Source organism: Coffea arabica, chromosome 11e (assembly GCF_036785885.1).
Source record: "Coffea arabica cultivar ET-39 chromosome 11e, Coffea Arabica ET-39 HiFi, whole genome shotgun sequence".
Taxonomy (NCBI): Eukaryota; Viridiplantae; Streptophyta; class Magnoliopsida; order Gentianales; family Rubiaceae; genus Coffea; species Coffea arabica.
The window spans coordinates 17,024,684-17,096,772 of record NC_092331.1 but is presented as its reverse complement, the minus strand read 5'-3'; the positions used below and the strand labels follow the sequence as shown (position 1 = coordinate 17,096,772).

The following is a 72,089-nucleotide window of genomic DNA, read 5'->3' as shown; positions in this document are numbered from 1 at the left end:
ATAGCTCATAACCTGCTCAACTTAAACTAGAGCAAATAATACATGAATCCAGAAAATCAACTCGCTAAAAACTTGAACTGTGAGAACCCGAAAATTTTCTTATTTTTATAGAATATTACTGGAATATTTAAATGATTATTCACTCATTTTCTTCGAATTATTTATTTCGACCATTTTAAATCCATTTATATGGAATGACGCCTCCTTATATTTTTAAAGCGTTTTGTTGAAAAATTCGCTTTTCGAAAATTTGTTTAGTCCGGAACGACGGGTGCACGTTTTTCTAGGTCATACTTGAATCGGGAGTGTATTATTTATTGGAGAATTAAGAACGATCAATAATAGATTAAGAAAGGTTAATGGAGGAATTAATACTCAATTCACGTGAGGACTCGTAAAATTATTATTTTAAAATCCCTAATTTCGGCTAAATTAATTATTTATTTAGATTTTTGCCACGAATAATATTTTCTAGCCTTATTAGACCTAAGTACATGGTTTTACAGTTTCGTTATATTTTTAAAGTGTGTCGTTTCAAAAATTATTTTCTTATAAGCTTGTTTAGTGAAAAGGTGAAAACGTGTCCAAACACTTTAGCCAATTGGGAATAAAATAAGTTCAAAAATTTGAGACATATACAATGGTCCTAAAATAGACAATTTTAGGTTTAAGCACACAAGTGATAGCTAGTGGTACGATCGTTATAAGAATTTCTCGAAGGTTTCATTTTATTGAGCCTAAATTGGAAATACGTGTTTTCACGTGCGCGCTTAATTGAGGGACTTTGGACAATTATTTTGGGACAATTAAGAATGAATAATATTTATATGAATGTAAGTGCCCTAGAGGTTTAGTGCACTAGTGCAACAAACTTAAGGAAAATTGAACACAAAACGCGCGAGTAGGGCACTAGTTGCAATTAAATTTTTCGTACTTAAAATATTAGACGGTCGGCGTTCTTTGTACGCAAAAAGAAATCAGACTAACATTCATATCTGCAAGCTTCATGGACAGCTAGCAACTGCAGCAAAGAGCAACCGAAAACTTCCACCATTTCCTCTACAAACTCCACCAAATTCAACCAAAACTTCACACACACTTAGCTCTTCACTTGGACAATCACTTGGACAAAGAAGGAGCTGCACATTCACGGTTTTTCTTGGGGCTTTTGGACACCAAAATCTGACCTTTTAGCACACAAGTAAGGTAACCATGATCCACTCTTCAAATCTTGTTCATTGAAGGCCAACTCACACTTAAGAGCTTGATTATGCTTATGGGTAGCTTATTATTGTTAGAAATTGTTAAATGTGGGCTCTATGAACTCCCACTTTGAGTTGATGGCTGTGATGATGTTTGATGATGGTTTTATTGTTGAATTAGTGTTTAAGGGAGTAGATTAAAGGTGCATTATCGCCAGAAACTTCATTGAGCTCTTGAAGCAAAAAGTTCCCATTTTACCCCTGCTCTGTTCGGTCACTTTAATGCAAAAATTTGAGGATTTAATGGCTTGATTGTGTTTTTTATATGTTGTAGTAGTTGTGTAAAAATTTTCATTGAAAAATACTGAGTTTTGGTTGGTCAAACGAATTTATTCCCAAAGCTAGTAATCTGGAAAACGGTTTCGTCGTAATCCAGACCAGTGTTCGTATTTCGTCCATAACTCCGTACTCCGATGTCGAAATCAAGTGCTGTTAGCGGCATTTGAAACTAGACAATCCCATATGTCCAACGGTATATAATGCACATTCTGGTTCCATGTGTGTGAACCGCACCACTCATCTGAATTCAGCTGCCCTGTTTCGCCGTTCTGCCGAAATGATTTGATGATGCTGCAAAATTAGGCTTAATTTCGAGCTAGTTGCATGCTGAAACATAAAACGATTTCTACTGTGAAATTATAGTCCTATGCATTTATTTTCTAACACTATCAACCATGCTCAAATCCGAGTTAAATTGAGTGAGTTATGATCAAAATACGGTGACTGTTTTGTTCTTGAAAGCCTTGGATTTGGACAGATTTGACGTGACATTTGTGGTAGTCTTACTAAATGAATTTCTTGATACTAAACACCTACCAAATGTACCATGAATGTTTCTTAAACTTTCCTTTCACATATGAACCATGATTGGAGGATTTTCTTAGCCAAACGATTGGATTTGGGAAGAAAAGGATTAAGGGCAGATTGCCTTGAGAATTTTTCCAAACTTTGGTTGATTGGTTAACCACCTTCCCGAAGGTATTTTTCCACGAACATTGATAGAGAAATACCCTTCATATAGGAGTACCATACTACAAAATTTGGTGTCAATTCAAGTCCGTTTCGACACTTAACAAAAGGTCCAAAGTCGGAACCAAATCTGGAAATTTGGTAACAGTCTTGAATTTTTTCCAACTTTGAGCTACCATATCTTGGTGCTCGAAACTCCGATTCTTGATCCGTTTGTTCCGTCCTAAACCTTACTTACACCTCTAATTGAGCTATAAATTTCAAGGGCTGGTTTGCAACGAGTGAATTCTGCCGAATTTCCAAAGTTAGCGAAAAACCAACCCCGGCTCAATCCTGGGTGATCTGGGACAGCAACTTTAAACTCATTTTTGAATACCTTCCATTTAGATTCGTGGAACAGTGTATTCTAAGAACTTTTAGTAATTTCCAAGAGGTTTCCAACGGTATAAATTTTTCCAATTTTAGACTTGTATCGAGTGAGATACGATTTTTCAAAGATCCATATCAAAACTGAAATTTTTCAACTTTCAAGGAAATAGAGATTTCCAAGAACTTTTTATTCTTTCGACATTATGGAAACATTTTAACCTCGATTTCCAAGATAAAAACCCAAATGCTCCTGTACTTTAAGAAACTCTAATTGAACCTCGCTTTACGAGTAATTGAGGTTCGATTTCGTGGAATTTCCTTAGATTGTACTAGTGTACAATCTTCCTTGATAATTGGGATATATGAATGATAATACGTTATTGTTTGCCCACGCGCACACGAGGACCTTCAAGAGGATCCTACCGTGCACACTTGAACTTCCAGAAAACATTTCTTCATGATTTGCTCGGTGAGTGTCAAGTGTATGACTACTTGAACTCTATGGACTTGATTCATGCTTGGCTTACCTGATTACATGCTTAGCCTACTTGGTTTTGAAAAATGGAGTCGAGTGTGTACTTTATCGCACTCGTTCTCATTTGAAACAAATGACTCATGCTTAACATGGTTTGCCTGATTTACATGACCTGAAATACATGCTTAGACCTGTCAAATGCTTGAATACATGATATGGTATGCTATGGCTGCATACGTCGTTGGAGTGAATCTCTCGACACTTACATGACACATGGGGGACGCCCAAACTCATAGGCCGACCTTGGAACTCGAGCCGGCATGGGCTTGGTCGGGAACCTCGGTGAGCCATGAGATTCACATGATAAGCTTGATCTATTGGAGAGATCTTGCTTGGCATACTCGTGGAGTATCGCCTCATAAATGTCGTGCGGGCCCGAAGCGGTGTATGGTGGACGGATGAGAAGTAAGTGGTGATCTACGGTTTGGAAATATCAACCCGGTTGACGGAGAGTCATCACGGGAAGATATACGAATGAACTGGCAAAGCAAGTGGAACTTAGCTCTTGAGAGCTACCATATCCTTGAATCGTTTCTGTTTACATTTTGTTGGCATTGTTAATTACTTGCAAGTTATCACTTGAACTGTTACTTGGGCTTGTTACCTGAACTATGTGCCTGCATGTGTGTTCTTGGCCTCACGAGCGTTTTGCTCACCCTATAGATTTGTTTTCCTTAACAGATTTGAACTCGGAGGCGTACTGAAAAAAAAAACCCTCCTGATGAGCTTTTGTTTAGGATTTCTATTATATTTTGGCTATGCCCTTGGTTTTGGGTTGTACTTTTGGAATTGAAATGTAACTTTTGGGGCGTGATGTATATTTGGGAATTATGATGTACTTTGAACACCCGACGTGCGGGATGGATAATGGATGACTATTGTTAAGCTTGAACGCTTTCGCATTTTCTGTATTTAAGTTATTTACGTGTGTTGGGTAGAGCGATAATATGCTTGAATGGAATTGCTTGAGTCCTGGCGAGAGTTAGGCAGGCGTCCCGCGGATACCCTTTGGTTCGCCTTAGGGAGAAGTGGGGGCGTCACAGTTGGTATCAGAGCATAGGCTTTAGATCTTGTAGTGTATCCTAGGCTTAAAGTTTAGGATGCCTGACTGTGGGATTAATTTGAATATTATGTGAACTAGAGGGTCTATTGTATCCTACGGGTTAAAGAAATTGGTTACTTGAGAGTTTCTTACTTGGGACTTGCAGAAATAAAGTTTGAGGAATTAGCTGATGTTATATTGAAGGAAAATATGGGATGAGAGATTAGTAGTGAAAGATTGGACGAATTTGAATTATTGTTATACTTGTAAGTGTGGAAAGAAGTGAGACAATTATTAGTGCTGGCTAAAGCAGATAAGAGACCGAGATTTGATGGTCAAACTCCATGTATCGTGATTGTGAACCCAGATGAAAGAGTTTCAAAGGTATAAAATGCATTTTCCTGCTCATTTACCTCCTAGAGAAATTATGCTTTGAAATTCTAAAGGAAAAATGGGGATGTACTAGTTTTATTTTCAAACGATAATTGGAAATAATATATATGTGCTTTAAGTATGTGTAATTCTTCGATTTTGGTAAATATGTGAATTTTACTTGAATTTCAATTTAAAAATTTGTGAATAACTGATGAGTTTGTTGAAATTTTGTATGTGATGGGCTGATACAAGGTTAAAATTTTCTAAACTAGATTTTCCCCCTTGATTGTATACTGGTGTATTCTCACACTTGAATTCATCTATGCTTTACAAAAAAAATAAAATAATAATAATAATAATAAAAATATCTTGAATTTTCGGAAGAACGGCGAACTTATGTTTTTATAATGAAAATCTTGAACTTGATAAGATTTTTGTTACTTTAAATACTCTCCTTATCTTTTAAAATTCTTGGTTTTCAAGAAGGGTGAGCCTAATCTTTAGGTGTACGGATTGCGGGAACTTTGAGATATAGAGTAACTGCATTCAAGAACACGCAGTTAGTGTGAATTGACTTGGTTTCCATTTGACACGTAAGTTAGCAAGTTGTACTTATTTCTTGGGTTTGAACTTGGAGCTTGAGACTTTAACTATAAAACCCTAAGACTAGTTATTCTTGGAGATGATGGTGCTCTGGTTGGTGGCTTACTTATTAAAGATTTTGAATTTCGAATGGATAACCTTTGGTTTCCGCTTGTGTTATGGTTTGATTGGATCTAATTTCGTAAAGGCATGTGATCTGATTGGAATTAGTGATATTCGGACCCATTGGTTTAATTAAGGACTTAGGAAGGGTGGTGCACGCCGTGAGACCTTTTGTATCCCGCTTGCATATACTTCTACATTTTGTGACCCTTAATTGCCTATATACAGTATTTGACATATTGGGCTTGTTTTGTGACTTCTTAACTCGTACTATAACCTTCGATACATGTCTTGATTCTAAATATTTTTGCAACTTGTATATGCATTAAGTTCTTTTATGTTTAATTATTCCTTTTCTTGCGCTTATAGACTCCTATTAAGTATGGTAGCAGGAATAGGAAAAAGGGGTCGTGGCCGAGGACTTAGACAACCATGTACTCGTGAGAAAAATTGATGGATAGTCTTATATAATTTAATGAGATTCTAGTACTGAATATGAATCGAAAAAAAAAACCAGAAGATTAGATCTACCAGTGTATAATGGATTAACCTAGTTGGGAACTTAGTGAGATTTTCCTGTGTGAAATTTTAATAACTGCTTTATACGTATATTATGATTGGTCCTGTGGCCGTATTTCAACTTTTGTGAAAGTTTGAACTCCAAAAGTATTTCGTGGGTTTGGTGAGATGACCTGAATTCATTACCAATTTGTTCTACTTGAACAAAAGCGCTTTCAATTTTACTTGACTAATACTATACCCAGATTCACTTGTTTTACTTTTCACAAAATTTATATATATATATATATATATATATATATATATATGTTGAGACTCGAAATCAGATAGAGTTCAAGTTCGAATCTTTCTTAGGAACATGAATGCCTATTTGTTATGAATCAGATATTAGCAATGATCGGGTTTTATGTACCAGTAGAGTTAACTCTTGGTTGGATAAAAGGGTGGTAAAGGTATTAGATCACAGGTTATGCGAATATGAACCTACATGTTTACCTATCTTTCTTAAAGGTATTTTCTAAAATATACGCCTTACTCGAACATACATTTAACTCGAAACTTTGAGGAAAAGTGTTGGAACACCCTCCATGTATATGTTATGATTATTATGTATATGTTTTAAAAATCATGCATTAAGTTGCATGATTAATATTCTTAAATCTATTTGAGAGATTTTAAATATATATTGATAATTGTGGTTAAACATTATTTGAAATCTCTTACTAAGAAAATTTAGTTTTGGGTCGTGAAGAAAAATTTGTATCTTTAACTCTAATTTTGAAAATTTTGAATCGCATTTTGCCACAGATACATTCAAAATACATCAAAAGTCTTGACCTTATCTTGTAAGTCATGATTGGTTTGATTTAGACAAAATTTTGAGGAAAGGGATTTTGGTCCTGCTAGTGCGTAACAGTTTTTTTTAGGATTTGGAACTTGTTTCATATGGCGTGTAATTTATGGTTTCACTACACACGGGAGTAAGACCTTAGAATGGAAGTACATATCATTATATCAAGAGGTATTACTTTAGTCGTGTGTGTGGATTTTCTTAAGTATCATTCGGGGAGAGGGAAGAGTAAATATACCTGGATGACTTAGATGCGTGAGAATTTACAGGTTGTGGATAGTTGAGTTTCAAATTCTGATTTGCTACTTATTTAGATACTTGAGCTGTTGATAGGCTAACAGTCAGGATTAAGAAAATGGATGAATGAAAAGTTTGGAAGAGATGCGTATAGAAATAGAAATTCTTCACAAGGAGTTGGAATTCCAAACTAAATTGGCTGAATTCTGGGAAGAAAAAAAAAAAAAAGTCGAGAACTTAGGGTTGAAGATGGGATCCAATGTTTAATCGCCAATTTGAGATATTAAAAGTTGTGAGATTTGGATGAGTGAAAGGAAATATTTGATGGCTTGAATGAGCCTAACGATTAGGGACCGGATGTTATATTTGGAATGGACGCTTGAGGCTATATATACATAGATTATTGAGAGTTGAACTATGAGACTATTAAGAACAAATGCTCCATAGCCTCACATAAACGAGAATTATAATCAAGGGTCAGGAGCAGCGAATAAGGGATTTAAAGTAGAGTTACTACCAACCGGAAATCCTAGAAACTGATGTGCTTAAAACCACTTCCAATTCAAGATGGGGATGCTTGAATTTTCAGTTATGCCAATTGGGTTGACTAATGTATTAGCAGCAATTATTGCATTAATGCATCAAGGTTTTAAATCGTAATAGGATTAATCTGTGATGGCATTTATTGATGATGTATTGATATACCCTAAAGTTTGAGAAGATCATGAAAAAAAAATAATACCTGATGGTAGTTTTACAAACCCCGAGAGAACGCTAACTTTTGTTAAGTTCAATAAATGTGAGTTCGATGGGAAGAAATAGCCTTTCTAAGTTATATAATATCTAAGGAAGAAATTGTTGTTAACTCAGCTTAAGTGGAAGCTGTTTAAGAGGAAATGACCAGAAAATCCTACCGAAATTTGGAGTTCTTAGAGGTAGTCGAATATTACCTTGGTTTGATCAGGGACTTCTAAGGATACGAGACTTGGCAAGTTATTTGAGATTTTAAATGTGAGGAAGAATTTGAAGGTGAAAATCATTTAACCAGTGCACTTGTGTTGGCTTTACCGTGCGGATAAGGTGATTTTGTGATTTATACAGATGGTTCAAAGGATGGTTTAGAATGTATATTAATAATATATGATGAGGTGATTGTATATGCCTTCTGAAAGTTAAAATCTTCCGGAAGAAAGTAATCAACTCATGATTTGGAGTGAGTTGGAAAACGTAAGTCAATGATTGATCTGATAGGCTTAACCATGAAGGGAATGATATTGTTCTAAGTATAAATTTCGAGGACGAAATTCCTTTCAAGGAGGGGAGGATGTGAGAACCCGAAAATTTTCTTATTTTTATAGAATATTACTGGAATATTTAAATGATTATTCACTCATTTTCTTCGAATTATTTATTTCGACCATTTTAAATCCATTTATATGGAATGACGCCTCCTTATATTTTTAAAGCGTTTTGTTGAAAAATTCGCTTTTCGAAAATTTGTTTAGTCCGGAACGACGGGTGCACGTTTTTCTAGGCCATACTTGAATCGGGAGTGTATTATTTATTGGAGAATTAAGAACGATCAATAATAGATTAAGAAAGGTTAATGGAGGAATTAATACTCAATTCACGTGAGGACTCGTAAAATTATTATTTTAAAATCCCTAATTTTGGCTAAATTAATTATTTATTTTGATTTTTGCCACGAATAATATTTTCTAGCCTTATTAGACCTAAGTACATGGTTTTATAGTTTCGTTATATTTTTAAAGTGTCTCGTTTCAAAAATTATTTTCTTATAAGCTTGTTTAGTGAAAAGGTGAAAACGTGTCCAAACACTTTAGCCAATTGGGAATAAAATAAGTTCAAAAATTTGAGACATATACAATGGTCCTAAAATAGACAATTTTAGGTTTAAGCACACAAGTGATAGCTAGTGGTACGATCGTTATAAGAATTTCTCGAAGGCTTCATTTTATTGCGCCTAAATTGGAAATACGTGTTTTCACGTGCGCGCTTAATTGAGGGACTTTGGACAATTATTTTGGGACAATTAAGAATGAATAATATTTATATGAATGTAAGTGCCCTAGAGTTTTAGTGCACTAGTGCAACAAAGTTAAGGGAAATTGAACACAAAACGCGCGAGTAGGGCACTAGTTGCAATTAAATTTTTCGTACTTAAAATATTAGACGGTCGGCGTTCTTTGTACGCAAAAAGAAATCAGACTAACATTCATATCTGCAAGCTTCATGGACGGCTAGCAACTGCAGCAAAGAGCAACCGAAAACTTCCACCATTTCCTCTACAAACTCCACCAAATTCAACCAAAACTTCACACACACTTAGCTCTTCACTTGGACAATCACTTGGACAAAGAAGGAGCTGCACATTCACGGTTTTTCTTGGGGCTTTTGGACACCAAAATCTGACCTTTTAGCACACAAGTAAGGTAACCATGATCCACTCTTCAAATCTTGTTCATTGAAGGCCAACTCACACTTAAGAGCTTGATTATGCTTATGGGTAGCTTATTATTGTTAGAAATTGTTAAATGTGGGCTCTATGAACTCCCACTTTGAGTTGATGGCTGTGATGATGTTTGATGATGGTTTTATTGTTGAATTAGTGTTTAAGGGAGTAGATTAAAGGTGCATTATCGCCAGAAACTTCATTGAGCTCTTGAAGCAAAAAGTTCCCATTTTACCCCTGCTCTGTTCGGTCACTTTAATGCAAAAATTTGAGGATTTAATGGCTTGATTGTGTTGTTTATATGTTGTAGTAGTTGTGTAAAAATTTTCATTGAAAAATACTGAGTTTTGGTTGGTCAAACGAATTTATTCCCAAAGCTAGTAATCTGGAAAACGGTTTCGTCGTAATCCAGACCAGTGTTCGTATTTCGTCCATAACTCCGTACTCCGATGTCGATATCAAGTGCCGTTAGCGGTATTTGAAACTAGACGTTCCCATATTTCCAACGGTATATAATGCACATTCTGGTTCCATGTGTGTGAACCGCACCACTCATCTGAATTCAGCTGCCCTGTTTCGCCGTTCTGCCGAAATGATTTGATGATGCTGCAACTTTAGGCTTAATTTCGAGCTAGTTTCATGCTGAAACTTAAAATATTTCTTCTGTAAAATTATAGTCCTATGCATTTATTTTCTAACACTATCAACCATGCTCAAATCCGAGTTAAATTGAGTGAGTTATGATCAAAATACGGTGACTGTTTTGTTCTTGAAAGCCTTGGATTTGGACAGATTTGACGTGACATTTGTGGTAGTCTTACTAAATGAATTTCTTGATACTAAACACCTACCAAATGTACCATGAATGTTTCTTAAACTTTCCTTTCACATATGAACCATGATTGGAGGATTTCCTTAGCCAAACGATTGGATTTGGGAAGAAAAGGATTAAGGGCAGATTGCCTTGAGAATTTTTCCAAACTTTGGTTAATTGGTTAACCACCTTCCCGAAGGTATTTTTCCACGAAATTTGATAGAGAAATACCCTTCATATAGGAGAACCATACTACAAAATTTGGTGTTAATTCAAGTCCGTTTCGACACTTAACAAAAGGTCCAAAGTCGGAACCAAATCTGGAAATTTGGTAACAGTCTTGAATTTTTCCCAACTTTGAGCTACCATATCTTGGTGCTCGAAACTCCGATTCTTGATCCGTTTGTTCTGTCCTAAACCTTACTTGCACCTCTAATTGAGCTATAAATTTCAAGGGCTGGTTTGCAACGAGTGAATTCTTCCGAATTTTCAAATTTAGCGAAAAACCAACCCCGGCTCAATCCTGGGTGATCTGGGACAGCAACTTTAAACTCATTTTTGAATACCTTCCATTTAGATTCGTGGAACAGTGTATTCTAAGAACTTTTAGTAATTTCCAAGAGGTTTCCAACGGTATAAATTTTTCCAATTTTAGACTTGTATCGAGTGAGATACGATTTTTCAAAGATCCATATCAAAACTGAAATTTTTCAACTTTCAAGGAAATAGAGATTTCCAAGAACTTTTTATTCTTTCGACATTATGGAAACATTTTAACCTCGATTTCCAAGATAAAAACCCAAATGCTCCTGTACTTTAAGAAACTCTAATTGAACCTCGCTTTACGAGTAATTGAGGTTCGATTTCGTGGAATTTCCTTAGATTGTACTAGTGTACAATCTTCCTTGATAATTGGGATATATGAATGATAATACGTTATTGTTTGCCCACGCGCACACGAGGACCTTCAAGAGGATCCTACCGTGCACACTTGAACTTCCAGAAAACATTTCTTCATGATTTGCTCGGTGAGTGTCAAGTGTATGACTACTTGAACTCTATGGACTTGATTCATGCTTGGCTTACCTGATTACATGCTTAGCCTACTTGGTTTTGAAAAATGGAGTCGAGTGTGTACTTTATCGCACTCGTTCTCATTTGAAACAAATGACTCATGCTTAACATGGTTTGCCTGATTTACATGACCTGAAATACATGCTTAGACCTGTCAAATGCTTGAATACATGATATGGTATGCTATGGCTGCATACGTCGTTGGAGTGAATCTCTCGACACTTACATGACACATGGGGGACGCCCAAACTCATAGGCCGACCTTGGAACTCGAGCCGGCATGGGCTTGGTCGGGAACCTCGGTGAGCCATGAGATTCACATGATAAGCTTGATCTATTGGAGAGATCTTGCTTGGCATACTCGTGGAGTATCGCCTCATAAATGTCGTGCGGGCCCGAAGCGGTGTATGGTGGACGGATGAGAAGTAAGTGGTGATCTACGGTTTGGAAATATCAACCCGGTTGACGGAGAGTCATCACGGGAAGATATACGAATGAACTGGCAAAGCAAGTGGAACTTAGCTCTTGAGAGCTACCATATCCTTGAATCGTTTCTGTTTACATTTTGTTGGCATTGTTAATTACTTGCAAGTTATCACTTGAACTGTTACTTGGGCTTGTTACCTGAACTATGTGCCTGCATGTGTGTTCTTGGCCTCACGAGCGTTTTGCTCACCCTATAGATTTGTTTTCCTTAACAGATTTGAACTCGGAGGCGTACTGAAAAAAAAAACCCTCCTGATGAGCTTTTGTTTAGGATTTCTATTATATTTTGGCTATGCCCTTGGTTTTGGGTTGTACTTTTGGAATTGAAATGTAACTTTTGGGGCGTGATGTATATTTGGGAATTATGATGTACTTTGAACACCCGACGTGCGGGATGGATAATGGATGACTATTGTTAAGCTTGAACGCTTTCGCATTTTCTGTATTTAAGTTATTTACGTGTGTTGGGTAGAGCGATAATATGCTTGAATGGAATTGCTTGAGTCCTGGCGAGAGTTAGGCAGGCGTCCCGCGGATACCCTTTGGTTCGCCTTAGGGAGAAGTGGGGGCGTCACAGTTGGTATCAGAGCATAGGCTTTAGATTTTGTAGTGTATCCTAGGCTTAAAGTTTAGGATGCCTGACTGTGGGATTAATTTGAATATTATGTGAACTAGAGGGTCTATTGTATCCTACGGGTTAAAGAAATTGGTTACTTGAGAGTTTCTTACTTGGGACTTGCAGAAATAAAGTTTGAGGAATTAGCTGATGTTATATTGAAGGAAAATATGGGATGAGAGATTAGTAGTGAAAGATTGGACGAATTTGAATTATTGTTATACTTGTAAGTGTGGAAAGAAGTGAGACAATTATTAGTGCTGGCTAAAGCAGATAAGAGACCGAGATTTGATGGTCAAACTCCATGTATCGTGATTGTGAACCCAGATGAAAGAGTTTCAAAGGTATAAAATGCATTTTCCTGCTCATTTACCTCCTAGAGAAATTATGCTTTGAAATTCTAAAGGAAAAATGGGGATGTACTAGTTTTATTTTCAAACGATAATTGGAAATAATATATATGTGCTTTAAGTATGTGTAATTCTTCGATTTTGGTAAATATGTGAATTTTACTTGAATTTCAATTTAAAAATTTGTGAATAACTGATGAGTTTGTTGAAATTTTGTATGTGATGGGCTGATACAAGGTTAAAATTTTCTAAACTAGATTTTCCCCCTTGATTGTATACTGGTGTATTCTCACACTTGAATTCATCTATGCTTTACAAAAAAAATAAAATAATAATAATAATAATAATAAAAATATCTTGAATTTTCGGAAGAACGGCGAACTTATGTTTTTATAATGAAAATCTTGAACTTGATAAGATTTTTGTTACTTTAAATACTCTCCTTATCTTTTAAAATTCTTGGTTTTCAAGAAGGGTGAGCCTAATCTTTAGGTGTACGGATTGCGGGAACTTTGAGATATAGAGTAACTGCATTCAAGAACACGCAGTTAGTGTGAATTGACTTGGTTTCCATTTGACACGTAAGTTAGCAAGTTGTACTTATTTCTTGGGTTTGAACTTGGAGCTTGAGACTTTAACTATAAAACCCTAAGACTAGTTATTCTTGGAGATGATGGTGCTCTGGTTGGTGGCTTACTTATTAAAGATTTTGAATTTCGAATGGATAACCTTTGGTTTCCGCTTGTGTTATGGTTTGATTGGATCTAATTTCGTAAAGGCATGTGATCTGATTGGAATTAGTGATATTCGGACCCATTGGTTTAATTAAGGACTTAGGAAGGGTGGTGCACGCCGTGAGACCTTTTGTATCCCGCTTGCATATACTTCTACATTTTGTGACCCTTAATTGCCTATATACAGTATTTGACATATTGGGCTTGTTTTGTGACTTCTTAACTCGTACTATAACCTTCGATACATGTCTTGATTCTAAATATTTTTGCAACTTGTATATGCATTAAGTTCTTTTATGTTTAATTATTCCTTTTCTTGCGCTTATAGACTCCTATTAAGTATGGTAGCAGGAATAGGAAAAAGGGGTCGTGGCCGAGGACTTAGACAACCATGTACTCGTGAGAAAAATTGATGGATAGTCTTATATAATTTAATGAGATTCTAGTACTGAATATGAATCGAAAAAAAAAACCAGAAGATTAGATCTACCAGTGTATAATGGATTAACCTAGTTGGGAACTTAGTGAGATTTTCCTGTGTGAAATTTTAATAACTGCTTTATACGTATATTATGATTGGTCCTGTGGCCGTATTTCAACTTTTGTGAAAGTTTGAACTCCAAAAGTATTTCGTGGGTTTGGTGAGATGACCTGAATTCATTACCAATTTGTTCTACTTGAACAAAAGCGCTTTCAATTTTACTTGACTAATACTATACCCAGATTCACTTGTTTTACTTTTCACAAAATTTATATATATATATATATATATATATATATATATATGTTGAGACTCGAAATCAGATAGAGTTCAAGTTCGAATCTTTCTTAGGAACATGAATGCCTATTTGTTATGAATCAGATATTAGCAATGATCGGGTTTTATGTACCAGTAGAGTTAACTCTTGGTTGGATAAAAGGGTGGTAAAGGTATTAGATCACAGGTTATGCGAATATGAACCTACATGTTTACCTATCTTTCTTAAAGGTATTTTCTAAAATATACGCCTTACTCGAACATACATTTAACTCGAAACTTTGAGGAAAAGTGTTGGAACACCCTCCATGTATATGTTATGATTATTATGTATATGTTTTAAAAATCATGCATTAAGTTGCATGATTAATATTCTTAAATCTATTTGAGAGATTTTAAATATATATTGATAATTGTGGTTAAACATTATTTGAAATCTCTTACTAAGAAAATTTAGTTTTGGGTCGTGAAGAAAAATTTGTATCTTTAACTCTAATTTTGAAAATTTTGAATCGCATTTTGCCACAGATACATTCAAAATACATCAAAAGTCTTGACCTTATCTTGTAAGTCATGATTGGTTTGATTTAGACAAAATTTTGAGGAAAGGGATTTTGGTCCTGCTAGTGCGTAACAGTTTTTTTTAGGATTTGGAACTTGTTTCATATGGCGTGTAATTTATGGTTTCACTACACACGGGAGTAAGACCTTAGAATGGAAGTACATATCATTATATCAAGAGGTATTACTTTAGTCGTGTGTGTGGATTTTCTTAAGTATCATTCGGGGAGAGGGAAGAGTAAATATACCTGGATGACTTAGATGCGTGAGAATTTACAGGTTGTGGATAGTTGAGTTTCAAATTCTGATTTGCTACTTATTTAGATACTTGAGCTGTTGATAGGCTAACAGTCAGGATTAAGAAAATGGATGAATGAAAAGTTTGGAAGAGATGCGTATAGAAATAGAAATTCTTCACAAGGAGTTGGAATTCCAAACTAAATTGGCTGAATTCTGGGAAGAAAAAAAAAAAAAAGTCGAGAACTTAGGGTTGAAGATGGGATCCAATGTTTAATCGCCAATTTGAGATATTAAAAGTTGTGAGATTTGGATGAGTGAAAGGAAATATTTGATGGCTTGAATGAGCCTAACGATTAGGGACCGGATGTTATATTTGGAATGGACGCTTGAGGCTATATATACATAGATTATTGAGAGTTGAACTATGAGACTATTAAGAACAAATGCTCCATAGCCTCACATAAACGAGAATTATAATCAAGGGTCAGGAGCAGCGAATAAGGGATTTAAAGTAGAGTTACTACCAACCGGAAATCCTAGAAACTGATGTGCTTAAAACCACTTCCAATTCAAGATGGGGATGCTTGAATTTTCAGTTATGCCAATTGGGTTGACTAATGTATTAGCAGCAATTATTGCATTAATGCATCAAGGTTTTAAATCGTAATAGGATTAATCTGTGATGGCATTTATTGATGATGTATTGATATACCCTAAAGTTTGAGAAGATCATGAAAAAAAAATAATACCTGATGGTAGTTTTACAAACCCCGAGAGAACGCTAACTTTTGTTAAGTTCAATAAATGTGAGTTCGATGGGAAGAAATAGCCTTTCTAAGTTATATAATATCTAAGGAAGAAATTGTTGTTAACTCAGCTTAAGTGGAAGCTGTTTAAGAGGAAATGACCAGAAAATCCTACCGAAATTTGGAGTTCTTAGAGGTAGTCGAATATTACCTTGGTTTGATCAGGGACTTCTAAGGATACGAGACTTGGCAAGTTATTTGAGATTTTAAATGTGAGGAAGAATTTGAAGGTGAAAATCATTTAACCAGTGCACTTGTGTTGGCTTTACCGTGCGGATAAGGTGATTTTGTGATTTATACAGATGGTTCAAAGGATGGTTTAGAATGTATATTAATAATATATGATGAGGTGATTGTATATGCCTTCTGAAAGTTAAAATCTTCCGGAAGAAAGTAATCAACTCATGATTTGGAGTGAGTTGGAAAACGTAAGTCAATGATTGATCTGATAGGCTTAACCATGAAGGGAATGATATTGTTCTAAGTATAAATTTCGAGGACGAAATTCCTTTCAAGGAGGGGAGGATGTGAGAACCCGAAAATTTTCTTATTTTTATAGAATATTACTGGAATATTTAAATGATTATTCACTCATTTTCTTCGAATTATTTATTTCGACCATTTTAAATCCATTTATATGGAATGACGCCTCCTTATATTTTTAAAGCGTTTTGTTGAAAAATTCGCTTTTCGAAAATTTGTTTAGTCCGGAACGACGGGTGCACGTTTTTCTAGGCCATACTTGAATCGGGAGTGTATTATTTATTGGAGAATTAAGAACGATCAATAATAGATTAAGAAAGGTTAATGGAGGAATTAATACTCAATTCACGTGAGGACTCGTAAAATTATTATTTTAAAATCCCTAATTTTGGCTAAATTAATTATTTATTTTGATTTTTGCCACGAATAATATTTTCTAGCCTTATTAGACCTAAGTACATGGTTTTATAGTTTCGTTATATTTTTAAAGTGTCTCGTTTCAAAAATTATTTTCTTATAAGCTTGTTTAGTGAAAAGGTGAAAACGTGTCCAAACACTTTAGCCAATTGGGAATAAAATAAGTTCAAAAATTTGAGACATATACAATGGTCCTAAAATAGACAATTTTAGGTTTAAGCACACAAGTGATAGCTAGTGGTACGATCGTTATAAGAATTTCTCGAAGGCTTCATTTTATTGCGCCTAAATTGGAAATACGTGTTTTCACGTGCGCGCTTAATTGAGGGACTTTGGACAATTATTTTGGGACAATTAAGAATGAATAATATTTATATGAATGTAAGTGCCCTAGAGTTTTAGTGCACTAGTGCAACAAAGTTAAGGGAAATTGAACACAAAACGCGCGAGTAGGGCACTAGTTGCAATTAAATTTTTCGTACTTAAAATATTAGACGGTCGGCGTTCTTTGTACGCAAAAAGAAATCAGACTAACATTCATATCTGCAAGCTTCATGGACGGCTAGCAACTGCAGCAAAGAGCAACCGAAAACTTCCACCATTTCCTCTACAAACTCCACCAAATTCAACCAAAACTTCACACACACTTAGCTCTTCACTTGGACAATCACTTGGACAAAGAAGGAGCTGCACATTCACGGTTTTTCTTGGGGCTTTTGGACACCAAAATCTGACCTTTTAGCACACAAGTAAGGTAACCATGATCCACTCTTCAAATCTTGTTCATTGAAGGCCAACTCACACTTAAGAGCTTGATTATGCTTATGGGTAGCTTATTATTGTTAGAAATTGTTAAATGTGGGCTCTATGAACTCCCACTTTGAGTTGATGGCTGTGATGATGTTTGATGATGGTTTTATTGTTGAATTAGTGTTTAAGGGAGTAGATTAAAGGTGCATTATCGCCAGAAACTTCATTGAGCTCTTGAAGCAAAAAGCTCCCATTTTACCCCTGCTCTGTTCGGTCACTTTAATGCAAAAATTTGAGGATTTAATGGCTTGATTGTGTTGTTTATATGTTGTAGTAGTTGTGTAAAAATTTTCATTGAAAAATACTGAGTTTTGGTTGGTCAAACGAATTTATTCCCAAAGCTAGTAATCTGGAAAACGGTTTCGTCGTAATCCAGACCAGTGTTCGTATTTCGTCCATAACTCCGTACTCCGATGTCGATATCAAGTGCCGTTAGCGGTATTTGAAACTAGACGTTCCCATATTTCCAACGGTATATAATGCACATTCTGGTTCCATGTGTGTGAACCGCACCACTCATCTGAATTCAGCTGCCCTGTTTCGCCGTTCTGCCGAAATGATTTGATGATGCTGCAACTTTAGGCTTAATTTCGAGCTAGTTTCATGCTGAAACTTAAAATTATTTCTTCTGTAAAATTATAGTCCTATGCATTTATTTTCTAACACTATCAACCATGCTCAAATCCGAGTTAAATTGAGTGAGTTATGATCAAAATACGGTGACTGTTTTGTTCTTGAAAGCCTTGGATTTGGACAGATTTGACGTGACATTTGTGGTAGTCTTACTAAATGAATTTCTTGATACTAAACACCTACCAAATGTACCATGAATGTTTCTTAAACTTTCCTTTCACATATGAACCATGATTGGAGGATTTCCTTAGCCAAACGATTGGATTTGGGAAGAAAAGGATTAAGGGCAGATTGCCTTGAGAATTTTTCCAAACTTTGGTTAATTGGTTAACCACCTTCCCGAAGGTATTTTTCCACGAAATTTGATAGAGAAATACCCTTCATATAGGAGAACCATACTACAAAATTTGGTGTTAATTCAAGTCCGTTTCGACACTTAACAAAAGGTCCAAAGTCGGAACCAAATCTGGAAATTTGGTAACAGTCTTGAATTTTTCCCAACTTTGAGCTACCATATCTTGGTGCTCGAAACTCCGATTCTTGATCCGTTTGTTCTGTCCTAAACCTTACTTGCACCTCTAATTGAGCTATAAATTTCAAGGGCTGGTTTGCAACGAGTGAATTCTTCCGAATTTTCAAATTTAGCGAAAAACCAACCCCGGCTCAATCCTGGGTGATCTGGGACAGCAACTTTAAACTCATTTTTGAATACCTTCCATTTAGATTCGTGGAACAGTGTATTCTAAGAACTTTTAGTAATTTCCAAGAGGTTTCCAACGGTATAAATTTTTCCAATTTTAGACTTGTATCGAGTGAGATACGATTTTTCAAAGATCCATATCAAAACTGAAATTTTTCAACTTTCAAGGAAATAGAGATTTCCAAGAACTTTTTATTCTTTCGACATTATGGAAACATTTTAACCTCGATTTCCAAGATAAAAACCCAAATGCTCCTGTACTTTAAGAAACTCTAATTGAACCTCGCTTTACGAGTAATTGAGGTTCGATTTCGTGGAATTTCCTTAGATTGTACTAGTGTACAATCTTCCTTGATAATTGGGATATATGAATGATAATACGTTATTGTTTGCCCACGCGCACACGAGGACCTTCAAGAGGATCCTACCGTGCACACTTGAACTTCCAGAAAACATTTCTTCTTGATTTGCTCGGTGAGTGTCAAGTGTATGACTACTTGAACTCTATGGACTTGATTCATGCTTGGCTTACCTGATTACATGCTTAGCCTACTTGGTTTTGAAAAATGGAGTCGAGTGTGTACTTTATCGCACTCGTTCTCATTTGAAACAAATGACTCATGCTTAACATGGTTTGCCTGATTTACATGACCTGAAATACATGCTTAGACCTGTCAAATGCTTGAATACATGATATGGTATGCTATGGCTGCATACGTCGTTGGAGTGAATCTCTCGACACTTACATGACACATGGGGGACGCCCAAACTCATAGGCCGACCTTGGAACTCGAGCCGGCATGGGCTTGGTCGGGAACCTCGGTGAGCCATGAGATTCACATGATAAGCTTGATCTATTGGAGAGATCTTGCTTGGCATACTCGTGGAGTATCGCCTCATAAATGTCGTGCGGGCCCGAAGCGGTGTATGGTGGACGGATGAGAAGTAAGTGGTGATCTACGGTTTGGAAATATCAACCCGGTTGACGGAGAGTCATCACGGGAAGATATACGAATGAACTGGCAAAGCAAGTGGAACTTAGCTCTTGAGAGCTACCATATCCTTGAATCGTTTCTGTTTACATTTTGTTGGCATTGTTAATTACTTGCAAGTTATCACTTGAACTGTTACTTGGGCTTGTTACCTGAACTATGTGCCTGCATGTGTGTTCTTGGCCTCACGAGCGTTTTGCTCACCCTATAGATTTGTTTTCCTTAACAGATTTGAACTCGGAGGCGTACTGAAAAAAAAAACCCTCCTGATGAGCTTTTGTTTAGGATTTCTATTATATTTTGGCTATGCCCTTGGTTTTGGGTTGTACTTTTGGAATTGAAATGTAACTTTTGGGGCGTGATGTATATTTGGGAATTATGATGTACTTTGAACACCCGACGTGCGGGCTGGATAATGGATGACTATTGTTAAGCTTGAACGCTTTCGCATTTTCTGTATTTAAGTTATTTACGTGTGTTGGGTAGAGCGATAATATGCTTGAATGGAATTGCTTGAGTCCTGGCGAGAGTTAGGCAGGCGTCCCGCGGATACCCTTTGGTTCGCCTTAGGGAGAAGTGGGGGCGTCACAGTTGGTATCAGAGCATAGGCTTTAGATTTTGTAGTGTATCCTAGGCTTAAAGTTTAGGATGCCTGACTGTGGGATTAATTTGAATATTATGTGAACTAGAGGGTCTATTGTATCCTACGGGTTAAAGAAATTGGTTACTTGAGAGTTTCTTACTTGGGACTTGCAGAAATAAAGTTTGAGGAATTAGCTGATGTTATATTGAAGGAAAATATGGGATGAGAGATTAGTAGTGAAAGATTGGACGAATTTGAATTATTGTTATACTTGTAAGTGTGGAAAGAAGTGAGACAATTATTAGTGCTGGCTAAAGCAGATAAGAGACCGAGATTTGATGGTCAAACTCCATGTATCGTGATTGTGAACCCAGATGAAAGAGTTTCAAAGGTATAAAATGCATTTTCCTGCTCATTTACCTCCTAGAGAAATTATGCTTTGAAATTCTAAAGGAAAAATGGGGATGTACTAGTTTTATTTTCAAACGATAATTGGAAATAATATATATGTGCTTTAAGTATGTGTAATTCTTCGATTTTGGTAAATATGTGAATTTTACTTGAATTTCAATTTAAAAATTTGTGAATAACTGATGAGTTTGTTGAAATTTTGTATGTGATGGGCTGATACAAGGTTAAAATTTTCTAAACTAGATTTTCCCCCTTGATTGTATACTGGTGTATTCTCACACTTGAATTCATCTATGCTTTACAAAAAAAATAAAATAATAATAATAATAATAATAAAAATATCTTGAATTTTCGGAAGAACGGCGAACTTATGTTTTTATAATGAAAATCTTGAACTTGATAAGATTTTTGTTACTTTAAATACTCTCCTTATCTTTTAAAATTCTTGGTTTTCAAGAAGGGTGAGCCTAATCTTTAGGTGTACGGATTGCGGGAACTTTGAGATATAGAGTAACTGCATTCAAGAACACGCAGTTAGTGTGAATTGACTTGGTTTCCATTTGACACGTAAGTTAGCAAGTTGTACTTATTTCTTGGGTTTGAACTTGGAGCTTGAGACTTTAACTATAAAACCCTAAGACTAGTTATTCTTGGAGATGATGGTGCTCTGGTTGGTGGCTTACTTATTAAAGATTTTGAATTTCGAATGGATAACCTTTGGTTTCCGCTTGTGTTATGGTTTGATTGGATCTAATTTCGTAAAGGCATGTGATCTGATTGGAATTAGTGATATTCGGACCCATTGGTTTAATTAAGGACTTAGGAAGGGTGGTGCACGCCGTGAGACCTTTTGTATCCCGCTTGCATATACTTCTACATTTTGTGACCCTTAATTGCCTATATACAGTATTTGACATATTGGGCTTGTTTTGTGACTTCTTAACTCGTACTATAACCTTCGATACATGTCTTGATTCTAAATATTTTTGCAACTTGTATATGCATTAAGTTCTTTTATGTTTAATTATTCCTTTTCTTGCGCTTATAGACTCCTATTAAGTATGGTAGCAGGAATAGGAAAAAGGGGTCGTGGCCGAGGACTTAGACAACCATGTACTCGTGAGAAAAATTGATGGATAGTCTTATATAATTTAATGAGATTCTAGTACTGAATATGAATCGAAAAAAAAAACCAGAAGATTAGATCTACCAGTGTATAATGGATTAACCTAGTTGGGAACTTAGTGAGATTTTCCTGTGTGAAATTTTAATAACTGCTTTATACGTATATTATGATTGGTCCTGTGGCCGTATTTCAACTTTTGTGAAAGTTTGAACTCCAAAAGTATTTCGTGGGTTTGGTGAGATGACCTGAATTCATTACCAATTTGTTCTACTTGAACAAAAGCGCTTTCAATTTTACTTGACTAATACTATACCCAGATTCACTTGTTTTACTTTTCACAAAATTTATATATATATATATATGTATGTATACACATGTTGAACTCGTTTGAGACTCGAAATCAGATAGAGTTCAAGTTCGAATCTTTCTTAGGAACATGAATGCCTATTTGTTATGAATCAGATATTAGCAATGATCGGGTTTTATGTACCAGTAGAGTTAACTCTTGGTTGGATAAAAGGGTGGTAAAGGTATTAGATCACAGGTTATGCGAATATGAACCTACATGTTTACCTATCTTTCTTAAAGGTATTTTCTAAAATATACGCCTTACTCGAACATACATTTAACTCGAAACTTTGAGGAAAAGTGTTGGAACACCCTCCATGTATATGTTATGATTATTATGTATATGTTTTAAAAATCATGCATTAAGTTGCATGATTAATATTCTTAAATCTATTTGAGAGATTTTAAATATATATTGATAATTGTGGTTAAACATTATTTGAAATCTCTTACTAAGAAAATTTAGTTTTGGGTCGTGAAGAAAAATTTGTATCTTTAACTCTAATTTTGAAAATTTTGAATCGCATTTTGCCACAGATACATTCAAAATACATCAAAAGTCTTGACCTTATCTTGTAAGTCATGATTGGTTTGATTTAGACAAAATTTTGAGGAAAGGGATTTTGGTCCTGCTAGTGCGTAACAGTTTTTTTTAGGATTTGGAACTTGTTTCATATGGCGTGTAATTTATGGTTTCACTACACACGGGAGTAAGACCTTAGAATGGAAGTACATATCATTATATCAAGAGGTATTACTTTAGTCGTGTGTGTGGATTTTCTTAAGTATCATTCGGGGAGAGGGAAGAGTAAATATACCTGGATGACTTAGATGCGTGAGAATTTACAGGTTGTGGATAGTTGAGTTTCAAATTCTGATTTGCTACTTATTTAGATACTTGAGCTGTTGATAGGCTAACAGTCAGGATTAAGAAAATGGATGAATGAAAAGTTTGGAAGAGATGCGTATAGAAATAGAAATTCTTCACAAGGAGTTGGAATTCCAAACTAAATTGGCTGAATTCTGGGAAGAAAAAAAAAAAAAAGTCGAGAACTTAGGGTTGAAGATGGGATCCAATGTTTAATCGCCAATTTGAGATATTAAAAGTTGTGAGATTTGGATGAGTGAAAGGAAATATTTGATGGCTTGAATGAGCCTAACGATTAGGGACCGGATGTTATATTTGGAATGGACGCTTGAGGCTATATATACATAGATTATTGAGAGTTGAACTATGAGACTATTAAGAACAAATGCTCCATAGCCTCACATAAACGAGAATTATAATCAAGGGTCAGGAGCAGCGAATAAGGGATTTAAAGTAGAGTTACTACCAACCGGAAATCCTAGAAACTGATGTGCTTAAAACCACTTCCAATTCAAGATGGGGATGCTTGAATTTTCAGTTATGCCAATTGGGTTGACTAATGTATTAGCAGCAATTATTGCATTAATGCATCAAGGTTTTAAATCGTAATAGGATTAATCTGTGATGGCATTTATTGATGATGTATTGATATACCCTAAAGTTTGAGAAGATCATGAAAAAAAAATAATACCTGATGGTAGTTTTACAAACCCCGAGAGAACGCTAACTTTTGTTAAGTTCAATAAATGTGAGTTCGATGGGAAGAAATAGCCTTTCTAAGTTATATAATATCTAAGGAAGAAATTGTTGTTAACTCAGCTTAAGTGGAAGCTGTTTAAGAGGAAATGACCAGAAAATCCTACCGAAATTTGGAGTTCTTAGAGGTAGTCGAATATTACCTTGGTTTGATCAGGGACTTCTAAGGATACGAGACTTGGCAAGTTATTTGAGATTTTAAATGTGAGGAAGAATTTGAAGGTGAAAATCATTTAACCAGTGCACTTGTGTTGGCTTTACCGTGCGGATAAGGTGATTTTGTGATTTATACAGATGGTTCAAAGGATGGTTTAGAATGTATATTAATAATATATGATGAGGTGATTGTATATGCCTTCTGAAAGTTAAAATCTTCCGGAAGAAAGTAATCAACTCATGATTTGGAGTGAGTTGGAAAACGTAAGTCAATGATTGATCTGATAGGCTTAACCATGAAGGGAATGATATTGTTCTAAGTATAAATTTCGAGGACGAAATTCCTTTCAAGGAGGGGAGGATGTGAGAACCCGAAAATTTTCTTATTTTTATAGAATATTACTGGAATATTTAAATGATTATTCACTCATTTTCTTCGAATTATTTATTTCGACCATTTTAAATCCATTTATATGGAATGACGCCTCCTTATATTTTTAAAGCGTTTTGTTGAAAAATTCGCTTTTCGAAAATTTGTTTAGTCCGGAACGACGGGTGCACGTTTTTCTAGGCCATACTTGAATCGGGAGTGTATTATTTATTGGAGAATTAAGAACGATCAATAATAGATTAAGAAAGGTTAATGGAGGAATTAATACTCAATTCACGTGAGGACTCGTAAAATTATTATTTTAAAATCCCTAATTTTGGCTAAATTAATTATTTATTTTGATTTTTGCCACGAATAATATTTTCTAGCCTTATTAGACCTAAGTACATGGTTTTATAGTTTCGTTATATTTTTAAAGTGTCTCGTTTCAAAAATTATTTTCTTATAAGCTTGTTTAGTGAAAAGGTGAAAACGTGTCCAAACACTTTAGCCAATTGGGAATAAAATAAGTTCAAAAATTTGAGACATATACAATGGTCCTAAAATAGACAATTTTAGGTTTAAGCACACAAGTGATAGCTAGTGGTACGATCGTTATAAGAATTTCTCGAAGGCTTCATTTTATTGCGCCTAAATTGGAAATACGTGTTTTCACGTGCGCGCTTAATTGAGGGACTTTGGACAATTATTTTGGGACAATTAAGAATGAATAATATTTATATGAATGTAAGTGCCCTAGAGTTTTAGTGCACTAGTGCAACAAACTTAAGGGAAATTGAACACAAAACGCGCGAGTAGGGCACTAGTTGCAATTAAATTTTTCGTACTTAAAATATTAGACGGTCGGCGTTCTTTGTACGCAAAAAGAAATCAGACTAACATTCATATCTGCAAGCTTCATGGACGGCTAGCAACTGCAGCAAAGAGCAACCGAAAACTTCCACCATTTCCTCTACAAACTCCACCAAATTCAACCAAAACTTCACACACACTTAGCTCTTCACTTGGACAATCACTTGGACAAAGAAGGAGCTGCACATTCACGGTTTTTCTTGGGGCTTTTGGACACCAAAATCTGACCTTTTAGCACACAAGTAAGGTAACCATGATCCACTCTTCAAATCTTGTTCATTGAAGGCCAACTCACACTTAAGAGCTTGATTATGCTTATGGGTAGCTTATTATTGTTAGAAATTGTTAAATGTGGGCTCTATGAACTCCCACTTTGAGTTGATGGCTGTGATGATGTTTGATGATGGTTTTATTGTTGAATTAGTGTTTAAGGGAGTAGATTAAAGGTGCATTATCGCCAGAAACTTCATTGAGCTCTTGAAGCAAAAAGCTCCCATTTTACCCCTGCTCTGTTCGGTCACTTTAATGCAAAAATTTGAGAATTTAATGGCTTGATTGTGTTGTTTATATGTTGTAGTAGTTGTGTAAAAATTTTCATTGAAAAATACTGAGTTTTGGTTGGTCAAACGAATTTATTCCCAAAGCTAGTAATCTGGAAAACGGTTTCGTCGTAATCCAGACCAGTGTTCGTATTTCGTCCATAACTCCGTACTTCGATGTCGAAATCAAGTGCCGTTAGCGGTATTTGAAACTAGACATTCCCATATTTCCAACGGTATATAATGCACATTCTGGTTCCATGTGTGTGAACCGCACCACTCATCTGAATTCAGCTTCCCTGTTTCGCCGTTCTGCCGAAATGATTTGATGATGCTGCAACTTTAGGCTTAATTTCGAGCTAGTTTCATGCTGAAACTTAAAAATATTTCTTCTGTAAAATTATAGTCCTATTCATTTATTTTCTAACACTATCAACCATGCTCAAATCCGAGTTAAATTGAGTGAGTTATGATCAAAATACGGTGACTGTTTTGTTCTTGAAAGCCTTGGATTTGGACAGATTTGACGTGACATTTGTGGTAGTCTTACTAAATGAATTTCTTGATACTAAACACCTACCAAATGTACCATGAATGTTTCTTAAACTTTCCTTTCACATATGAACCATGATTGGAGGATTTCCTTAGCCAAACGATTGGATTTGGGAAGAAAAGGATTAAGGGCAGATTGCCTTGAGAATTTTTCCAAACTTTGGTTAATTGGTTAACCACCTTCCCGAAGGTATTTTTCCACGAAATTTGATAGAGAAATACCCTTCATATAGGAGAATCATACTACAAAATTTGGTGTTAATTCAAGTCCGTTTCGACACTTAACAAAAGGTCCAAAGTCGGAACCAAATCTGGAAATTTGGTAACAGTCTTAAATTTTTCCCAACTTTGAGCTACCATATCTTGGTGCTCGAAACTCCGATTCTTGATCCGTTTGTTCTGTCCTAAACCTTACTTGCACCTCTAATTGAGCTATAAATTTCAAGGGCTGGTTTGTAACGAGTGAATTCTTCCGAATTTTCAAATTTAGCGAAAAACCAACCCCGGCTCAATCCTGGGTGATCTGGGACAACAACTTTAAACTCATTTTTGAATACCTTCCATTTAGATTCGTGGAACAGTGTATTCTAAGAACTTTTAGTAATTTCCAAGAGGTTTCCAACGGTATAAATTTTTCCAATTTTAGACTTGTATCGAGTGAGATACGATTTTTCAAAGATCCATATCAAAACTGAAATTTTTCAACTTTCAAGGAAATAGAGATTTCCAAGAACTTTTTATTCTTTCGACATTATGGAAACATTTTAACCTCGATTTCCAAGATAAAAACCCAAATGCTCCTGTTCTTTAAGAAACTCTAATTGAACCTCGCTTTACGAGTAATTGAGGTTCGATTTCGTGGAATTTCCTTAGATTGTACTAGTGTACAATCTTCCTTGATAATTGGGATATATGAATGATAATACGTTATTGTTTGCCCACGCGCACACGAGGACCTTCAAGAGGATCCTACCGTGCACACTTGAACTTCCAGAAAACATTTCTTCTTGATTTGCTCGGTGAGTGTCAAGTGTATGACTACTTGAACTCTATGGACTTGATTCATGCTTGGCTTACCTGATTACATGCTTAGCCTACTTGGTTTTGAAAAATGGAGTCGAGTGTGTACTTTATCGCACTCGTTCTCATTTGAAACAAATGACTCATGCTTAACATGGTTTGCCTGATTTACATGACCTGAAATACATGCTTAGACCTGTCAAATGCTTGAATACATGATATGGTATGCTATGGCTGCATACGTCGTTGGAGTGAATCTCTCGACACTTACATGACACATGGGGGACGCCCAAACTCATAGGCCGACCTTGGAACTCGAGCCGGCATGGGCTTGGTCGGGAACCTCGGTGAGCCATGAGATTCACATGATAAGCTTGATCTATTGGAGAGATCTTGCTTGGCATACTCGTGGAGTATCGCCTCATAAATGTCGTGCGGGCCCGAAGCGGTGTATGGTGGACGGATGAGAAGTAAGTGGTGATCTACGGTTTGGAAATATCAACCCGGTTGACGGAGAGTCATCACGGGAAGATATACGAATGAACTGGCAAAGCAAGTGGAACTTAGCTCTTGAGAGCTACCATATCCTTGAATCGTTTCTGTTTACATTTTGTTGGCATTGTTAATTACTTGCAAGTTATCACTTGAACTGTTACTTGGGCTTGTTACCTGAACTATGTGCCTGCATGTGTGTTCTTGGCCTCACGAGCGTTTTGCTCACCCTATAGATTTGTTTTCCTTAACAGATTTGAACTCGGAGGCGTACTGAAAAAAAAAAACCTCCTGATGAGCTTTTGTTTAGGATTTCTATTATATTTTGGCTATGCCCTTGGTTTTGGGTTGTACTTTTGGAATTGAAATGTAACTTTTGGGGCGTGATGTATATTTGGGAATTATGATGTACTTTGAACACCCGACGTGCGGGCTGGATAATGGATGACTATTGTTAAGCTTGAACGCTTTCACATTTTCTGTATTTAAGTTATTTAAGTGTGTTGGGTAGAGCGATAATATGCTTGAATGGAATTGCTTGAGTCCTGGCGAGAGTTAGGCAGGCGTCCTGCGGATACCCTTTGGTTCGCCTTAGGGAGAAGTGGGGGCGTCACATGAACTAGTACGGCTAGCAACTAAGCACAAATTTCCAGCGAAGATATTCCAAAATTTTCAACAAGGAGTTCCATCCTTAGCTTGCTTTAAACACTAAACACTTAGCATGCATTTTGTCCAACATGGAATGAGTCAAATGATAAATGATTTCAACAAATTATTCCACCAATAAATCCCCACAAATCTGTCATCAGCCAGGGTAAAATTTTCCAGCAATTGGTAGCTGAAATTTGAAACTTTCTCCCTAATTCCTCATTTTTTTTCCATTTCAGCTCAACATGCAAAGTGCAATTATCATGCTAAGGAGCATCTTGTGCAATAATATGAAATTTATGACCAAAGATTCAAAAGAAAAAGTTGGAAAAACTCTGTTTCTTCCTCTCGGCTAAAACTAAGAAATTCCAGCAACTAATTGATCATAGAGTCCAAATTTTCACGGCTGAATCACTGTGTTTATTACCCAAAACTACCATGCAAGGCTACTTAATGAAATTACTTATCATAACTAGTTCAAATCAAGTTTGGTCGGCAACTATAATCATCCACAATTCCAGAAATTCTGTTCACCATCCTTGGATGAACTTGCATGTAGCCGTTCACTATTTCATTTTTTTTTTCTCTTGCTTAGCCGGACCAATAAACCTCCTGCAAAGCTTAATCATCTGATTTTAATTAGTCAAACACCTAACCAAGTGAACATCAACCACTTTCCAGCAGATTTCATACTAAAATACCCATGCAAATTCCAAAACAACTCCAACGGCTAAGTTGGAAAAATTAGTTCAGCAGTCCAGAAATTTTTAAATAAAACTTTCCAGCCATGCAACCGAATTCCTAGCCATAAAGTTCACATGCAACACTAAATAAAGAACTATCTATCAAGTTGAGTCCAAAATTAAGCTCAGATCATCACAACTAGCAAATTAAAAACCGAAACTGTGGCGACCCCACTTCCCTCTAAGGCGAACCAGAGGGTTGGAGGGCCGTCTGCCTAGCTCTCGCCAGGACTCACGCAAGCAAACTAGTCAAATCCTTCCGAAGTATAACCTAGACTATTACAACATCGTTTCTCTCCAAATAAACCAATTACTAAAATCACATTAACTTCAGAGATAACAGTTTTATAGGATAGCTAATCGTCGATTCTTAAACCTTACGCATTACAAACCACTGAATAAAATCCGACAATCCCAAATAACAAATTCATATAAGCCACATAACAAGTCTAGGTTTTACACTGTTCCAGCTTCCAGTGGCAATCGAAGACAAAAAGTCGCCTAAACTTAACATATTCCCAATCCGATCTATGACGTAAATATAATTATACATTACAAACCGCAAAACGAAGTCATAAGATTCAATTACATTCATAAGAAAATACAACTAGGTTTCAGATCGCCCAATTGCTAGGACCTGTCAAGAAAAATAAATGACGTGGTGTGAGCTACACAGCCCAGTGAGGTTCCAAGACACTCTAACAGTTCAAACAAATCAAGAAAGTTGGGCATATCATATGCATGGTTCAAGGTTACACAATGGTATGTTACCATGAGGTGATAACCATTATACGGGTAATTTGAGACATTTATCATGGTATGAGACATTTAACATGTATAGTTCATGAATGATTGGAGCTAGTTACAGGTGCGAATAACTAAGCATATTACAGGCATGGATCATATCACAAGCATAGCACATGATTCCACGTTGGCATTTTAGCATGAAACAATTATCATGATACAAGGTAAACATATACTGTAGGATACGGTGTTCCAGTGGAACTCTGTCGGTCATCTGCACCTTATGACTTCCGGATCCCCTCGGTTTGACTGGCCATCACCTTATCCCTCCAGTGGTAGTACTCGAGTATACCGAAACGGTTGTCCAGGGTTCCAACCTACCCGACCGAGCCCAGTCCTGGCTCGAGTAGGTCAGTAACCGAGGCAGGGCCCAAGTTCAGCTTAGAGCTTATAGCATGCACAGGTAACCAAGTAATTCGACAAAAGGTAAAATTCATCATTTGAGTAGGTCGAGTGAGATAAAGTACACACTCGCCTATCAATGATGGACAACTTCATATAACATGTGATTCATGATAATCAAGTAATCAAGTGGATACTTAGCACGTAAGCACGTAAGCAATACAAGTTGATTTCATGGAAGCATGTAATTCACGGATATCGAATAGTCGTGTGGGTTGGTAAACGGTTCACGGTTCACGGTTCACGGTTCACGGTTCACGGTTAACTGTTGAGTAGTGACAGTTATTTGACAGGCATTTGCCATATTAATAGGCCATCATTGGCCGTTATCTTATTTTTATCACGCGAGAGTCGAGGAGATTCACAACACGTAAACTGGTCGAGGGATTCACCCAACGACGTCACAACACGTAAGATATTCACGAAAACATTTCACACAAGTCACCACTCGAAAGGCTAGTGTGATAAAGTACACACTGCTCATTTCGATGGATCAAAAATCGTTTTCCAAATTATCACATATCGAGTCAAGAAAGCACTTTAACCAAATAAGCATAGAACAAGCAGGGATACTCATTTTACAAAACCAAGTAGGTTAAGCAAGTAATCTAGCAAATTAAACATGTATCGAGTTCATATAGTCATTTGATATGGTTAATCATTTAACCAATTCCTGTTGGTATACAATGCAAGTATTCATTATTTATATAGACATGAGTATGGTAAAAACTTAACACTTAATAATCATGAAATGAGCATGTCCTAGACTTATTCAATTACGTATTCCTATATGGAACACTCACCTAGCAACAAGAGAAATAGGTTCAATTTGAAGTTCAAGCATTCTCTGTCGGATCCTCTTGAAGGTCCTCGTGTGCGCCTGAACAAATGGTAATAGTCTATCATTTATAATCCCTACTATTGATGAAGATCGTATCATAGTACAATCTTAGGAAAACTCTCATGAAACAAGCCTTAATTATCCTAAATCGAGACTCTCAAGCGAGGTTTTAAGGTACAAGAGAAATTAAGTCTACATCATGAAAATCAAGGATAAAACATTTGAATAATATCGAAAGAATAAGGAGTACTTGAAAAACTCCCTTCCGTGGAATTCGGAAAATTTTCAGTTTTGATACGATACTTTGAAAAATCGTATCTCACATTCTACATGTCAAAAATTGGAAAACTTGGTACCGTTGGAAACCTCTTCCAAAGTACTAAAAGTTCCTAGAATAAACTTTTCTAAGATTCCACATGGAAAGCATTCAAAAATAAGCTCAAAGTCTCTGTTTTGGTTCATAAGGCAGATTTAAGTTGGTTTTTTTTGGCCAATTTTGAAAACTCGGCAAAATTCACTTGATTGGAACTAGCCCTTGAAATTTGTAACTCAATTAGTGTTGTAAACCAAGAGTATAACAAAACAGACAGAATGAGAAACAGAGTTTTGAGCACCAAGGTACGGTAGCTCAAAGTTACTAAAATTTTCTTGTTAAACAAGGGTTTTCAAACTCAAGTCATAAACTTTGGTAATTTATTTGAGTCATGAAACGGTCTCAGAATAACACCATAATTAGCAGTATAATACTACCATATAAGGGCTATTCCTCTGTCAAATTTCATAGAAAAATATGCACGGGAAGTCACTTAACAAAATCACTCAAGTTTCCAAAATTTTAAGGCAAGGCTGCTTTGTGTATGAAAATTTCCTTTTCTAAACTTTTGACCAAGAGAAAATCCTCTCAACATGGTTCATTTGTATAGGAAAAATCTAAAGAACATTCATGGTACCTTTGGTGGGTGTTTAACACCAAGAAATTTAATTAGCAAGTCTATACCAAGCCTTGCATCAAATCTGTCCAAAAGTTAGGATTTCCAAGAGTATGGCAGGTTCCGTATTTTGATCACCACTCACTCAATTCAACTCGGAATTGAGTATGGTTGGTGGCGTTGGAAAATAAATTTGTAGGGCTATAATTTCACAGAAGAAACCATTTTCAAATTCCATTCACAAACAACTCGTTTTTGAGCATCAAGATACAAGTCCTGTCCTGTCTCCTGGGGAGAAACGAAACAGGACAGTGATTTTCAATCGAATGGTGTGGCTCACTCAAGTGGAACCGGAATGTGCATTTGGTACCAATGGAAAGCTAGGAATGTCTAGTTTCGAATGCCACTGACGGAACTCAATTTCGACATCGGAGTACAGAGTTATGGCCAAAACAAGTCTGGCTGTCTAGTAGTGACGGGAATCATTTCCCAGTTTTGGCAGATTTTCTAAATCTCAACACGCACTCACCCGAATTACGTAAAATTTCGAGGAAACTTTAAACACAGCCTATATTTCACATTTACATCAGAAACAAGTCAATTGGCCTTCAAGAAATTACACTAAATTGCACAAAAATAGTAGGGCAGAAACAGCATCTTCACATGCAACTCCTCATTTGACTTCCTTTTCAATTTTTCCACTTAACTCTACTAAATTAGCACTTAATCAACACAATCAGCATCCAATCCTAGCTAATCAGATCATCCAAGTCATTGTGGAATTTCATAGAGCCCACTCACCAATTTTCCAACCAAAATTTGTCGACTTTCCAAGTGTATTTCGGCCGGCTATTTAAACAATTTCACCAAGAATTTAGCACTTGTAAAAAAAATTACTCAAATGGCCAAGAGCTTCATCAATCATTAGCTCTTAGCATCCAACAATCAATTCTTTCAACAACTTAACCAAAATTTTAACTCAAGAACATAAAAGAAAGTCACGGCAGCTCCACTTCACAAGGAATTCTAGAAATTCAGATTTCCCCTTTTCTCTTTTTTTTTTTTTTTTTCTATCCTATCCTCGGCTCAAGCATCACATGCACGGCTAGATTAATTGACTACCTATCCGTTTTGGTTCCAGAATCAGATTTCAAACCATAGCCAAGTTCGATTATCAACAAAATCATTCATCAACCATAAATTCATTCAATTTTTCCCCCGGTTAACTTGCATGCAAACGGATTCTGCTCTTCTCATTTTTTTTTTCTTACTTAATCAAAGCTGATAATCATAATGCAAAGCGTAATTACCTAGTTTATGATTAGCTAAACGCATATCTAATCTCAGATTATCACAGATTGGCCGATTACAAGCTGAATTTCCAGCTCAAGCTCTTGGCAGCTTCAATTTTCATTCATGATCACATTTCTGGTGTCCCAATTCATCATCCAAGTGCTTAAACATCACATGCAAGCCCTTAAACAATTTCGTCTACCTCTAGTGAGCTAATCTAAAACCAGAATCTACCTCAGCTGGAAGCTTAGTTCGCGCGTCAAGCTGCTGCGATTTGTTTTTCCCCCTCGGCTCGCTGATGGGCTTGGGATTTGGTTGATTTGCTTGGCTGTTGCAGGCGGTGGAGTTGATGAAGAAAATGATGGTTCTCGGTCCCCTTCACCAGCTCGCAGGTGAGACGAAGAAAACAACAAGCCTCTCTCTCTTTCCTTCAAGCCTATGGACAGAGACAGAAATGGAAGGCTCGGTTCTCTCTTTCTTTTCGCTCTCGGTTCGTGGCCGAGGAGAAAATGGTAGTGGGGTGTTGTGATGGAGGGGAGCTAGTGTAATGAAATAAATATTGTGGAGATGAGCCGGTAGTTTATAAGATGTAGTGCTGCAGTGGAGAAATGGATCCAGCGAGGATGAAGTGTTTAGATTGAAGCTTGCCCGAGGAGTTTCGATAGCTCTTGTTCCTTTTATTGTTCCTCTCCATCGTTAATATCAAGGCAGCCCGTAATGCTTCTTTAGTCGGTAGATTGATAGGTCCTAAGCTTCCCACTCAATCTATAGCCTATTGGTCGTATAATGGATTGGTTAATATGAAGGATTAGTTTAGCCTTTCGGCATTAACACATCCGAGTTACCAATCTGAAATTTTCTCCTTAAATCCCTTATTAGCTCCTAATCTTATTTCTATCTCCTTAACCTCACAATTCTTACACATTCGAATTTTTAGGAAATTGATTAAACGAGTAACGAAGCACTAAAATATGTTTAGTTAATCTATGAATTCGTATGTAATAATTTCCAATGGCGGAAATGGAGATAATACGGGCATGGTTAATTTTGAAATGGAGGAGGGCTGATTTAGTCTTTTAGCATCTTATTCGACCTTCCACTTAAGTCCTCATTCATAAGCTAATTCCAAAATTTTACTTCAAATATAATTTGAATGCCCAATAATATACTAATCTCGCAGAGGTTTGATTATCGAAGTTTTAACGTCCTAAGTATACTAAGTATACTTGTATCGATTTTGTCTAAAATTTATCAACTGCATTTTAATACTAAGGTTCCTATTAACCCTTAACATTATTAACGATTAAACTTAGCTTTCGGAATTTAAAGAATTTGTTTTAAGGCAATAATATTAATCTAACTCTAGGAATATTAATTTAGAATAACAAAACCAATTAATTGAATATTTGGCACAATGGTATTATTTTTCACATAAATTATTATTATTGTTATTATTTTGTTTTAATAACTCAAGAAAATAAAATAAATTCAAAATATATGTAATTTCTCGAATCGATTATTTACTCCAGTCGCGTATTTACTATTTTCACCTAACGAGCCTTCAGAAATTAAATTTTGAAACAAATCGCTTTAAAAATATAACTAAGCTATGGATACATTTAATTAGGCCTAAAAAGGTTAGAAAATAATAATCGGAGAAATCGGGTGAGTAAATACTTATTTGAGCCAATAAAATAAATAAAATAAGCAAAATTTTCGGGTCCTCACAGAAACTTCCAGCTCAAGCTCTCGGCAGCTCCTTCTCAAACAGATTTTTCTATGACTTAAGCTATCATCTAACCACGCAATCCCACATGCATGCTTATAGTCAGCTTCATCAACCCATAAACAACTCTTCTAAGTTCAGAAATTACCTTAGCTTCAAGCCTAAAACACACGACTAGCAGCTGCAAAATTTTCTTTCTCTCAGCTATCCAGAAATGCCGCCTGCCAGCTCTTCCTCTCCCTTGCTCCAACTTGCGACTAGGATGAAGGAAGCTCGGTCCTCAGAACCTTCACCAGCTCACGGGTACAAGGATACAGAGCAGCAGGTTTTCCTCTGTTTTTTTTTTTAGCTCACGGACAGAAAGAAAAGAAACAAAAGGCTCGGCTCTCTTTCTCTCCTGCTCTCCAATCGCTGCTCACGGCAGATTAAGGAAATGGAAATGTGGAATGGGAGGCTCGGCTCACCCTCTCTCGGTCGTTAGTTCCAAGGCAGAAGGAGGATGTGAAATGGAGTTGTTGTGATGCTTTGTAGTTGTGGTAATAGAGATGAGATATATTGAGGTATTGTGAGTGGGTTGGGTCGGCAACCGACATGGAAGGTGCTGGAATGGTCCGGCAGAAATTGGAAGTGTTGGAAGCTACGTTTGCTCAGGAAATTTTTATTTTTCCGTGGCTGCTTGGTGAGTTTAAATTGGAAGAGGGCTATTTTGGTCTTTTCACAATTCATCCGAATTTCCACTTAAGCCCTCACTTCTAAACTAAAACCAAAATTTTATCCCAAATGTAATTCTAATGCCTACTAATATTCTACCCTCGCAAAAATTAAATTATCGAAATTCAACATCCTAAAAATAATGATAAGGATTTTGAACCTAAATCATCATTAACTTAGTTCTAAATTAACGTTTTTAACACATAATATAACTACCGAAAATCACAGAACCAAAATCAAGACAATAAAATAGTCTACATAAAAAAAAATATTAATATATCCAAACAAGTCAAATAATACAATATTTTGCACAAATAAATTATTTGCAACCTAAACAAAAATATATATATATATTTTTTTTTTGCACACTTACTCAAGAGCAATTAATAATAGAGTTCATTAAAGGTCAAAAAGGCAAATACAACATGCACATGTTATGTATACATGTGTATCTATTTTTTTTCAAGGTTCTCACATCCTTCCCCCCTTAAATGAATTTTGTCCCCAAAATTCTCACCTTCTAATGAAATAACTCAGGGTATTTCCTCTGCATATCTTCTTCCAGTTCCCAAGTTGCTTCCTCTATTCCATGATTTTTCCATAAAATCTTCACCAAGGGAATTCTCTTACTTCTCAATTCTTTCACTTCTCTTTCCAAAATCCTAACCGGTCCTTCCTCATAGGTTAATGATTCATCTACTTCAATTCCTTCCAATTGCAACACGTGGCTTGGATCGGGGTGATATTTCTTGAGTATGGATACATGAAATACATTGTGGATCTTGACCATGCTCGGAGGTAATTGCAGTTGATACGCCACCTTTCCGACTTGTTTCAAAATTTCAAAAAGGTCCGATATACCTTGGCTTTAACTTTTTACCCTTTTTGGACCTTACCCCGCCCTTCACGGGTTTAACTCTTAGGAACACTTTGTCTCCTACTTCAAATTCCAAATCTTTCCTTCTTGTGTTGGCGTAGCTCTTTTGCCGACTCTGGGCAGTTTGAAGCCTTTCCCTAATTAGTTTCACTTTCTCCTGAGCTTCTTCCATCCAAGGTATAACCGTTGGATCTAAAATTTTCCTCTCTCCTACTTCATCCCAATGAATCAGAGATCGGCACCTCCTCCCATACAATGCCTCATAAGGTGCCATTTGAATTGAGGCGTGATAACTATTATTATAGGCAAATTCTACTAAGGCCATATACTGACTCCATTTACCTCCAAAATCCAATATACACGACCTCAGCATATCTTCCAATGTCTGAATTGTCCTTTCTGACTGCCCGTCTGTCTGGGGATGATAAGTGGTACTAAACTTCAACTTGGTCCCCAATGTCTCTTGAAATTTCTGCCAGAAACGTGAAACAAACCTTGGATCACGATCAGACACAATGCTTATAGGAATACCATGTAACCTCATAATCTCTTCTGTGTACAACTTGGCCAATTTTTCCAAAGTGAAGCTCATACTCACAGGTAGAAAATGTGCGGACTTGGTAAGCCTATCAACTATTACCCAAATTGCATAAAATCCTTGTTGACTCCTAGGCAAACCTGTTACAAAATCCATGGTTATGTGGTCCCACTTCCATTCAGGAATTTCTAGTGGTTGTAATAAACCAGAAGGTTTCTGATGTTCAGCTTTTACTTGTTGGCATATTAGACATTTTTGTACAAACTTTGCCACGTCCCTTTTCAAACCATCCCACCAGTATAATTCTTTCACATCGTGGTACATTTTATTCACTCCTGGGTGTATAGTATACCTTGATCGATGTGATTCTTGTAGAATTTCTTTCCTTAGCTCTTCATCAGCTGGAACCACGATTCGATCTCGAAACCTTAATATTCCTTCAGACCCTAGCTTAAAGTCTAGGTTTTCTCCTTTTTGTACTTGCTCCAACTTTTTCTGAACCGTAGGGTCCGTTTTCTGTGCCTCTTTAATACGCTTCAATAATGGTGATCTCAATGACAAGTTCCCAAACAAAATTTTCAATCTCTCTAAGCGAGGGTTCCAAACACTAACTTCTTCTAGCATATCCCATTCTTTTACCATTAACCCTGCTACTTGGGCTTTTCTACTCAAAGCATCTGCTACCACATTGACTTTTCCTGGGTGGTAGTTGATTGAACAATCATAATCCTCCAAAAACTCCACCCATCTCCTTTGTCTCAAATTCAATTCCTTTTGAGAGATTAGGTACTTAAGGCTCTTGTGGTCCGTAAAAACTTCAAAGGTCACACCGTACAAATAGTGTCTCCATTTCTTTAAAGAAAAGACCACCGCAGCCAGTTCCAAGTCATGCGTTGGGTAATTTTGTTCGTGCGACTTCAACTTTCTAGAGGCATAAGCGATCACCTTACCCTTTTGCATTAGTACACATCCTAGACCTTCCCTGGAGGCATCAGAGTATACGACATAACCTTCTACTCCATCAGGCAATGTCAAAACAGGAGCTGATGTTAAGCGCCGTTTTAACTCTTGAAAACCTGATTCGCACTTTGGAGACCAAATAAACTTATTATCTTTCTTTGTCAGCTCTGTCATAGGTCCAGCAATATTTGAAAAGTCCTTAATGAACCGCCTGTAATAACCTGCTAGCCCCAAGAAACTTCTAACCTCAGTTGGAGTTTCTGGCTATTTCCATATTGTGACTGCCTCAACTTTTGCCGGATCTACTGCAATTCCATCTTTCGATACTTTGTGCCCCAGAAAAGCAATTTCATCCAACCAAAACTCACACTTACTAAATTTAGCATACAATTTATGCTCTCTTAAAATCTGCAGAACCACTTTCAAATGTTGGGCATGTTCTTCTCGAGTCTTAGAATATACTAAGATATCATCAATAAAAACTACTACAAACTGATCCAAGTACTTCTTAAAGACTCTCTGCATTAAATCCATGAAAGCAGTTGGTGCATTATTTAATCCAAATGGCATGACTGCAAACTCAAAATGACCATATCTTGTATTAAAAGCAGTCTTAGGAATGTCCTCCTTCTTGATTCTCAACTGATAATACCCTTGCCTCAAGTCCAGCTTGGAGAAAACTACTGATCCTTGCAACTGATCAAATAAGCTATCGATCAATGGTAGAGGGTATTTATTCTTAATTGTACCCTCATTTAAACCTCGATAATCAATACATAATCTCAGGCTTCCATCATTTTTCTTAACAAATAACACAGGTGCGCCCCATGGCGAATCACTTTCTCTAACAAAACCCCTTTCTATTTTCAGTTCTTTTAGCTCTGCAGGAGCCATCCGGTACGGAGTCTTAGAAATCGGGGCCATTCCCGATACTAGTTCAATCTTAAACTCCACTTCTCTCTCCGGAGGTAATGTTTTTAATTCTTCGGGAAACACATCTGGAAATTCCTTTACGACTGGTACATCTTCAACCTTCACTTGATCACTGGAAGCATTGATCAAGAAAGCTAAGACGCCTTGTGCTCCTCGATGTAACATTTTCCTTGCCCGAACTCCCGAGATCATAGCAGATGATGCTAACATATCTTTCACATCCAACTTTAGGGTTGCTTCTCCAGGAATCCAAAATTCCACTACTTTTTCTCTACAATCAAGTTTAGCATGGTAATGAGTTAGGAAATCCATTCCTATGATAACATCATACCCTTTTATGTCCAAGCTAACTAGATCTACTAGCATCTTACACTCTCCAACCCAAAACTCGCAGTTCTTATAAGCTAGACTAGCAATTATACCCTTACTATCCATAGGTGTCCTAACTTCAAGATCAAAGGGTAATCTAACAGGTTGTAGATCAATTCCGGACATAAAATTTGGGTTCACAAATGAATGAGTTGCACCAGGATCAATTAGTACTCTAGCTAAGCGATGAAAGATTGGAAGAGAACCTTCCACGACCTCCAAGGAATCAGGCACAGGCTGATCGTCTATAGCATAAACCCTAGCCGGAACTTTCGGCCTATCTCCTCCAGAAATGGCTGGTCTAGCATTCAGGGTACCACCGTCTTGCATTTTCGGGCAACCGAAAATCTGGTGCTCGCTGCTTCCGGACCTTAAGCACTTTCCTCCTTTCTTCCAACATTCATCCACGGTATGGCCAGCCCTCTTGCAATACCCACAAGTTACCTGAGGGGTGGTCACACGACCTCCTTGCGGAGCATTCCTAGTTTGACTCCTTCCACTTGGTCCTCCTCTGGTACCGATATCTCTTCTTCCGGTACCCCTCGCCCCAGCTCCTCTTGCTATAGCGCCTCGTAGAGCTCCAGAATTATTTACTCCACCCGTTCCTCGACCCACTTTGGCCGGTGGAGGATTTGCATAAGTCGGCTCCCGACTGCTGTTAGGGCCAAATCTTTTCTTGGCCTGGAAGGATTTTACCTGAGCTCTAGCAATTTCCACTCTCTGAGCTCTCTCAACGGCATCAGCAAAGGTATCTAACCGAACAACAGCTAATCCTTCCTGGATTTCCACATTTAGTCCCTGCACGAACCTTCTTACATGCCTTTGCTCCGTGGCTACCAATTCGGGAGCAAAACGGGACAATTTCGTGAATTGGATTTCATATTCGACGACACTCACCGCCCCCTGCCTACACTTGATAAAGTCGTCCTCTCTTTTCTCTTGAATGAGAGGGGGTAGAAACTTGGCGTTGAACTCCCGAGTGAAATTCGTCCAAGTCCTAGGAATATGGTTTCTGTCCCAATTAACCCTAATTAGGTTCCACCAGGAACGAGCAGCTCCCTCAAACTGGAACGCTGCAAAAGTCACCTGCCTCTCTTCCGTATAATTTAGAGCGGCGAAAATGTCAGAGATCCTTTCCTACCAACCTTCAGCTACCTCAGGTTCTGGACCTTCGTAGAACTTAGGTGGTCCAAACTTCAAAAATCTCTCTAATGCCCGGTCCTCAGTATCGATTGGGCCTGCTTGGTGATGCACCGCTCTCGGAACTGGTTGCTCAGTCATGCGCTCTAACACATCAGTTATTCTATTGATTGCGGTGGCCACAGGGTCTCCGGCCACATTTCCCTGACCATGGTCTTGATTGACCTCAGGTTCCCTATCACCACTACCCTCAGGGTGTTGTATAGTTGCTCTCCCACGCGCTCTACCTCTAACTTGCCGATCCATAGCCTAATTATGCCTATATATCAATAGAGTAATTAATCGAAGATATCGTTATTTATTTACTTATTATCACTAAGTAAAGTCAATGTGAATATCAAAAGAAAGAAGATAAAACACTTAAAAGCATATATTTACATACCAAAGTTCATATAACTAGCAGGTTAGGGTGCCTCCCGAAAGTAGGGCACACAAGTTAACAAATATATACAGACAATCCCTTAAACCAAAAATAGGGATATAGTGCCTCAAAAGTAGGCCATCTAGCTAGACAAAATGCTAAGACCTAAACGAGTGTCACCCTAACTAACCCTAGATATGTAGGTACAACTAGATCAAATCTAGTCTAACCCTCAGCAGGGCTACCAGGAGCAACGTCCTCCTCAGGGTCCTCCTCCACACCTGCCTGAGCAGTACCCTCAATGATCCCCATGACCTCGTCTATCATCATAGTAGCATCGGCCCAAATGCCCGCACTCCTGTCTCGTACCTCCTCAGCTACTCGAGTCAATCGAGACCTCTGTCTCCCTAACTCCTCACGAGCAGCCTCTGTCCTAGCCCTCTCGACTGCTAACCTCTGCTCGAGCTCGACTATACGATCCATCTGAGTATCAACCATGATGCTCAGCTCCTCGACATCCTGGGTCAAAATGTGATTAGCGTCCCTCAGCTGGCGACGCTCATCGTCCAAAGATAGCACTAACCTGTTAGGGTAGGCATACGTGACCCTACACTCACATCGGGGAAACCTATCAGCGGGTGAGTACCGTATACGAGGTCCTCCGTCTTGTGGCCTATAGGAAATAGACCTAAGAGGCTCTACATGTCCGTTAGCCACTCCATTACCATTAGCATGACCATTTCCGTTTTCCATGCCTGCAAAATAACCAAAGTTCAAAGGTTAATACTTAAATAGCTAACTTATTCCAAAACGGCTTAAAATGCGTCTAACTGTCTCGCTTCTTAATTCTAAAAGGTTCAGGGCTTCTAACACTCCTAGTGAACCATTCCAATAATTTTCCTAACATAGGCTCTGATACCACCTGTGGCGACCCCACTTCTCCCTAAGGCGAACCAGAGGGTTGGCGGGTCGTCTGCCTAGCTCTCGCCAGGACTCACGCAAGCAAATCGACCACTAATCCCCGTGTGACTTAAATCAAAACACAATTTGTCAACCGGACATGCCAAACCGATAAACAACTGGAATATTAAAACACATTAACTTCAGAGATAACATTACCAATGAACATCCAACCGTTCACTCCTAAGTACGTCTCCGACTAGATCACCACGGAAATTCAAATATACAATACAAGCCACATAGTAAGTAAAAAAAACTCAGATAAATTAATACAAGCCAAATCTTAGGGTTTGCAATTTTCCAGCTTCAAGTGACAACCCAAAACAAGGATACAAGGTCAATCTGAAATAATATTTACACAAACGAAAAGATAAGCTTCAAGTCTCTCGATTTCCAGGACCTGTTAAGGAAAACAAATATCGTGTGGTGAGCTTAAACTCAGTGGTGCCCAAAACATGTGATCATATAAACAAATAGCAAATAACAATTTCAAACTTAAATTCACAAGTAGGAAAGCGTGTAACAGCACAGGGTAGGATACAGGGCTCTCAGGAGCCATTTTCCCTGCACTTGATCATAATGAGCCGTAGTTGACCCTCCGTCAACTTTCACTATCTATAGTCCATGTAGATTCGTCATTTTTTTCCCTTAACACGCTCCAACCAACTTGCACCCCCTACCGGGCCCGAACGCCAAACAGGAGAGTGGTAATACTCGAGTATACCTTAGGGACTGGTCGAGGAATTCATCCAACGACGTTGCGTCCAACAAGAGGTTAGTATAGACTGGTCGAGGAATTCACCCAATGACGTTGCGTCCAACAAGAGGTTACCAAGTCAGGATAAGAGTCCTTTCCACCCTTAAGGTGTAGTACACTCCCCTGCCTAGTGATTAACAAGTACAAGCATGTATTCATGAAAACATTTCAAGCAAATCACCACTCGAGAGGCTAGTGCGATAAAGTACACACTGCCACTTCGATGGCTCAGGAAAATCACTTTCCAATTATCACATAACAAGTCCAGAAAGCACTTTAACACGTTTATCATGGAACAAGCAGGGACACTCACCAAAAATGAAGCTCAAAAGTCACGCTGGGAATCGTAGTCCAAGTCCTCGCTAAACCCTAGAAATCCAAGTTTTAAAACTATAAGTTTTACTAAACAAACCTTTGATTTGTATACAAAAATTATCTTATATAAAACTTATTTAATTCCTCGGAACAAATCAATAACTCTTTTAAAATCAAAGCTAGTTAAAGAAATAAAATGTTTCGTGTGTTCTTTAAAGATACTTCCCCCCTAGAAGGCAAACTAGAACCAACGTGGTTCAAACAAATTTTCTTGCCGAACAAGTTTTCTATGTCTTTTATTTGAAACTACTCAAATCTAGTGTTTTTTTTTCCAAATTTCCTTTACAACAACTAGTCAAGAATAATTTTTATGAAAAACTTTAAAGTTTGGAAATTAATGCAAATTTTCCCTAAAGGTAATAAAACTAGCTTAAATAAAAAAAACATTAACTAGTCGACAAGGTTTTTTTAAAAGTCCTGATATTTAAATTTTAACATTAACGTACTATGCTATATATATATAGGTTGTTATTAAGGCAAAATATTACCACAAGGCTTGATTTAAAGGTATTTGAATTCAAAAGATTAAAATGGACTTCACGATTCCAATTTGCCTATATAGCTAAAACCAATTCAAATACAAATGTCACTAGGGCTCCATCAATCATTAGCCCTAGGTTTCAACAGATTCAGTTCCAAACAAAATTCAATAAAGAAAGTCCAAGGTATCAAGACAATCAAAAACACAACCCATGGACCTCCCAAGTACATTTCAGCCAACCATTTGAACAAATTCACCACAATTAAATTCTTGCAAAAACTCCTTAAATGGTCAAGAGCTTCATCAATCATTAGCTCTTGACAACCAATACTCACTTTCAAACGCCAATCCATTCAAAACAAGAAGAAAACTACAGCCAACTTGAGTTCCAAATGATTCAAAGAATTTTAAATATCCATTAAACCTTCCACTTTTACTTGCTAAAATCACTAAACATATAGCTCATAACCTGCTCAACTTAAACTAGAGCAAATAATACATGAATCCAGAAAATCAACTCGCTAAAAACTTGAACTAGTACGGCTAGCAACTAAGCACAAATTTCCAGCGAAGATATTCCAAAATTTTCAACAAGGAGTTCCATCCTTAGCTTGCTTTAAACACTAAACACTTAGCATGCATTTTGTCCAACATGGAATGAGTCAAATGATAAATGATTTCAACAAATTATTCCACCAATAAATCCCCACAAATCTGTCATCAGCTAGGGTAAAGTTTTCCAGCAATTGGTAGCTGAAATTTGAAACTTTCTCCATAATTCCTCATTTTTTTTCCATTTCAGCTCAACATGCAAAGTGCAATTATCATGCTAAGGAGCATCTTGTGCAATAATATGAAATTTATGACCAAAGATTCAAAAGAAAAAGTTGGAAAAACTCTGTTTCTTCCTCTCGGCTAAAACTAAGAAATTCCAGCAACTAATTGATCATAGAGTCCAAATTTTCACGGCTGAATCACTGTGTTTATTACCCAAAACTAACATGCAAGGCTACTTAATGAAATTACTTATCATAACTAGTTCAAATCAAGTTTGGTCGGCAACTATAATCATCCACAATTCCAGAAATTCTGTTCACCATCCTTGGATGAACTTGCATGTAGCCGTTCACTATTTCATTTTTTTTTTCTCTTGCTTAGCCGGGCCAATAAACCTCCTGCAAAGCTTAATCATCTGAATTTAATTAGTCAAACACCTAACCAAGTGAACATCAACCACTTTCCAGCAGATTTCATACTAAAATACCCATGCAAATTCCAAAACAACTCCAACGGCTAAGCTGGAAAAATTAGTTCAGCAGTCCAGAAATTTTTAAATAAAACTTTCCAGCCATGCAACCGAATTCCTAGCCATAAAGTTCACATGCAACACTAAATAAAGAACTATCTATCAGGTTGAGTCCAAAATTAATCTCAGATCATCACAACTAGCAAATTAAAAACCGAAACTTCCAGCTCAAGCTCTCGGCAGCTTCACTTCCTTCTCAAACAGATTTTTCTATGACTTAAGCTATCATCTAACCACACAGTCCCACATGCATGCTTATAGTCAGCTTCATCAACCCATAAACAACTCTTCTAAGTTCAGAAATTACCTTAACTTGAAGCCTAAAACACACGACTAGCAGCTGCAAAATTTTCTTTCTCTCGGCTATCCAGAAATGCCGCCTGCCAGCTCTTCCTCTCCCTTGCTCTAACTTGCGACTAGGATGAAGGAAGCTCGGTCCTCAGAACCTTCACCAGCTCACGGGTACAAGGATACAGAGCAGCAAGTTTTCCTCTGTTTTTTTTTAGCTCACGGACAGAAAGAAAAGAAACAAAAGGCTCGGCTCTCTTTCTCTCCTGCTCTCCAATCGCTGCTCACGGCAGATTAAGGAAATGGAAATGTGGAATGGGAGGCTCGGCTCACCCTCTCTCGGTCGTTAGTTCCAAGGCAGAAGGAGGATGTGAAATGGAGTTGTTGTGATGCTTTGTAGTTGTGGTAATAGAGATGAGATATATTGAGGTATTGTGAGTGGGTTGGGTCGGCAACCGACATGGAAGATGCTGGAATGGTCCGGCAGAAATTGGAAGTGTTGGAAGCTACGTTTGCTCAGGAAATTTTTATTTTTCCGTGGCTGCATGGTGACTTTAAATTGGAAGAGGGCTATTTTGGTCTTTTCACAATTCATCCGAATTTCCACTTAAGCCCTCACTTCTAAACTAAAACCAAAATTTTATCCTAAATGTAATTCGAATGCCTACTAATATTCTACCCTCGTAAAAATTAAATTATCGAAATTCAACGTCCTAAAAATAATGATAAGGATTTTGAACCTAAATCATCATTAACTTAGTTCTAAATTAATGTTTTTAACACATAATATAACTACCGAAAATCACAGAACCAAAATCAAGACAATAAAATAGCCTACATAAAAAAAATATTAATATATCCAAACAAGTCAAATAATACAATATTTTGCACAAATAAATTATTTGCAACCTAAACAAAAATATATTTTATTATTTTTTTTTTTTTGCACACTTACTCAAGAGCAATTAATAATAGAGTTCATTAAAGGTCAAAAAGGCAAATACAACATGCACATGTTATGTATTTATGTGTATCTATTTTTTTTCAAGGTTCTCACACATGGCACCAGTTTTGGCTCTACCAAATGAAAAGGACAGTTTCATTGTATATACTGATGCTTCGAGGGAAGGATTGGGGTGTGTATTAATGTAAAATGAAAATGTGATTGCCTTTGCCACTAGGAAGTTAAAATTTCATGAGTAAAATTATCCGATCCATGATTTGGAATTAGTAGTTTTTACTTTGCCCTGAAAAAGTAGAGGTGTGACAGCCCCACCTCTCCCTAGGGTGAACCCTAGGGTATCAGCGGACTGCCTGCCCAACTGTCGCCGGGGCTCAGTCGATCAAAGTACTAATAACTCGAATGAAGCGGACGAAACATCTTCCATGCAAGGGAGTGTATCCCAAAATAAAATATAATCACTTCACCAATTCTCCAAAAGCTTAGTATACATATAACCAAAAGTCAACTTACATAACAAGAGTTGAACTTATAGGTTTAAGCTTACAGGAGTCAAAAGTAAGGTCTACTTAAGTAAAAGGTTACACTCTCAAATACAAGTCCAAAACAATGTAAAGCTAAGAAAGCTCTTGATCAAATCCATCCCTGATCTGTTAAGGAAAACAAAGGGAGTGGGGTGAGTTAACGCCCAGTGAGGTTCCAAGTAAATGATTAAACACATAGCCAAATAAGGTCACAAAATAATCAAATAAACACCGTACAGTAAGACAGTAATTTAATCACAGTTCAATTAAAGGATACGGGTGGCTTTCAAAAGCCAATAACCACTGGAGCTTGATCATAACTGGATCCGTTGACTCTCCGTCAACGTTTGTATTCATAAAATGCAAGTCCGTAGAACACCACTTTCACCAATCTCCGTCCACCAATCAACCCCCTACCGGGCCCGCACGCCACAAACAGTAGTTTGGTAATACTCGAGTATTTCAGGAATCCAAGATTCCAAAGAAACAGGATCAAGTCGAGGATTTTACCACTGGTGGTGTTGGGCAACACAACAAGCAAGCTCAACGGCTATACTTCACCAGGGACCTCCAAACATCAGTCCCCAAGGTTTATCGGCCTTCTCGACCAAGCCCTTGCTGGCTCGATACAACCGACTCACCTAAGAGGTTGGGTACCCAAACAGTAGCAGTAGTTGATGGGATATCACCCAAACAACTCAAACACAGTCATGTATATAGCGAAATCTCATCTCATAATAACAGTATACAGAGGCTCATTGGAAAATAAGGGAGGTCGAGTGCGATAAAGTACACGCTCGCCTCCATTTTATCAAAACAGTATTTGGCTCCAATAGTCATAAATCAAGTATTTCAGATATTCAGATATTTCACATAACGGGTAGCAGGTAGTGGAACACTCACCAAAGATGTAGTGCCTTTACGGATCACGGTCAGGTATTACTCCTTTAGTGGAGTTCAACTCTGCGATAAAACGTCATTTAAGAACTTGAAATCAATTAGGGTTCAAGTTTCTTTTAAAGAAAATCAAGTAATTGAAAGTCATTTGGGGAATATTCGTAAAACTCATGCTCGCTCTTAAAACTTTGAAACTTTGAAGCGATTAAACTTTGAAATTTCCATTTGAGTCGAAGAGAGGAGGAAAACGTATTTCTATTAGTCGTTACTTTCATTTTTCCAAGGTTACAAGGTTCGGCCGAATTCTAACTTATATACCTCTATGAGCGAAGACTTGAATACCCTAGACGATTCGAGTTCAATTCGACCTCAAATCTTCGTTCAAACTGCGAGTATACACGTCTCACCTTCGAGTGAAAATTTGGGCAGCATACCCCTTTGTATTTAGCTATTTTCCAGCCATTTATAGCTTCATTATTTTTCTCAATTCAGCCCTAAAATCACACACAAATAATCTTACCACAATAGCCTTTCACTAGGCTCAATGTCAACCACACACAAGACAATTTTAGCATGTAAGCTTCACTTGGAAATTCAGAAATGGTGGCTAAAAGCTAAGTACAAATCTTGACCGCTTTAATTAAGGTAACTTGTTAAAAGAGAAAAACTTTGAGGAAATGAGAGATACATTAGTGAGAGAAGTTCAATAGGGATATATTTGATGTCAAGGAAGTGGAAAAATCAAGGTGAGAGGTTGGAAGTAGGCCGTCTGAGGTTTTAAAGTCAAGAAGCCCGTTTCTATGCTTCAGGAATCTACGGAGATGAATAGTAACAGTAAACTTTAAAAATTCGCAACTCGAGTTCCACAAATCAAACAATTATGAAAGTTATACTGTTGTAAAATAGATTTTTAGTATTATCACATCCCAGAAGACACTTTTCAGAGATTCAAATCACAAATAGGCCAAATATTCGATCCAATTCAAAAATTCATTTTCCTGAAGAAACGGGACATTCAAGCAGGACAGCCTACTTTGAGGAGTCACGGACAGCAGTACACATGGAGGAAAAATATGAAATTTTTACAGAACAAAGGCCCATGATTCTAGTTTCAAATGCCACTGACGGCACCTCAATCGGATTTTCCTACACCAAGATATAAGCATTTTACTGAGACTGGTCAATGAAATCCGAAAATCTGGAAACTCATTTTTCACTTGTGAAAACTCCTTTTTCTCTTTTAAAACCACAAGACTTTTATTCAAACCATCCATACATTTAAGTATGACATTCATACCAGCAATTTTAACATAATTTAAGCGTCAAATTTCAACAGAAACCAAAGAAATATACATATATTCCAAGTTTAAAGTCTTGTAAGATGTTTAGACTAAGATTAAATCATTTTCTATCCAATATTCAAGGATTAAGGCAAATTGTGATACCCCAACTTTTAGGATCATCTTTTGTTTAGTCTCAGGAAGGATATTACGGTTTCTTTAGTTTATTTTTATTTTAAAACATTATTTAGTTTTAAAGAAGGAATTAAAGTTATTTCTTTGGGTTTGATTTAAAACCTTGTTTTATTTTAAAAGACTAGAAACCCTAAAAGTCTAATCAAAACCCTAGTTTCACTTGTGACTGATCGTTTTCTCAAATTTCTCATATTTTAACCGAAACCTTAAATTCAATTTATGGAATTGTAAAACCCCTCACGTTTTTCTTAAAAATGCCCTTTTATTTGAAAATTATTTATTTATTATGGTCCTACCCAATCACCCCACAATAAGTGTAAATGAATATAGAAGTAAGGGTTTTCGTCGTCCGTTTCCAAGTTAGAGCGAATTAGGATTTTCACGTTTTTCGTAGTGTGACTATTCGGTACAGAGGGAGGATCAAATTTGGTAGGTAAGAGTGACTTTTGGATGGGAAAGTATTATATGATTAGAAATGATAATAATAAGTTAGTGATTAGAAATTAAAAACTCAAGTATATGCGATTTAAGGAAAAACAGCCCGGACCCACGGGTGTCGCGCGTTACCGATTGAACACACCACTTGATCCCTACTTTATTACCTTAATCTTCTCATTTTATTACAGCTAATTAACCCTCAAAATATCTCCTACATCAGCCACAATTGTTGACTTTAAATACCAAGAGAGAGAAGGGAAAAAATGAATGGAATTGGTGGCGACAAGTGGCGGTATTTCATTGGTTGGTTGACTAACTAATTTACACCATATTTATCACCAAAAACCAACCTATTTCCTCCGTTATTTCTGCATATCAGCCGTGAGTTGAGGGAGGAAAAACAAGAGAAAAGAAACTTCAATCAATCTTGGTTTGAGCTTGAATGAGTGAAAACAAGAAAAACTAAACCGATTAATCATTAGTTTGGAAGCTTGGGAAGCTTAAGGAGCTAAATTTTGCCAAGGGAAGTGAAGGATAACTCTTGAAAGCTCTTGTCTTGAGGTATAAGGCTAAAACCATGGCTTTGGTTCTTTTATTTTGGTTTAAGTTGTTATATAATACTTGTTTTGGTTGGATTAGTGATGATACAAGTTGTTATGATGATTTAAAGGTGATTTATGTGAGTTAGGGTTTGAGGTATTTGCTGCCTATCCTTCCTATATGGATGATATATGTTGTATTTAAGCTTATATAAGTGGTTGTGGTGATGATTGGAGCAAGAAATCAAGAAAGGTTGCATTGAATCCCAAAATTCCAGGTTTCTGGAAAATTTCAGCTCTATTCTGTCCGATTTTATTGCACCATGTTACAGGATGAATTAGGCTTGGTATAAAACATGAAAATTGTAGAGAATGGTATTTTATAGGTGCCTACAAAATTTCAACTCAATCGGAGCAACGTAATCTATGAAAAGACCAGAATACCCTCACTATTTTAGGATGTTTCCAGTGTTCCGTTTTAGTCAGTTCATCCAGTTTATCATGTTTATTCACTAGGATCCGTGCTGATTTAGCCAATTTCCAAAACATGAAAGTTTTAGTACTCTGGCTTAGCTTTTAAACGCCTCAAAGAACACCTTAAACGGACCTTGGTAACCTGAGATATGACGTTCTAGTGCAGTGCGGTTAATTAGCAGTATAGTTGGAAGTTGGTTCTGTGAATTGGGAATTTGGCTGGGTTACACTAGAAATTTGACTAAGTGATCTTCATAAAAGTTGTAGTACCTCGTCTTAGCTTCGAAATGGTATAACGTGCATCCAAATCCGAGTCCCATAGCTTCAGTTATGACCAAAACAAGATCAATTGTCAGAACTGCCTGCGCATTGGACAGTTTTGACAAGAATATTTGGACCCATTTTCCTCCATGCTCTGTATTGATTCAGCTTTTGGTCCAAACATGAAAGTTATAGCCTTATTTCTTAGCTTTCTAACGCCTTTGGAATTTCTTGATTCCGATTTCTGAGCCGTGAGTTACGGTCTTTCAAACAGGGCCTGTTTGGTAACCCGAAATGAAATAGCTGGAACTATTTTGTGCATTTTTGACCAATACCTATTGAGATCTGGGTTGATATATCTAAATAAAAGTTGTAGCCCTTCCTCATAGCTTCGAAATGGTGTCTCACCCACCTTGATCTGATATTCTTAGCCTAACTTTTGATCAAAACGGCTTGAGATGGCGGTTTTGGCCGTTTCCGTTTGCCGTTCTGCGCGCGCCTGTGTCCATTTCGTCGTTTCCGCACTTGCATGTACCGATTTTGCCCTTTTGCTTGTTTTGGGTATGTTAGTGGCCGTTTGTGATATAATGAGATGCAATCTTCTATTTCAGACCGTGGTGAGTTAGGCGGAACTGGTGGGGCCTACTAGCTAACACGCACGAAGTGATTTCTGCTCTTGTACTACTTTTGTGTATTGAGTAAGTATTCAGGCCATTCTTACGTGTTATTTGCTGATGTGTTTTGATATGTATGAAAATGGTACGATAGGCGAGGGTGTACTTTATCGCACTCGACCTAAACCCTAATTTGCACACGTATTTGTACATGGCATATGTATATGAACCATTTTGGAACTAAAACCCTCGAGCTTGTAGCTCGGGGTTACTTTTGGGTAATTTTGTGAAGTTTGTGAGTTTGAGGTCGATCTCAAGACCTAGATGGACTATTCGAGCCGGTTAGGGCTTGGTCAAAGTCAGTCCAGCCTAGTCTGAGGTCACCAAGTTTGTGAATCCGGTTCACCGAGCATGTGAACTAAGTTTGTGAATCGAGCTTGTGAACCAAGCTCAATTTTGTTCGCTCAAGCAAGTTTGTGAGGTGACTGGCCAGTGAGGGTGATAAGGTGTTAGGTGGGAGTACAAGTGGAGTTCTACGGACTTTGTTTATGGTCGACGGAGTGTCGGCAGGAGGTCACACATGGCAAACGACTTGGCTTTGGAGCCAACCTGTATCCTTCCCCTGTATTGTTACTTTTGCAATTGACTTGACACTTTTGTGAAATAGTTGTATATCTAAATGTGACATTTACGATTTTTCCCCTGTTTACTTACTAAGCATATAGCTTACCCCATTCCATTTGTTTTCCTTAGCAGGGGGCCGACGCGGGGATCGCTCGGGAAGATGTTTAGTCTTTTGATTAGAGAATAGTTGAACTTATCCTTGTTATAAGTTGACTAGTAAGATGTATATAGTTATCGTGGTGGTTGTAGTTATCAGCTTTTTCTAGGGTTTACTTTCTGGTACTCGTGGTATGCATGCCTTGATGTACTAGGTTGTGCAACTGTTGAAGATGTAATCGTTCAGACAGAATTTTCTTTTGGCATGAACTTTATTTTCTTACGTTTTGAGTGAGTGAGTCCCGGCGAGAGTTGGGCAGGCGACCCGCCGAACCCTGGGGCACGCCCTAGGGAGAAGTGGGGCCGTCACACAAATGAACTCTTCATTTGTTCCATTTAAGCTAAACCAGATTCTAAGTTGTTTGTAGTTTGGGTTTTGTTCCACTACACCAGCCCCTCACATTAATAGTCTTTAAAAATAGTAATGAACACAATATTACATCATTAGAAGCCATTTTATGTATATAACTATCGTAATTTTTCACTCAATCGCGTTAGTTTAACCCTACTCGTGGAACTAGGTATATCCATGAAATTTGAGAACAATCATAGCTATCATTTATGAAAGCTTACAAGATTGGAAATTAGAAGAAATGTTAGTTAAAATTTGGTTTCCTCACGGCATCATCAAAGCTGCATGCATGTGAAACAAAAGGAAAGGCAACGAGGAAGTCAGCTTTGCCATCCTCTAGTATTTCAATCATAACTAGAGCTATGCTTATCAGATTGAGGCAAACATTATAGCGTTTCTAAGCTAAGATATAGACCTATATTTCTTATGAAGACACCAACACCCAGTTCTCATATTTTCAGGGTCAAAAATGGCCGGACAGAAACACATCCTGCTTCACTCTCTCGGACAGCAACCACAAAATTAATCCAGTGCCGTTACTTCAACTTTTGTCAAAAACTCTATTCTTTCACTTGCTTAAAGCTCTAAATACTTAAGGTATATTCAGTCCAGCATATACAAGATGAGTAACTCATAATTTCAGCATGTTGTTCGGCCAAAATCACACACAAAATCTGTCATCAGCTGTTGCATCATTCAACGAAGTTTTCCAGCAGTATAACAGTTCAACTTTGATGTTTTCTCAAATATTTCCTTTCAGGTTCATGCTCCAACTAGAAGTATAAAACATATCTTATCAAGCTACAACGTAGCCTTAAACAGAACATATGAGGTTTACAACTAAAATTCGAAGGAAGATTGATTAAAAGTCCTTTTCTCTCTCTCTCAGCCTTCCTAGCAGGTTCCATCAGCTTTAATCAGAATTTCGCCATTAGTTTTTCTATTATGCTCTCAAATCTAACTTGCAATCATATTAAACATTAGACAGATCATAATACATGAGTTCCCGTCACAATTTAGCAAACCTTTTAGAGAAATAACCAAAATTACAGCCTTACCCTCTCGATTTGCTGTGCAGAAAATTCCAGCTTTTGAGATTGCTTTAAAGTCAATCTTTTCTTGCTTTTAGCTCCTCAAATAACACATGGATGACTGGATTAGGAAGATGGCAGTTATGTGAAGTGAGTTTTTGACTAAACTAACAAAATTTTCTAGAGATAAAGCTGGAAATTTCCAGCTTCATCTTATTGATCCTTCATGTAGGTCCAAACAGAAATTCAGCTAAGTTTCTTCATATTTTACACTCATTCCACTTGAGTTCAGGTTAAGTACTGCACCAAGTTCAAGATATGTATACTATGGAATATATATAATGCATGAAGACATAATCTAACACATTTTGAAGGAGAAATGACTCAAAAATTGCAGCTTTTTATCATCGGGTGGCATGCAATAACTTTGAACAGAATTTTCCAGCTTTGAAGAATCAGTGAATTCCATCCTTTCTCAGTTTTAGTTCATCCCAAGGAATTATTAACCAGGCATAGCAGGAAAATGAAGAAGAGCTTAATTAATTACCTATTGTCTCTTCACGGTTTAGACTGGAACAAGATTTCTGGTTTTCTTTTGTTTCCCTCTCTCGATTCCTTGGTTAAATGAGCTGGAGTTTCTCTTGTTTCTTGGCTGGTGTTCATGGTTGGAGAAGGTAAGAGAGGTCTTTGTTTTTCCTTCTTGTTGTTTCTCGATTTTAGGCAACAGGGGAAGTGAATGGAAACCTCTCGGTCACCGCCCAACTAGTGCACAAATGAATTTCTTAGCTCCTCTCATTCGGTCATCACCTCACGTAGCAAATAAATGGGCAGCTGTCTTAACAGGTACCGCACAATCTAGAAGCCAATTCCTATTGGTTTTCTCCCTTCCACCGCTTGGACTTAGCAGATAATTTCTCTTTATTGTCTCTCTTTCGGTCACTACTTATTCAGCAAATTTGGTGATGCATTCCTTCTTGGCAGCTGTCTCAACTCACCGCCCCAATCTCAGTTAATTTCTACACTTCACCGCTTAGACAAGTAGATGGTTGCTGGCTTCTATTCGATTCCTATCAATTACATTTTTATTCCTCTCTCGGTTTTGGTCTTCTGAATTCTGATAGCTTATGCCTTGGCCACCTGGTAGTTAGTCTAAAATTTAAGGTTAGTTTGGTCTTTTAATTGTAGCTTATTTGCTCACTATGGCCTGATTTATTTATTTATTTTTTTTATGAATTCATGCATGGACTCGTAACTTCATTTGTATTTTCGTGGAAAAATTTTGACACCTTTAGCTCTAAGAAAAATTATTAGACATGTACCGATTGAACTTCTAGTATAGTTTACGTGTCTAGTTGTATTTGTTTGCAAATAACATAAAGTACAATATGCATGCCATATATGTATTTATTTCATAAAATTTTTCTATACTATCCTAGAATCTTTTCTAAATTCTCAATTCTATAGAGATTCAATTAGGCCGTTAATTTAATCATTTATTCGTTATGCATAATATTCCCAATATCAAAGTAAATAAATGGAATAAATTCAGGGCATCCATAAATTTTTTTTTTCCGGGTCTTCACAAGAGGCATTACTTATATGGGATAACTTTCAAGATCTATACGGATCATAAGAATTTTAAGTATTTATTTTTTCAAAAAGAAATAAATATGAGGTAGCATCGATGAATGGAATTTTTGAAAGATTATGATTGTATTATTAACTACTATCCTAGGAAAGCCAATGTAGTGGCAGATGCCGTAAGTCGATAAACTCAAGTGGCTGGGTTAATAATTAAAGAATGAAATATGTTAGAAAAGGTTAGTGAGTGGAATTCTCATCTTCAACACCAGAAGGTGATTTTCGAAATTATTACGATATAATTCACTATACTAGATCGAATAAAAAAATCTCAGAAAAAAATTTTGTGGTACAGAAGTGGATGAAAAAGGTACAAAGAGGGGAATTACCTGATTTCAATTTGAATTCCGCGAGAATTTTGAGATATCGGAACCGAGTAATTATGTCAAAAGATGAAATATTGAAAAATGAGATTTTGGAGAAAGCTCACCGATCTAAATATATGGTCCATCCGAGTAGTAGTAAAATGTATCAAGATTTAAAAGGGTTATATTAGTGGGATAACATGAAAAAGGAAATTGCTCAGTACATTCAAACCTGTCTCACCTATCAATAAGTTAAAATCGAACATAAAAATCCCTCAACCTTGTTACAATTTCTCGAAATACCTGAATAAAAGTGGGAACACATTACGATGAATTTGTCTCAAGTCTGCCACAGACGTAGAGAGGCCATGATGTCGTTTGGATAATCGTTGATCGGTTAACCAAATCGGCTCATTTCTTACCAGTGAACATGAAATATTCCATGGAAAAGTTGGTTCAACTGTACATGGATGAGATTGTGAGGTTGCATGGAGTACCCGTAAGTATAGCCTCAAACAAGGATCCCCGATTCGTATCTCGATTTTGACAAAAATTGTAAAAAGTTTTAGGGACAAAACTAAATCTCAATACTACAAACCACCCTCAGACAGATAGATAATCCGAAAAAATCATTCAAACTCTTGAAAATATATTAAGGACATGCATTATTAATTTTGGAGGTAGCTGGGGCCAACACATGACATTAGTCGAATTCGCTTATAACAACAGTTATCATTCGTCTATTCAAATGGCACCATACGAAATTATCTATGGAAGAAAGTGTCGATCACTATTTTATTGAGATGAAGTAGGAGAAACGAAGATTTTAGATCCAACGACAGTGCCATAGATGAAGGATGCACATGAAAAGGTCAAGTTAATACGTCAAAGACTCCAAACAGCCCAAAGTCAGCAAAAGAGTTATGCAGATAATCGCAGGAAGGATTTGAAATTCAAAATTGAAAATCTCGTGTTTCTTAGGGTCACTTCGTTGCGAAGTGTCATGGTGGGTAAAGGAAAGAAGTTTCAACCAAGATTTGTGGGACCCTTTAAAATCCTTCAACGAATCAAAAAAGTGGCATATCGGCTTGAATTATCACCAAATTCATCCAAAATTCATGATGTATTTCATGTTTCAATACTAAATAAGTATCATCTTGATCCGACTCATATCTTACAGTCAGAAGAAATTGAAATAGATGAGTCTCTAACCTATGAGGAGAAACCTGTGTAGTTGCTCGATCGAAAGATTAAAAAATTAAGAAATAAGCAAATTCTCTTGATGAAGATCCTATGGAGAAACCATGGTGTAGAAGAGACAACCTGGAAAGTGGAGGAAGAAATGCAAAAGAAATACCCTGTTTGTTAATCGAGATGAGAATTTTGAAGACGAAATTCTTTAAGAGGGAAAGAGTGTGAGGACCCGAAATTTATTTTATTTTATTTTATTTCTTTGAATACATTTTCTTTAATTTACTTTATTTGCTTAATTTCCTAGATATTTTTATAAGAGAGTTAAGATTTTTAATAATTTTTCTTGCATAAGTTAGTGCATGTTAAGTTCGTAATGCATTATGGAAGTAGGACCCACTAATGAGGTGTGTGCAATAAATTTTTGAAGATTAAGAGGAGTTTTGTGCAAACAGATATTATTTTATAAGGTGTTAAGGAATAATTAGAAGTTGATTAGATATTTTAGTATTTGGAAGACAATTAGATGAGAATTAACCTTGGAATGCCATTTGTCAACAAAGCCATGGAGTTTTGACTTGGACCAAGACCATTCTTAGCCTTTAAAAAAAATATTTGACCAAAAAACCCTTCATCTTTCTTCTTCTTTGGCCGATCCTCTTGAGTGAGAAAAGAGAGAAAGAAACTTCAACTTCAACCTTAAATCTTGAATCTTACTTGAATCCTTGAGTTTTCACTTTAAACTTACAATCCAAACCATAAAAAGTGATATTTACGAAGGATTAAGGATTTTGATGGAAAGATATGGGAGGAAGAAGCTCTTGGGTTGCATTTCTTCATAGGGTTTCGAGGTAACCATGTTTAGAAACCATCTTTTCTCATTTCTTCATAGGGTTTCGAGGTAACCATGTCTAAAAACCATCTCTTCTCTTTTAACTTGCATATGAGTAGATTTAAGATTTGATTTTGGTAGATTTCATGAAAACTTTCACAGTTTGTGTGGTGCTTTGAAAATTTCAGCTTTGAGTGAAAAATTTTAGTTTTGATATGTTGATTTGAGCTTGGTATGATCTAGTAGTTTTGCCATGTGAATTTTCTAGCTTTTATATGTTACTTTGGTTTCATTATAGAAATTTTTAGCTTGTAGAGGTGAATTTCAACTTAGAGTTAATATTTTCCAGCTTTATTATTGTTGTTTTTGAGTTAGATAATTGTCTATTTTGGGTGGTTTTGTGCCCTTAAACAAGTGATCTTTATAGCCTATGACTTGTGATCTTGATTGAGGATGATTTGGCATAAAAATAAGTGTTGAGTTTGGAAGGGAAAGTTAAGGAAATAAGAGAAGGTGCGCCTGAAATTTTTGTTACTTTCTTTCTTGTGATATGAGTGACGATAGAGGTGTAATTTTGGGTTAGTTTGGATTTAGATTACTTATAGTTGCTTGAGTCCACCTTGGTAGTGGCATATAAGCTGAAATTTTTGTCAAAAATCACGTGTAAAACAAGAGAAAAGTAATGGTTTCTTCTAGCATGCTTTCTAGTTTCGTTTGTCCAACTTTAAACTCGAAGTTGGTTATTTTTCTTCTAAAAGTTGTGTATAACTTATGTATATTTTGCTAAGTTTCATAAGTTTTAAATATCTAATTTTTCCTTTTTTGGTCTCTTACATCTTTTGAGTCTAAGTGTTTTCCTTTTTATACTAATAACTTACTTGAATCATAACCCTAGTATGCACTTGGATATTCTTCGATTGGCACTTTCAAGTTTGTTTTTGAATTTTGTATTTTGAGAGGCCAAACTTGGATAGGCGTATGGCTCATAGTTGAGTCTAAAGTATGCAGTTCATTAACCTAAGATTTGAATGGTCGGACCATGACATCTTGTCATGATTACTTTTAGGGTTTGACGGTGGCAACAAGCACAACCCGGGGTCGAACGGTTAGCATTATTCTACTTTGAAATGGTGAGTATACCACTTGCTTGACTTGATGTTTAAGTGAACTACTTGTGGCTGGAAATGTATGATTTGTATGATTGTGACTTGGTTTAATCTGAACTGGACGGGTGTGCACTTTATCACACTCGATTCCACTTGACTGTTTGACTGGTCTACTGTTCATTTGAAATTTGTTACTTGTGCGTGAATTTGATGTCATTTGGAGCCAATATCCAACGACCTTACTGTGAAATTTGATATCAAACCTAATCGGTAGTTAATTGAATCGAATTAGCAAGAGCTTGTTCGAGATAGATTGACGAACCATGAGGAAACTATCACTGATTTACTGAATACTGGATTCTTCTGATATTTGGTATACTTGAGTATTACCACCACTGTTTCTATTTGGTGTACGGGTCTGGTAAATGGTATGTTTGGTGGACGGAAACTGGTGTAAAGTAGGGATCTACGGTCAATGTTTTTGCTTCTCTAAACATTGACGGAGTGTAAACGGGCTTGAATCAAGCCAATGCGACTGAAAATTTGGCTCTTGAGAGTTATCTGTATCCTTTTACTTGAAGCAATTTTATGTTAGTTGTGGTGTTTACTTTTCTTCCTAATTGATGCTTATATGTGATAGATTAAAGTTTGAACTATGTGATTTTTCGACTATGTGACCCTGTGGTATCTCAGTGGATGAAAGCTCGCTCTGTTACCTTTGTTTTCCTTACAAGGGTATGAAGTCTTGGGAACGTAATTTTTTGGGAAGAGTTGAGCTAGTTATATCTTTTAGACATTTTGTTTAAACTCCTTTGTATTAGTAAATCTTACATGATTTGTATAAGATTGAACATTTTGGTTTGTACTTTAAGTTTGAATCGTTAGTGACTCTATTGTATATAGTTCCGGGTTGATGATTTGAAGTTAATTGTGCGTTCTAGTACTTTCTGTGAATTTTTGGATTAGTTAGTCCTGACGAGAGTTGGACAAGTAGTCCGCTAACCCTTGGGGTATGCCCTAAGAGAAGGTGGGGCTGTCACACCAATCACAGGTCTACACATTTTGAATCCTTCTTGTAATGCACCCAAACAACAGTACAGCCTCATGAACCTAGGATTCGAACCTGGATCTCAAAATGGAGTCAACTCAACTACCATGGTAGAATTAGTGTGAGTCTTCTTAATTTCCTCACAATATTCCCATATATGCTTATACTATTCAACTGCACAACCTTTGATTTTGTTAACAGCTATACCTCTAGCATTTCTAGCTATTGTTTTTTATATTTGTATCTTATACTCCTCATGCACTGTCTACCTCAAAGAATGGACTAGAATGTTCATATTGGCCCTAATTCTATCCTCGTATCTCTCAGCAACCCATTTAGCAGTCATCATTTTGTTTTTTCAGGCATGACTGCAGTTTTTATGTACATCATAGAGGGTCTTAGTGACCAAATCATTCAGCCCAAGTGCTTTCTCTTGAGAAGCATAACACTTCCAGTTGCATGGATCACTGCACCTTACCCTTACTCTAAGTCTTCATTAGTGTAGTACCAAACAGGTCTGCCATTAGCAATAGAATAATTCTGGATTGCAGCCTTGAACTCAGCTGATGATGCAAATTGCATCCCAACCTAGAAATGTGGATTTCTCATGTCCTTTTCAGCATTGAAGTCAACATATTTGATTCCTTTCTGCACTTCATCATCTTCATCAGATTAACCATCAGTGCTCTGCAGATCATTCTCCATCATGTTGTCATGCAACACATCTTCATCATCAGCTTCTTCCATTTGTTTAGCAGATGCCTGTGATGTATTCTAAGCAGCCTATGATGATGTGTTATGGTCAGCTTGTACCGATGATGTCTTCTCCCCTCTTGCTGACCACTTTCTTTTCTCTCTTGTTGTTTTTCTAGCATACTTTTTCTTGGCTCTCTTACTACTACTAGATGCTCCATCAGTTGCCTTTGATTGTTTTTCAGCTTGGACATCATGTTGACCACCTCCATGTGTACCAGTTTCCAGGCCTTAGATCCTGAATCTCATGGAGTGTAGATTCAATAGTTCTCCTCATAACAGGAGGGGGAATTTCAACTGTGGGAGTTGGTTTCTCACTCTCAAGCATCTGATCATCTTTGTAAAACTCTTCTCATCAGTGAAATGCTCCCCTTCCGAGCTGCTGCCATCTTTATCATCTTCTTCAACTTCCCTTGCATTCACATCAGTTTTATCTCCTAAAGTCCCACTCTTTACACCAGTCCCACTAGCTTCTCCCTCAATGACAACACTTACTCTTACACCTTCACCACTACTTGTACCTCCCATTGTTGGTCCAGGGACGGTCATACTTGCACTAACAAAAGAGCTACCAAAATATTTTTTCTAATGATCAATTGTTGATCAGGTTCTACAACTCCACTGCCATGTTCATCTACACTACACTGCCATGTTCATCAATTTCTTCAATTACAACCCCTGTTTTTTTCTTACTACCTAATAGTGAGGAATTTGACTGGATTTCAAGAATTTCATGTAAAGGCCTATGGTCACAATAAACATCTATTAGTTTGTGTTCATACACCCATTTGCACATTGCATTTATATCTGTATCTCCTAGTAACTCTCTTAATCCCTTATTCAAATCACTCCCAGGTTCTAAGTAATAGTAGAGCATTGAACCGTGATGTCCTAATTCCTCAACCATGGAATTTATCTCATGGACAAACATTCTCTCCACATTACACACATTAATATAATCTATTTCACCACCAATATATGTTTTATACTAATGCCCACTAAATCTACCACTGTGAAACATTCTAATACTGAATAGTTCAGAATTAGGCACTGCAATGAAATGGGAAAAAAAGGAATCACTTCATTTGAAAAAACAAGGCTGAAAAAAACACTTGTTGATGTAATATAGTTCAAAATTTCCGGCACTTGGATGAAAATCCTAACATTTAAACCCCACAATACTGCTACATATTCACAACCCATAAGTAAGCACCTTCGATTTCAGAGACAAACTTGTGTAATACACCCATTACATTTAGGTTAAACTATAATTTCAGTTCATTTACATGATTTTTCACAAAAAAAAAAAACTTACTGTAAATTTCATATGGATCAATGTCGACGTCTCTTCGCTTGATGCTCTAACCCATAGATTCACCACAATTTTCCCTTCTCTACGATCTTGAAAACCCTAAGCTTGAGCTCCCAGGTTATTTACAACAATTTTGAGAATGAAAGTTAGTTTAATGGGCTGCACTTCTTTTTTTTCTTTTCAATCGATGGGTTTATGTAAGTGAACGGTCAGTAAATTGCTGGATAAAATTGCCCCTGCGCTCTACCACGTGTAATGCTAACTTCAGAAATTAAGAGCAATTACCGACGAAATAGTTACGGGTTTACTGATTAAGTTGTTTGTAAGGCCCAAAGACAACCTAAGAGGGGGGTGAATTAGGTTGATTAAAATCTTAATCAAATTTATGCAATTTTTACTTAATAAAAATTTACCTTCTTTTCTAGTAATGATCAATCAAGTAGATTAGAAGAAGAGAGCAATATTGATTAGAAAAACAAGTATAGATAAGCAATGAGAACAAGACAAGTCCTTGTCTTGTTCTGAATCATTTGTATTTGAAGGGGAACTAAAATGGACTTCATTAATGCTTCCAACGGATAGAAGGCAGATGAAGAGTCAGCTAGCCGTTGGGGATGTCGGACGTCCGACAGCATCGTCATCGTCCGATCCCATCGTCCGAAAATCAGTCAAATTGTTGTTCGGACGTCCGATGGGATTTTATCGTCCGAGCTTCTGTGTCCGAACGTCGTCCAGAGAGTTATCAAAGCTTTGTGGAATTTTTAGGACGTCCGATGAGATTGATATGCGTCCGAAGCATGCGTCCGATCCTTCAGGACGTCCGATGCTTCCTTACTAGCGTCCGACAGAGTTTCCTTCTTGATGTTCTTCATCCTTTCGGACGTCCGACAGATTCCTTCGGACGTCCGATATGAGTGTCCTGTTTTTGCTTCTTCTTTTGGTTGATTTTCATTTCTTGACATATTCGTACCTGATTCTTTGATAGGCAAAAAACACTTATATTTGAAGAGAGTTAGATAAACATTTCAAAGTACATTGTGATCATCAAAACCAAGAATAACATTGTTTAGTGGCCAATTATTGATGACAAATAGTTAGATGGCCAAAACATGATCTTGACAATAATTTAGTGGCCGCTAAGGTTTTTTGCTCTAATATTTATCATTGTTATTAAATCTGGCCTGGCTCGGCCCAACTCGACAGTTTAACTGATCAACCTGGTAAACTGCCCATGAAACTAGGCTGGGTGGTAATTGGATCGTTTGAGCAATAGACCCGTTGAATCGTCAATGGACCGGCAGTTCAACTTGTCAATCTAGTGAACCGACTACTTTTGTAAGGAACTCAGGTTGTTGTGTGAAAAATTTTTAGAAGATGTTGAAGTGATGATATTGAACATGGGACCTCACATATAAGGATGGCAATGGGGGCGGGTACCGCGGGGGGCTAATAGGGCGGGGATGGGGGGAATTTTTTTCCCCCCGCTCAGAAACGAGGCGGAGAGACGGGGGAGTGCACCCCCGCCCCGCCACCCGCTTTAAAAAATAAATATATATAATATATAATTTAATTAGTTACAAATTAGTATATGTAATGTATGTATTTTATTAGTTATATGTATTATATAATGCATATTAGTATATGTAATATAATTGATATTATCAATTATACTAATAACTATATATGTGTACTAATACAAATTATTAATCGGTTATACTAAATTTACTAATATACTTATATTTGATAGGTTGCAATTTTATTATTTATTTTATTATTAATTTCCTCTATTACCTGACTTGATGTGGATTAATTACTGGATTCTACTCACTTTTAGTATTTTGCATTTATTTCAGGGAGTAGAACGAAAATATAATAACAAGTGCTAATTTGGCGGAAAAGGAGTCCAGATGATAGAGCTTGTCCCAGGGGCTTTTTTGGAAAGGAAAATTTGTGCCCATTTTGTTAATTTGGGGAAGAGGGCAACGGATACATGGGCTGGAATGGATTGGAAGCCGCCACACAGGAAGCAATAGATAGACTACTAGATATGAATGGAAACGGCAGAGGGGCGCTAGCTTAGTTTTCCATTGTTGACTATTCCTTGGGTTCTTTTGGCTTTCTTCTTACACATGTCAGGCACTAGTAGTGCTTACCTTGACTTTTCTTTTAGGTTCTTGGTAGTGGAGTTCTCCTGCGGATGGCAGGAGCAATTAAGAAGACATTGAATCATACTCTACAACTCTGCTTTGCTTTATTCCTCTGACCGAATTGAACTTGTCCATTTCTCAATTGATGGCCGCGGCTCTTTCTTCAATTTTTCGTGGGTTTTGCACATCAAACATGAACTAATTTCTCCCTTCTAGTCAAGAAACAACGGATGCTTTGGGTCACCTAAAAATTGTGAGATCGATTTAATTTGATCTTTTCTTTTATTTATTGGTATTCGCATATTCCTTGATTGCTATGTTTATGGTTATTTAATTAATTGATTGTCTTGGATCCAGATAATTAGTTAATTTGGTAATCTATTGTCAATTAGGACATTTAAATCCGTAATTATTTAATTGCCTTGAAATAGTGACAACTGGCACGATTAGGTTTGTGTCAGGGGAGATACGCGGGCTAATTTGAAATAACCCTGGTAGTATGTTATTTGATTAGAATAGGGCTCCTCTAATACGTAAGGCAATTGGAGAATTAAATCTTATGAGCGTACTTAGGATTATTTCTTAATTAGAGCAGTGATTAACGGGCATACCTTAATCACCGACACAGTAAGAAGGGGTTGACTGTTATCGCTTGTTTGGCAGTTATAACCTATTTATTAATAAATAATTGGAATTGTTTGTGCATCAATTATCAATTAGGTGAACCATTGTTGAAGTTATTTCTTGGCTAGACTTTTGATTATTATTACCCTGCTTTTAGTGAAGTGCCATTTGATTTTTAGTTGGATATTTTATTTCATTTTTAATTATTTTCTTGTTTTAATTGTCGCGCCCCACTTTTCGACGGTGTGTGAAAGTAGTGTGTGGATATGTATGTGAACATGTGTGAAAGTGAAAATAAAAGGCCATGGGACTCGAAAATGCGACGATTTGGCCAAACAAAGTTCAAAAAGGGTTTTTGAATGGAAAATGGAGTCACCACTTAGTATAGAGTTAGGGTGTACCAAGTCACCCAAAAAGCGATTTTTTTGAAAGCAAAGTGAACAAACCCCTTTTTAAGAACTTTTAGGTCTACGTAACCAAAGTAAGGGATCGGGGGTCACATTTAATAAGGGAGAAGGCAAAGGCAAAGTCTAAGGCACTCCCTTACCCTAGCCAAAGCTAGTTGCGTGACTTAACCCTTCTTTTCCTAATTCTTCTACCCAAAATATGCGTTGCATGTTGGATATGGCTAATGGATATGAAAAGGAAAGAAAAAATGCAATCCTAAATCTAAAATGTCTCTTATGAGGCTTTTTGGTCCCAACCACATGAGTTGTGGCGGCCAATAAGGAAAGTCCTCATAGAGGTCACGGATGATGCAAACGAAGACTCAAATATGAGTGCAAGTGTGAAAATGTAAGAAAACGTGCATGTGTGCGAATGTAAGACAAGTGCATGTGTGCAAATTGGAAAAATAAAGGTGTTTGTGTGCAAATGGATGAAAATATGATAGTAGATACATATAAGTGCAATTGGGTGCAATTTGTGAGGTAGAAAAACAAGTGACAAGAAGAAAAATGTGTGAACATGGCATTTGTATTGAGAAGGATATAAGTAGTGAGAAAATGTGGATAAGAGGGTGAGGGAGTGACATGATGAGAATGAAAGTGTATGAACCTATAGGAATGCATCAAGTCGGGTACGGGAATGACTCCTAACTTCATGACTTCAATTTTTCCTTTGATTAGAAGGAAGAACTAGCGTGCTAAGGCTATTTTGTAGCCACACTCGCTCGTTTCCCTTATCGAAAGGGGACTCTCAGGCAAATGTACCCTATAACTAGCATGGAGATGCAAAAGCCTAAAATGAAGGGGAAAGGATTGGAGGAGCATGCCAAATGCTAGAAAACTAAGAAAAATGCGTGAAATGTAATGAAACATGCAAGTATGAACTAGCGAGGGAAATCCATAAGGGTCTAGCGTTGGACTAGCCCATATCTATGAATTCCGACTAGCGTTGGACTAGTGGAAAACGGGACAATGAGCCACAACTAGCGTTGGACTAGTGTGGTGACGTGCATTCATCCATCACGTTCATCTATGACTATAAAAAGCAAGTAGACATGCCAATCACCTATAAGCACGTAGCACATAACACTTAGCATGCTCGACTAAATGCAAGAGCCTAATAAAGCAAATTAACACGCAACAACTAAGCATGCAAGACACATTAGGCAATTAAGGCCCTAACTATTACATTTGCTAACTAAAACAAATGGGGAAGAGGGAAAATGAATAAAAATGCTCTCCAAGCCCTATCTATTACAAGCCAAGAGGTGTACACATACCCCATAAAGAATAACTTAAATAAAAGCAAAAGCAAAATGAAATAAATGAAAGGTATTAAGGAAAGGCAAGGGAAGCAAGTAGACATGCAATTCTCACTTAGCACGTTGGAACACGTAGGAGAAATGAAAATCAAGGAGATAGAGGTTACCTCCCTTGCAATTGGGCCCCAATGAAGTGAAATCACTTATTTACCCTCCAAAATAAAAAAAAAGGTCAAGGCATCACAAATAATCACCTAAATACGAAATTGAATAATCAAAAGCCTTTAGCGCCTAAACAGCCCATATTCAACTAAATTAGGATCCAATTGAAAGGAAAAAGAAAGTTTGAGGGATCAATTTGATTGAATTTTCAAAGTTTCTGGGCAGTAGTGGTATTAGACAAAATTTAAGGGGTTGGAATGTAATTTCTAAAAGACTCTCATGCATGCACACGAAGAAGATTTCTGCAACTGGAGGTTTCGGCCAACCAAAGCCTTCTTTGCTTCCAACCGAGCAAGTTTTTGCTGCTGCAAACTTTGCAGCTCAAACCCAAACAGCTATTTTTACAAAAATTCAAAGAAAAATCCAACAACTAATCCTAACAAAAAACCCCAAAACCCAAGCCAAAATTCTCACTTGATGAGCTTTAAATACATTGTTCACCACAAGGAAACACATTCGAATAAGCACAGAAGCAGTAGGTGAGTAACGTAAAAAAATGCAGCCGAGTATTTTATGCACTTAAAAAAAAAACTGGAATCTAATCATGAAAAAACAATCATTCGCCAACTGATAAACTTCGATGCTACAAATGCGAGACAGGAGAGCATGAAGAACAGAAATGTAAACGCACATGTATCAGAAAAATGGAAGACATGTCAGCAGATGCAAATATGGATGAGCAGCTTTTGCCGTATGAGCTTTGGAGTTTAACAAATTCATGCACCAGTCATTGATAACACAAGAAAACAAGCTTGCATCTTTGTTAATCTTGCTATGAAACCCACTCTAATGGATAACCCAGCCATTGAAAATCCAAACAAAGAAAATAATATGGGAATCGCAGGGCAAGGAAAACGAAAATGGGTTTCTGTGATTTCATTCGCAGCCTTCTTTCATTCGTCTACACCCTTGCAACTTCATTCGGTTATTTGTTCATTCCTATCTTATGGCGTGACTATGAAAAGGGAGTGAACTGCACCCCATTTTAACAACATAAACGGAGCATCAAGACATGGACTGAGCTATCAGTTAACATTGCAGCTCCCTGGTCAGCATCACCAGAAATTTGGTTTCAATTCCAAGCATAGTAGTCTATCATTAGTGATCCCAACAAGGAGTATTCAGGCAAGAAACGAGAACAGAAGAACTGCTTAACCTTTGCTCAAAACATCAAACCAAAACATTCAATAACAACATCCTAATACCTGGACCATGAAACAAGCAAGATACTGGGCATCTGTACAAGGAATTTCAAGACGACATCATACAGTCCATGAAGAGGCTTTCTGCAATTCAAAACCTGCTGCCATTTCATTTCCGCACACACTTCCGATTCAGACGCACGCTTTAAACAAAAGACCTCAACTAAACATCAAAGCTTTAATCTAAGTAGTAAGGTCCTGGAGTTTAACACCTAAACACGCAAAAGGAGCCTCAGAATAGGATCACTAAGCTTTCATAGCTTTCCCCTTTCTAGTTTCCTTTCACCGCAACATTTTGGCTTCTAGTCTAAACCAAAACCTAACTCTAAAACTGTTCACGCCGAAGGGGAAAAAAACAATCAAAGTTGGAAACTTTTCTGTATTTTTTTATTGCTAATGTCTGCAATTTCTGTAGCTTAACCTCCTCACGGAACAAATCCCAGCAAAACAAAACCTATACTTATGCATTAAAGAGACACAAATGAAAGTAAATCAGACTAAAAAAAAAATCACGACTGGAGGAAGCCGTAAACAGAAGTAGTGGACTTGAAACAGGAATAGAGAACTGAAATGGTAAGATCAATGAGCGAAAGGAAAGAGAGGGGGAACCTGATCCCGAAAAAACTTTAGTTTCTCAGTGTTTTTCTTTCCTCTCGGCTGCCTCTCTTGGCCGAAGCTTGATTGATCCAAAGATGAAGTCTTTGTTCTCCTTCTCTCCCGCAGCCACTTCTCCTGATCCTTTCTTCTTGCTCCGATGAACCAAAAACCCTTTCTCCCTTCCTTGCTGCCCAGGCTCTTCCTAGACCCCTCAGCCGTTAGCTCTCTCTCATTCAGTCTCGCTTGGCCTTTCGCTTTTCTCCTCTCCCCCTCAGAATCTTCCCTTTCCTCTTGGTCTTTTCTTACGCTATTCTCTCCTCTGGTTTTTTCTCGCTCCCCTTTTTCTTTCAGCTAAACTCCCAGCCCCCTCTCAGCCGTCAACCTCTCTGTCCTACTCCAGCTTCCCCCCAAAAAACCTAGCCGCGAGTCCCTTTCTCCCTGGTTTCTCTCTTTCCCTGATTTTCTCTCTAGCCGTCAACCTTCAATCCTTCCTTCTTGGATGCGGTTACTTTCTTTTCTTTTATATGAAACCCCAAGGCTCCTAAACCCTCACCCCAATGGTGAGGATGAAAGGTTTGCTCTACTCTTTCCCACAGCCATCCGATCCATTGAGCCCAGAATCCTCCAGCCCTCCTGTGAAAAATTTTGGTGCCGCATGCATGTGCGGCTATTTTTCTATTTTTATATTTTTTTTTCAATAATTTAACAAAATTGATAATAATAATAAAAATAAGTAACAAAAGCAACAATTTAAGTAAATCATTTAACACAATTTAAATCATTTTTCATTTTCATGATTTTTCTCTTTTCCCAAGAAAACAACTAAATCATATTTTTTGAATGCTTTCCTTTTTTCTTCTTTTTTTTTCTCTTTTTTTTCTTTTTCGAGAAATTCTATGCTAAAACCTCACAAATAAAAATAATAAAATAAAAACTAAAAAAACTAAAAACTAAAAAGTGAATAAAACTAACACGACAAATAGAAACCAAATAGTAAATGAAATTACACTAAAATTTTGGTGTCTACAATAATTATTTTGGATCTTTAATTATTGTTACTCTCAGTTCAGTGAATTGTCGCTTAATTTCTAGCTAGTTATTTATCTTTATATTTTTAGTTGAATTGTTTTGATTGTCATCGTTTCTACAAAATCACCCCCTGTGTTACTTTGGACTTCTTAAGAGACAAATATCCTCAATCAATGAGGATACGACCCTACTTGCCCTGTCTACACATTCATAATTATTTGTGAAAAAAAGCCATCCCATTCGAGTATATCGGATCAAGTAAACTTTTCGGGAACAGGGTGAATCAAGTAACCCATTGCACACTTAGAGTCCCTGCTCTAGTACTTGGAATCGGGTTTTGGTTATTTTAACTGGCAATTAAGTTTATTTTTATTATTGTACAGGCTTCGACAACCTGTCAATTTTTGGCGCCGTTGCCGGGGACTGGCGTTATTATTTGTTTCTTTTTAAGTTTATTTTTGCTCTAATTTTTTGATATTTTTTCTAGTGTATGCCTCGTTCTTCTCGTACATGTGAATTGCATTTTGACCCTGAGGTAGAGAAGACTACGCGTAGAACAAGAAAAGAAACCAGACAACTAAGAGAAGAGCACTCCAGTGCTGCATCTCAGCGAGCTGAGCCAGAAGTTGAACCAACAGAGTCGTTTGGTGACACTTCGAGTGACTCTGATCAAGAGGAAATCGCTATGGCTAATGCACGAATATTGAGGGAGTTGGCTGCTCCTGATTTAACTCAGCAGCCTTTTTTCATGGTTTACCAGGGGAGGAGCCTTACAAGCACCTGCAAGAGTTTGACGTCATTTGCAATAGCATGAAGCTCCCAGATATTACAGAAGAGCAAATAAAAATGAGGGCATTCCCCTTCTCCTTGAAGGACTCTGCAAAAGACTGGTTGTATTACCTGTCACTAGGTAGTATCACCACGTGGGACCAACTAAATAAAACATTCTTGGACAAATACTTACCGGCGTCTCGAGCTACAAGTCTAAGAAAGGAGATCTGTGGTATCAAGCAGCACCCAGGGGAGTCACATTATGACTACTGGGAGCAGTTTAAGAAATTATGCATCAAGTGCCCCCAGCACCAAATAAGTGAGCAATTACTCATCCAATGTTTTTACGAGGGGCTACTTTTCAGAGATAGGAGTATAAATGATGCTGCGAGTGGAGGGGTACTGGTGAACAAGATCCCTCGAGCAACGTGAGAGCTAATTGAAGGAATGGCGGAGAATTCGCAGCAATTTAGTACGAGGGAGGATGTCCCGATACGCAAGGTGAATGAGCTAGAGACATCCTCTATCCAGCAGCAGCTAACTGTGAGAACCTTGAATTTTGCAGAAATACTAATGCGAACCTCAATTTCATTTTATCTAGCACTCGTATTCCTTAATCTTTTCTTATTTTACTTCCACTCGCTTCTATATATTAGTGCATATTCCATTTGTAGTTCTTAATCCTTCATAAACTTTAGCATCCTTTCATTTGCCTTAAATAAGTAAATAAAAAATAATAATATAACGGTGCTAAATCATTAAAGTCCTTAGATTAGCTACACTAAATTAATAATTCTTGAGTTACATTAAGTTTTCTCCTCAAAAATAAATTCCTTAATTTTCAATAACTAATTTTATTTCTGAATAAGATTAGGTGTGCACAGAAACCTTAGTATTATGATGCAATCGGAAAATTTTAGCCAAAAATACTACAAGTATACTAGATTCGTGTATGACGTAAAATTTCGATAATTGAAACCTTGTGAGAGTAGTGCATCATTAGGAGGTTAAGTTACACTCGGAATAAACTTTTGGGATTAAATTAGAATCAAAGATTCAAGTGTTCATTAGAAGGAAGAGTGAAAATACTAAACTACCCTTGAACTATTTCGCAAATTATCATGCAACCCAAAACAGATTTCGGACAAACACCATTGGCCACCTCCTTATTCGGCCAATGCTCACCTTCACCACCTACACACTCAACCGAGCACCATCACTTCACCTTCTCTGCACAAAACCATCCAGACCACAGCCACAACACTTCCTCTCCACAACCATATTTCCTCTTTGCCTCGTTATCATCGACAAAGAGGAACCGAGGGAAGAAGCCGTGAGCTGCAAAATTTTCTGGTTCTGCCGTGAGCTGGAGTGAAACCAGGGAGAAAACCGTGAGTGAGCATCACCATTCTGCACCTCCATCTCCACCAGCTGCAACCAGTTCTCAGCCGCAACCACTGCAACCGCAACCAACCCTCCAAGCCGTGCGTGAGAGCCGAGAGGAAGAAAGAAATTCCAGACTTCTTGTGCGTAGGCTTAGCTTGTATCTGAGGTAATTGCTGGGCTATATTAGGTTAATTACTAATAGATAAAGACATATCAGAGCCTGCATGTGTTGCTTGTGCAATCGGTTGATGAATTCAAGACACTAGAAAATTCTGTTTTGATGAAAATGTTTTTGCCGAGGAACTGGTTTGGAAATGTAGCTTTATTTCTGATTCCCTGCGACAATCTGAGCTCAATTAAATGTTTAACCAATTAAAAACAAGAAGGTTAAGTCATCTAGGAACATGCATGTGATTTTAGGCAGCCGGATGTGTAATTAAGAAAAGAAGAAAACTGATGTGCGC

The 72,089-nt window shown here is 37.1% G+C and overlaps 2 protein-coding genes and 1 long non-coding RNA gene across 3 annotated transcripts; all 3 read right to left on the bottom strand.

The window, feature by feature from the left end:
* Window positions 1–36,520: 36,520 nt before the first annotated feature.
* LOC140021171 (uncharacterized) lies at window positions 36,521–37,151 on the bottom strand. Its single transcript, XM_072071945.1, has 2 exons — window positions 36,897–37,151; window positions 36,521–36,748 (listed from the first exon to the last, which is right to left on the bottom strand). Exons 1-2 carry the CDS (start codon window positions 37,149–37,151, stop codon window positions 36,521–36,523), a joined length of 483 nt encoding a protein of 160 aa, XP_071928046.1.
* Window positions 37,152–37,215: 64 nt separating this feature from the next.
* On the bottom strand, window positions 37,216–41,123 carry LOC140021170 (uncharacterized). The gene is made up of 6 exons (XM_072071943.1): window positions 40,823–41,123; window positions 39,125–40,510; window positions 38,750–38,947; window positions 38,393–38,596; window positions 37,372–38,113; window positions 37,216–37,288 (listed from the first exon to the last, which is right to left on the bottom strand). The coding sequence occupies exons 1-6, from the start codon at window positions 41,121–41,123 to the stop codon at window positions 37,216–37,218; spliced, it is 2,904 nt and encodes a 967-aa protein (XP_071928044.1).
* Window positions 41,124–46,828: 5,705 nt separating this feature from the next.
* Window positions 46,829–54,635, bottom strand: LOC140021066 (uncharacterized). The gene is made up of 3 exons (XR_011825044.1): window positions 54,299–54,635; window positions 47,794–47,853; window positions 46,829–47,016 (listed from the first exon to the last, which is right to left on the bottom strand). It is a non-coding gene; the product is annotated as an uncharacterized lncRNA (long non-coding RNA).
* Between the last annotated feature and the right edge of the window lie 17,454 nt (window positions 54,636–72,089).

Coding starts and splice junctions, on each gene's coding strand:
- LOC140021171 (XM_072071945.1), bottom strand. CDS start 37,151: ATGGCACCTTATGAGGCATTGTATGGGAGGAGGTGCCGATCTCTGATT. Junction 36,749..36,896: donor TTAAACCCGTGAAGGGCGGG/GTAAGGTCCAAA, acceptor TCCATACTCAAG/AAATATCACCCCGATCCAAG.
- LOC140021170 (XM_072071943.1), bottom strand. CDS start 41,123: ATGGATCGGCAAGTTAGAGGTAGAGCGCGTGGGAGAGCAACTATACAA. Junction 38,597..38,749: donor TAAATTGTATGCTAAATTTA/GTAAGTGTGAGT, acceptor TGGGGCTAGCAG/GTTATTACAGGCGGTTCATT. Junction 37,289..37,371: donor GTGTCTGATCGTGATCCAAG/GTTTGTTTCACG, acceptor ATCCCCAGACAG/ACGGGCAGTCAGAAAGGACA.